General features: G+C 34.6%; 5 protein-coding genes across 9 annotated transcripts in view; 2 read left to right on the forward strand and 3 right to left on the reverse strand.

Moving 5' to 3' along the window:
• Window positions 1–3,154: 3,154 nt before the first annotated feature.
• LOC127877793 (A disintegrin and metalloproteinase with thrombospondin motifs 9-like) lies at window positions 3,155–19,753 on the reverse strand. Of its 4 annotated transcripts, none has more exons than XM_052424041.1 (13): window positions 19,643–19,753; window positions 19,332–19,537; window positions 18,974–19,034; window positions 18,703–18,771; window positions 18,363–18,521; window positions 16,970–17,235; window positions 16,715–16,853; window positions 16,061–16,228; window positions 10,520–10,690; window positions 6,999–7,103; window positions 6,219–6,410; window positions 5,914–6,029; window positions 3,155–3,395 (listed from the first exon to the last, which is right to left on the reverse strand). In XM_052424041.1, the coding sequence occupies exons 1-13, from the start codon at window positions 19,662–19,664 to the stop codon at window positions 3,249–3,251; spliced, it is 1,821 nt and encodes a 606-aa protein (XP_052280001.1). In that variant the 5' UTR covers window positions 19,665–19,753; the 3' UTR covers window positions 3,155–3,248. The 4 variants fall into 4 exon arrangements, with proteins under 4 accessions (XP_052280001.1, XP_052280003.1, XP_052280004.1 ...); XM_052424043.1 differs by having other exon boundaries at window positions 19,667–19,730; XM_052424044.1 differs by lacking the exon at window positions 6,999–7,103.
• An 11,202-nt stretch (window positions 19,754–30,955) lies between these two features.
• LOC127878451 (D(2) dopamine receptor B-like) lies at window positions 30,956–32,323 on the reverse strand. Its single transcript, XM_052424977.1, has one exon. It carries the CDS (start codon window positions 32,309–32,311, stop codon window positions 30,956–30,958), a length of 1,356 nt encoding a protein of 451 aa, XP_052280937.1. The 5' UTR covers window positions 32,312–32,323.
• Window positions 32,324–37,223: 4,900 nt separating this feature from the next.
• Window positions 37,224–39,161, forward strand: LOC127877794 (von Willebrand factor C domain-containing protein 2-like). Its single transcript, XM_052424046.1, has 3 exons — window positions 37,224–37,417; window positions 37,877–38,024; window positions 38,906–39,161. Exons 1-3 carry the CDS (start codon window positions 37,286–37,288, stop codon window positions 39,076–39,078), a joined length of 453 nt encoding a protein of 150 aa, XP_052280006.1. The 5' UTR covers window positions 37,224–37,285; the 3' UTR covers window positions 39,079–39,161.
• A 3,130-nt stretch (window positions 39,162–42,291) lies between these two features.
• LOC127876377 (C2 domain-containing protein 3-like) overlaps window positions 42,292–72,089 on the forward strand; it is a 61,473-nt gene continuing 31,675 nt past the window's right edge. Inside the window, exons 1-22 of the mRNA XM_052421555.1 lie at window positions 42,292–42,552; window positions 50,869–51,052; window positions 51,578–51,861; window positions 52,144–52,304; window positions 52,666–52,843; window positions 54,555–54,759; window positions 55,432–55,558; window positions 55,825–56,031; window positions 56,397–56,673; window positions 57,136–57,340; window positions 57,945–58,060; window positions 59,075–59,193; window positions 59,875–60,036; window positions 60,929–61,142; window positions 63,438–63,607; window positions 64,364–64,490; window positions 64,903–65,027; window positions 65,465–65,566; window positions 66,705–66,791; window positions 67,432–67,536; window positions 68,380–68,459; window positions 71,652–71,710. Coding sequence (XP_052277515.1) covers window positions 42,507–42,552; window positions 50,869–51,052; window positions 51,578–51,861; window positions 52,144–52,304; window positions 52,666–52,843; window positions 54,555–54,759; window positions 55,432–55,558; window positions 55,825–56,031; window positions 56,397–56,673; window positions 57,136–57,340; window positions 57,945–58,060; window positions 59,075–59,193; window positions 59,875–60,036; window positions 60,929–61,142; window positions 63,438–63,607; window positions 64,364–64,490; window positions 64,903–65,027; window positions 65,465–65,566; window positions 66,705–66,791; window positions 67,432–67,536; window positions 68,380–68,459; window positions 71,652–71,710 — 3,340 coding nt within the window. The 5' untranslated portion in view covers window positions 42,292–42,506. The remainder of the gene's footprint in view (window positions 42,553–50,868; window positions 51,053–51,577; window positions 51,862–52,143; window positions 52,305–52,665; window positions 52,844–54,554; window positions 54,760–55,431; window positions 55,559–55,824; window positions 56,032–56,396; window positions 56,674–57,135; window positions 57,341–57,944; window positions 58,061–59,074; window positions 59,194–59,874; window positions 60,037–60,928; window positions 61,143–63,437; window positions 63,608–64,363; window positions 64,491–64,902; window positions 65,028–65,464; window positions 65,567–66,704; window positions 66,792–67,431; window positions 67,537–68,379; window positions 68,460–71,651; window positions 71,711–72,089) is intronic.
• Window positions 43,205–46,646, reverse strand: LOC127876378 (uncharacterized). 2 transcript variants are annotated; one of them, XR_008047844.1, is made up of 3 exons: window positions 46,248–46,646; window positions 44,900–45,922; window positions 43,205–43,421 (listed from the first exon to the last, which is right to left on the reverse strand). XR_008047844.1 is itself a non-coding variant. In XM_052421556.1 (2 exons), exons 1-2 carry the CDS (start codon window positions 46,304–46,306, stop codon window positions 45,127–45,129), a joined length of 855 nt encoding a protein of 284 aa, XP_052277516.1. In that variant the 5' UTR covers window positions 46,307–46,646; the 3' UTR covers window positions 43,980–45,126. The 2 variants fall into 2 exon arrangements, 1 of the variants encoding a protein (XP_052277516.1); XM_052421556.1 differs by lacking the exon at window positions 43,205–43,421 and having other exon boundaries at window positions 43,980–45,922.

Here is a 72,089-nt window from a genome sequence, read left to right on the forward strand (position 1 = left end):
ATTTGTTTCACCGTTCGAAACAGTGAAATTTCCGTTTTTATTCCCTGATATTTCTCTTTAAACGATCGGGGAGCATAAAATAAAATTCGATACCCGGATTTTCAACCTTTCAATGGTTTCGTATCTAGAACACAATGCGCAATTATGAGCTAATGAGCTATATACTAGTATACATTTAAGGTTCCAACAGTGATGGTAAACACATGATTTTTTTGGTCAGTATTATTAAACCCGAGTGAGACAAATCTTTTGTGTCTGGTGAATTAGGTACACGGCCTGAACGGAACATGTCTCAAACATATGGCTTTTAAAAGGCTATTAATATGTTAATGTATGATGTCGGTAAGTTGTTTAAAATATTGAATAGCTCCAAATGTGTCTTGAATTGTATTAAACCTCAAGTCAATGCCGGGGAATGGAATAGGTCATGCAATATATTACGTCTTTTATACAGTAGAGTATCGACATTGACAGTGTGCAGTATCATGGATCTTTTTAAATAAATTGTAATTCGTGTGGTGCCCATACCAACCAGTGAAGTAATATAACAACGTATCAAATAATTTAACAAGGTAGCTTTCGAAAATGATATACACAAAATTGTCTTAATAATTAGGTGCCAATATTTGATAGTCCATACTACATAACAGGAGGTCGGTTGATAATTGTTTTTTCTAGTATACACCAAAAGCAGAAGAGAAACTCGTGTTACCATCTTATTTTTTATTTAAGGAATGTGGCGAATTGTCTATGCATCAGTGCATATCGTAACAATTGCAAACTGGAATCCTTAACATCATGAACCTTTCGAAGGTTTATCTCACTTAGTTTGAAGGTTAAACAGTTCGACCGTTCGCAAAACTAGTTCTAAATCTGTCAAAATCGTCAGAATTGAAAAATAAATTCTTGATTTAGTTTTGTCAATTCTATATTTAAACAAGACTATTGCCAAACAATATATGTCCCCTACCGGCTCCACCATTGTCAGAAGAAATTCCACCATTTTCAGATTTTATTTTTTATTTGCCATATTAGGAACAAAATTAAATGACGTGCATAATGTCCATATTGCCATCTAGCCATGTTGCAAGTTTCATGAAAAAATACGACGAACTTTTAAAGTTATCGCAGGATCCAGAAAACCACCATTTTCAGCAGTATTTCTAGGCTATTTGTTGCCATAGAAACCATGATTTTTGACGTAGGAACAAAATGAAATGACATGCATAATGTCCATATTGCCATCTATCCATGTTTCAAGTTTCATGAAAAAATATTAAGAATTTTTTAAGTTATCGCAGGATCCAGAAAAGTGTGACTGACTGACAGACAGACTGACTGACTGACAGACAGACAGAGCGCAAACCATAAGTCCCCTCCGGTGAAACCGGTAGGAAACAATAAGTATGCATATACAATTTTATCCAGAATAGCATGTAGAAAATCCCTTAGTTTTTCTCCCGACTTGTTTTCCTATGCATGATCAAACATACATGACTGTAATTTTGGATGCTTTGGAACTGACGTTTGGGAAGCCTATGTCTGCTGTACAGGACAATACAAACTACACATAACAGCACAATGACAAAAGCTTTTGTTACTTCCATTGATATAAATCTTAAATCATTTTAAAGTCACGAAAGGTTGTTGGCGATGCTGCTTCAGCGAAACAGCTCGTCTAAGTTATCATACCATGAAAAAATTCTTCACAATCGTGACCTATGTAAAAGACCGAGCCAGTCCGATTGAGTGAGCTAAATTTTCTCAATCGGCATACTTCGCTGATTATCGTTTATAAAGGTAAAGGCAGCTTGGTTTCCGCCCTATTTCAAATTTATCGAGATGTTCCGGACAGGAACCAGACACCAAACTGCAAAGCACTTCACACGCTTTACAAACCCCAAATGTATTTTTTTTAGATTTAATAAAAAATGTAACCCGCCTCCCAGTTTCGCTGAACGGGTCAAGTTCCCCACGGGTACTACTTCCCCATACCCCCAAATTTTGTTTCGTACACAATTTTTTTTTCGTAAGCCGTTTTTTTCATACCCAAATTTGTTTTCGAACCCAAATTTTGTTTTGTACACAATTTTTTGTGTACCCACATTTTTTTTCGTACCAAAATTTGTTTCCATATCCAAATTAGATTTGGGGCATATTTTTTTCGTACCCAAAATGTTCGTACCCAAATTGTTTTTCGTACGAAAATTTTCGTACCCACATACACAATTGTGGTGATGTAGATAAACTTAAATTGATGCTTTTATATCCATCCTCTTCAAAAGCATCGACACACCAGTACTGTCAGTACTTCGTTATAGTGACAGTACAACCTCCGCGCAGAGATTTTACTGGAACCAGCATAGCTGTACATGAGGGCAAGGAACTACAACTCTGCGTGGAGATTGTTGACACTACTTGTCTGTCCTAGTCCAGATTAGTTGTTTCGACTATAGAACTGGGCTTTTGACGTTGTTTTTTACTGAAGTGACTTATGATAGTGGGCTTTTAAGTTAGCTTCTTGAAGGGGACACGAAAGCATGCATTAGAAACACAACGGTTCATTCGAATAAACTGTCTGTTCTTATTTCATGTTTGATTTGTTAAGAAATATGGAATGATCTAAGGTTTACAGAAAATCATTTTTCAAATTTTTAAACATGTTGAACTTAGCTCGTATAATGTTAGGGAATTATTTATATGACATTTCCGTGAATGTCTATTTTTAAGACAGGTCAGAGCCAATATGAAGTCAAGTATGCAAACTTGCATATTGCGGAGAATGAACATTGTTTCTACTTAGTTAGTTTTCTTAGTTTTTTTAATTGAGAGGCATCCATATCCTTAAAAACAAGCAAACGTTAATGCATGTAGATTGTCTTATATCTGGGTGTTACCTGTACTCACCTCAATGAATTTCTGCGCGACAGTTTACGGAGGAAATTTGCTGTACATGATATTTTAGTCGGTTTTTCTTTCATGTCCCATTAATCTCCCGCATTGGCCGCATATGTTAGCCAATATTTTTAAATTTTTACACTATTTCGGCTCTATGAGAAAGTTATTTGTTTAAAATACTATACATACTTATTAGTTGCACACGTTTAGTTGTACAGAATTGATGTTTTTCAATCGCCAACTTAATCAGAAAAACTTTCTTTTTCAATATGTATGTTTTTAATTCTTTACAAAGATACTCAATAAATACATAATATGGAGACAGTTGCGGAAACAGTTGTTACGCTAGGCTAAACGACACTGATATATTTCCTCGTCTCGATGTCTTTAATGTCTGTTCCATAGCGACAAAGGTTGGATGCGTGGCAGACGTACTCACCCTCGTCCGCCTTTGTCACACCATCTATGACAAGATTGCGCCTTGACCAGATGGTCCCCTGTAATCATATATTAAATCACATCACAACTTGCATGAAACCATCACCAAAATCGGACATAAACGCAAGCAACTGATTTCAGTACCCCCGTAGTTCGTTGGAATTGAAATGTAGAAAAATAAAACGTGGAAAAGAGCTACAGAAATTTAATACATCGTAATTTCATAACTTAGTTTTTATTGTTAAACACAAAAAAATGAAGAAGTTAAGCAGTAGTATATCTAACATGTCTATAATTTTGAATATTGAAATTTTTAAGAAAATTACTGATTATAGTTTTCTTTTTACGATTTACTGTTTGTAGAAACCTTATTGTTTGAAATATGAAATCCATTTCATATTCAAGCTACAAATCCAACAAGAGGAAATTAAGAAAATGTATATTAAAAACAATTGAAGGCGTAAAAAGTAACCATGGAAAATATCAAAATACATGTATTGAATCAAGAACTCATACAGATACGGGGCATTGACATGAAATATGCTTTCATTACAGTAAGTGCATAACGGATTGGTGAAAAGTAATGCACAATATCAATTAGAATGCTAACTTACACTTTTAATATAGGAAATATTAATAACAGTACAAATATGAAACACGATAAACGCACAGGATCAGATAATGGTACTAAAGAATTGGTTTAATTTGATGGAGAAATTAAAGAGTCCTTTACGCAGATTATGGCATGTATTGAAGTTTGTCATTAAATGCTTTATATTAATAAATATAAAGATTGGATCTAAGAAGCTCCAGTAAAAAGAAAGAAAAAATTAACTCTCAACTGGGCTCGAACCAATGACCCCTGGAGTAAAAGTTGTCTCACAAATAACCTAACTACAACGAAAATTTGCGAATCTAAAATGATTATTTTTCATTTTGTCAATCTATTAAAACGTGAACACTCCCTTTTAAGAACGAAAAATCGACTATGATTTATACTCTGGAAACATCGACTATGATTTGATCTCTGGAAACATCGACTTTGATTTGACCTCTGGAAACATCGACTATGATTTGACCTCTGGAAACATCGACTATAATATGACCTCTGGAAACATCGACTATGATTTGACCTCTGGAAACGTCGACTATGACTTGACCTCTGGAAACATCGACTATGATTTGACCTCTGGAAACATCGACTATGATTTGACCTCTGAAAACAGGTCGGCTATTCAAAAACAAAGTATTTACTTATATTTGATTATAATAAACCCAGATATCGTCTAATTATCCTAAGGTCACTTTACACGTTCAAATGGCATTTTAAGCTCGGCTGTCATAGCCTGCTCGTCGTGTCGTCCGCCGTCCAACGTCCGCGTCGTGCTAAAACCTTGACATTTTGCTCTAAAATCAAAGTGCTTCCACCTACAACTTTGAAACTTCATATGAAGTGCACCTTGATGGGTTCTACACGCCAAACCTAATTCTTGGGTCACTAGGTCATAGGTCAAGGTCACTGTAGCCTCTAAAAAAACATTATAACAAGCTTTCATTTATTCAAAACTGCACCCGCAGCCGAGCATTGGTACCCGTTATGCGGTGCTCTTGTGTAGCTTGCATCTGGGATCATTGGTATCAGATACATTAATTTCTGAAGATCATACAGGGCTGTAAGGCAGCTATATTGCTGAGAATACTAGGCCACTATATTATATTACGAAAAATGCAGAGAATAACATTTTCCATCCTTGGACTATTGATGCCAATCGACTTTAAAAAGGAGTTGGAAACCCTTGATTTTGATTTTGATAAATATAACATTCTACTATTTTAAATGGGTACATTAAACAAATGATTTCTATTTTCCTTTGCACTACCATGAAGTGAATTCAAATAAATGGGCTTTATCACAGTCAAACACAATAGAAGGAGGCTATCTACAAAGAAACTCAACTATATCCCTTAATATTTATTATTTGTGCTGATATTTTTTACATTCAAATAAGAACTTATTATGCAATTAAATAAATAGAGATTGAAAATATCTCTCAATTTTTCAGTTTGCTAATGATACATCTCTCGTAATGGTTGGCACATATGTTTTCATCAATGCTATTTATGATATTTCAAATAACGCTGCCTTTTGAGCCCGGATGAAAATTCAACTATGACTAAATAAGTTTTATATGGATAAGCTCCAAAACATTCAGCACGCAATCAATAAAAACTCTGGGGCACAGGACTGTTTTTAGTTGAATAAATTTGTAAAAAAGATAGACATGACCTTTAGACAAATAAAAAGCAATACGTTTTAAATGTTTCAATGATAATATATTTAGCAATGTAGAAAAGATAGTACTATCGTATCATTATTACATGTGTCAAATACATTATCCCGCAAAAAAGCATTTTGTATCTTTTAAAATCTATTTTACCAGACCACATCCAGCATTGATATTTTGGCTTTTGCTATACGGACAATTGATTTTTATGTGTTATTTTTCAAAATATTGTACGAAATATGCTTTGATTTTGAGAGTTTATGGGCTTTTAAGTCACCACAATGATTCTTACTTTCGGTGTGCTCCATTTTACGTGCGGCGTTGGGTCACCATCGGCGATACATTGTAACGTAACTTTGCCTCCAAGCGACAGTTGACTGCTTGCTATTATTCGCACATTTTCAGCCTCTAAAATAAAACAATACACCGTGAAGCTTTGACAACAATGTGAGGTAGCAAAAATCATCGCATATGTAACATCGCAGAACAAGAAACAATCGGAGAAAAGCCTGATATCTATTTTAATAGGGGAAATGTGTGATAAGGTTTCATGAAACAAAAATCACTTTTCAGCTAAACTAGATTTAAACAACATACGTTGACACGGAATCCCAACTCCTCCATAACAGAATTGTCGAGTTGCGATTTCCTCTTGAACATCGCCGTCATAACAACCGATCCCAGGCTTATCAGTCGGATTGTAACACGTTCTCCAATGAGACCTAGTCCCCTGTATATTAGCCTGGGTTTCCAGGCATATGTTAGGTCCCCACTCGCCCCATCCAAGAGCTATGGATATAAAACTTGTTTTTGTAAACTCGGACATGTTTATATATGGCCAACATTTTGTTTTCGTAACAACCCGGTCATGAGTAGTAGTTGTTTAATGCCCAAGTCATTAAATCATCAATCCTTCTTTTTTATTTCTTTTTTATTTTATCTTTTTGAAACATGTGCATATTTATCAACCATATTTCCTATGTCTGGTTTGAACCAGTTTATATTGTTCTCAACACATTGCCAACTATGTGTAAATATTACCTCAGGCAGAGAAACTCTATTCGAATTATTTCTGTCGTTTCAATGTTTTTTTATACCGAGTGTATTTTGTATTATGATATATAATGTTGTTCAGAAAATTAATAAATATTTGAAAACTTAACCATGGTCTATTTATAAACATAACCTGTCATCAGCGTATTTTTACTGTTTAAGTAAAATTTGAAAGACGTACTAGAAGAAAATAAAGCCCTTCAACTTTATAATTATTCGATAGATTTTGCATGACCAGCGGACAAGAGGTCACCTTGTCATCATGCGTTAGTATCAGCTACATGATTGTGTACCAAACATTTATTTGAACACATGTTTACTTACGAACGGGAGATTTTGTCGTTGTTTGAGGCTGGTTTAGGGCTGTCGTAGACGTTGTTTGAGGCTGGGTTAGGGCTGTCGTAGACGTTGTTTGTGGATGGGTTAGGGCTGTCGTAGACTTTGTATATTAATTGTTCTACTAAATAACATTGCTGCTTATTTAACAGTCCGATAACAAAGTGTGTATTCTTAAACTGAGAGTTTGTCCGTGTGTTGACAAAACAAAATTATACGTTTGAAATGCATTGTTATTTTATAGAAAACAATGATACAGGCGACACATTATACGGAGTAATATCTTGTCGAAGCCCATCGGTAATCGCCATTTGCAGCAAATAGTGAATTACGCTTATTTTACCTGGATATATTAATTTGAGGAAACATTTCCTTAAATAAAACTTGTGTTACTTCCAGTCACATGGATTTAAAATAATACTTTCTGAAATAAAAGATTGGATGGTAACAAGAGTCTCTACCCTGGTCCTGATGTTTTAGCCTAATTAAATAGTAAAACTGAAGCTCACTTGTTCATATTGCAATACAATTAAAATATTATATAATTGTATTTAATTGAAATGAATTGTGAACTAAACACAACGCGTACTATTTTACACAATTACCTTTAAAATAAAAAAATGAATCAATACAACAATTGACTAAAGCTACCTATTTTAACAAGGCTAAAGAACGTACCAAAACAGCAATATGTTCAAAATCATCCTTAAAGGCCCTTTTTATAAACCTCTTCATCAATAAAATAGCAAACACTTTAAACATTTGACTGATAATGTGGGCATGGGTGATTTTGAAAACTTGACATTTTGTCCTAAGCTGGTCAATCATAAAATCATTTATAACTATAAGCACTTAAAATGCCATTTAAAAATAAAAAGAATATATTATAAAAAAACAACATTCAACATAATTCAAGTCTTCATAATTTCATTTTGAATGTATTCCGGCTAATTAAGTTATATTTGTGTTCCACATATACCCATGTAGAACAAATAATGAGCTAAAAAAAATTAATGCAGTTTATAATTAATATATCACTTAAACGCAAATCGCAAAGTTTGATTTGTTTCATATATCGCCAATATTTGCCGACCGGTTCTGACATCTTCAGAGCAAATTATAAATCTACTAAGTGATGTAGCTTATACGGCATATATTGTGAGATCTCTCATTTGATGTGCATGGACTGCTCTTCTGTCACATAATATATCTACGTGTGTTCAATGTATGTATGACATAGATTGAAAGTGATACAAAATGCTCGATTGTGGAGCACTTTATTTCATTTTAATTTGCAATTTCTATTCATACGACACACGAACACTTATTTGATACATGAAAATTTGTTTAATATATTGTTCCGCAAAAAATACCGGAAATAGCATTTTGTATCTTGTTAAATCTATTTTACCAGACCACATCAAGCGTTGAAATTATGGCCACTGCTATAAGGAATATAGATTTTTTATGTGTTAACTTTATTTTTTTCGAAATATTGTATGGAATACTCGTTGATTTTGAGAGTAAATGGGCTTTAAATAATTGTATAGGTTCTTCTTGCTAAAATACACAAATTATTTTATTTTGCGTGGTTTTGATGGCAAGATATTAGTTTGATAATTATGTCAGACCATATTTCATACATGCAGCGTGTAACGTTTATATTTCCACGATTGCGTTTAAAATGTCATATTGCGCAAACAACAGGAACATAGACGCCCCAACTGATAAGGCATCCTGCGTAAGTAGAATTTTCGAGTGCTATGCACAAACAAGGACGAGTGGACGTGACTGCTTCAAACGCATGCATTCAAGTTTAAAAGTTAAATGGCAATCCGGGATTCTGCCTTTGGCCAAGTACACATATACAAAAGAAATATGGCAAAGACTCTGAATCATACGATTATACAAATTAAAGATGAGCCATGGCGCAAACACACCAAAATAATTTAGCGAAAATCAGCTACAATAATAAGCTGATAAAATGACGAAAATCTATGGATGTATTGATCAAGTGAACACGAGGAAATAATAACACAACACATTACATACGAATTTGGACGTTATTTAAGGGCTATGATAGCACTTAGCTTTTGATGCATTTTCATACATGTAGAGTACAAAGGCATTAAGGATTAAGCAGAATTTATCTTCATATAAGCACCAGAACACTCGCTAATAGAAACTGTGCCACGGCTAGATTTAATGCAAAAAAAGTAAATACACAAACCTTGAAACAACGTATGTATTGTTACGCTCCGTTAGTGCGCTCCTTATCATTGGTGGTTAATGTTTAACTCAAAGTCCGATTCAACTTCAAACAACTTTTATTCAGTTTCCACGAATAACTCAACAAAATGTTATATTTCCAACAACAAAATGACCTGCAACCTTTATTAAGGTTTTACAATACTTTTAATCTTGCGACGGTAAACTGCGCGTCAAAATAGATATTTTTGACAATGGACATTACACTCGTAAACGGGACCTCGTCGAATTTAAGGAACAATGACACTTGCCAACGATCATAACCAAAATAGATTGAATACTTTAAATAATGCTCAAGTTTAATGAAATATGTTAAATGTTCGCTATATTATCTGCTTACAAAGGTATTACTGTTATTATAAGTTACTTAAATTACTCACGAAAAGAAAAAGTACTTTTTAAGAAAAAAATTGGCGTGGATGTTGCCTGCCTTAAGGTTTTGACTAGAATGAATCTTGTGACCAAAATTTGGTCACTTTATATAGCCGCGGCGTTCCACTTGTGACCAAATATTGGTCACAGTGTGACCAAAAACGGGTCACAATAACTGCCGTGACCAATTATGGAACGCTCGCACGCTTAACACTTAAAATAATAAAATAGACTTTAAATGACAAAACAATTTAAAACAGACTATATGAACTAAATAATGACCTTACGTCTGCTAAAAATAGTGCAGCTTTCTTACCTAAAGCTTAAATATAGCGCCGGTGAGATTTATGTTTACACCGCTGTGTGTTGCTATGCAAAAATTAACCACAAGTCGACATTCCAAGATGGCGGACAGTGGAAAAATCACATGCCGATTTCTACTGAACATTACAAATAACAATACAAATAATGAAGATATACGTATAACAAGCATGGATTCGCGAAATATGTGCACTCAACTTTAACGGAGAGTTATTTTAAGCTATAAACATTCAGTGTTAAACATAGATAATTGAAGTAAAAGTGTGTTTACGAGCGGACCGTTTTCAAGTCAACTTTACAAGAAAGAACAGTGGCAGGATTCTTGGTCAAAAATGGTAAATTACAAACATGGTTTGATTTATATGTTAGTGGGTCTGTGTATTATCAGATTCATATGCATATTCTACTTATTATGTTTGTAAAAACACCAGACCAACCGAATGTCACTGTACACACAAGTATTTAAAAGGTAAACAATTTTTGTACTTAAAAACCAGCTCACTACAGTATTTAACATTAAAATAAATAAATTATGTATTTCTCCTTACGTGGACAGGAAGATAGTAAGCAGAACGACACCTCGCGGTCTAGACCAGAACATCTTGCCCCATGTGGCGCCACTTTGTCGTACGCACAAGTTCTGTTCCTGGTGTGTTGTCCGACGTCACAGCTCACAGAACATGCTGTCCATGAACCCCACGCACTCCAGTGACCGTTGACTTTAATTTAATAGATATCGTTGCATATAATGGATATTTTAGAGCATCGTAAATATTCAGTATTACTGTTTCCTCACAAATATCATAACTACGACAAAAAAAAACGATTCTAAAACACGTTTTTGTCAATTCTTCAAAACGTGAAAAGGCCCGTTAAATAAAATATACATAAGCCCTTTGTAAAATAAGTGCAATGTATCCAAAATAAATATGTGTGTCCATACTTCAAATTCAGTTGTGAACATGCGAATAAAAGTATATGTTTTTTTAGCTTAACAAAATAATGTCCATACATATAGCCCAAATAATGACGTACTATCATCGTCATTTAAGAAAAAAATCAGCCTTTAAAGAATACAGGGGTAGGATCTTGAAAGTTTGGAAAGTAGTCCGTCAAATACAACTTTTGGTATATTACAACACAAAATAACCTTACGCTTGATATATTTAACACCGATGTCTCTAAAAGCATCACTTTCTCTCTTGATCACATTTCATATAATACAATTATGGTCTTTGTTATTTCTTCTTGATGCTATGCAACACTATCAAAAGCCAACGTTGTTGTTAAACGCATAAACAATATATATTTTCGCAACTTAATTAATGGTTCACGCGTTATAAATGTGATAGTCCGGCAGAATATGAAATAGGACAGGACTTTCCTTGTATAGTTAATGTTCAATAGATGTTTGCTTTGAAACATATTCCAAATCAAGAATCTGCATGATGCCGTGCTGGAATCATTAAGGGTCTAAATAAATTTAACATGGCGTCCAATATAGCCGCCGTTTCTGCACCTATATGCCTTCATCCATGATGTTGCATGTGTTCAATCTTAAATAACTTGATGTGAATATGGTGAATATTTTTTACATGAATTTATCGAAATAAAATAACAAATATTACATCCAAAATACTGCCAATATGGTCGCTTGTGCAAATAATAGTTAACATTCCATTCCACTCCTTTAGATCTGAGTTCATTATATACAAACTGGAATAATCGTTTGAACGGTATTGTGTGAAGTTCATAAAATATTATCCTCATAATGCCTTGAATGTATTATTAAGTATATTCATAAAGATATTAAAGACAGGGAAACTAAGACGCCATATGTAACATACATATGTACTTCATAATAGATTTAACATTTGATGCGAACATCATTCAACATATTTGTTAAGCAAATATGCTTTACATTATTACTAGATTTACGTCAGGTAAGCATAGACTACACAATTAAATTAATTATAATTCATAGCTAGTTTCCGAATATAAAAATAATAATAAACAGTTAACACAATGTGATTCACTTTGATAAATGCATAGATGTGTAACTTCCATTGTTGTTACTTTCACCATTACTATTTCCGACGAAAGTTTGAAGGAAGAGTAATTTCGATGAGTGGGGTTTTCAGCTCAATCAGCAAACGTAGTCAATGGTAAGACAAAACTTAAGTTGGAGACCATACATTCGAAATGGGAAGAGCTAATTATATAATATGCGGGCTTTGCGAAAAGTGACAGAGGCATTGTTTTGCAAGGATTTAACTTAAAATAATGTTAAAACATTTGATGATCTAGACATGTATCTTAACAACATATCATGTAACAGTCATACCACTTAATTGTGAGTAAAATATGTTTGATTAAAGCAGTATTCCTTATAATAATGGATGTTCTAGCAGAAAGAGAAGTTGATTTACCGCTACACTTGGCATCGGTTAAAGGGACTGTCAACCACCACGACGAATAAAAGAAAAGTTGTCAAATACCGTATTATTTTACAATTATTAGTTTATGTTGATTAAAATATCACGACTAGTATATTTCATTACTTGAAAAAGTTGTTATGTTTTTATATTTTCAGTATATTTGGTAATAAATTTTACTGGGTATGTCTATCGGGTAACTACTAGTAAACTATAAATAACGCCAGTAGATTGATCATCATCGTCACGTGGTAAACCCAGGAATGCAAATTGAGCATGCGTAGTGAATTGTATATATTTTATATATAAAATGATCAATCTACTTGCGTTATTTATAGTGTGTTTATCGTTATGTCACCTATTTTCGCAATGAACTTTCGATTTTACATCGCAAAATTTTATAACCGAATATACTGAAAATATGAACTTTTTGTAAGTAATTTAATAAACCAGTCGTGATATTTTAATCAATATAAACTAATAATGTAAACAAATACGGTATTTTAGAACTTTTCTTTGTTCGTCAAGCGTGATTGACAGTCCCTTTAAGCTCATGCGACCCCACTTCTCTTTTGATGCTGCATACACAAACTAGGCGATATACGGTCTGTATTATCAAAAGCAAAAGGACGATGGTAAAATGTCAGAAAGTGTACAAGACAAGTTCTTAGGCCAATGGGAAAATGTCAAAAAGTGTACAAGACAAGTTCTTGAAGGATGAGCATGTAATAAGACATGTTCCATGGGTATGGAATGCAATATGGATGACAGGTTCGTAGAAACTACTTTTATGAGATATGGCCATGTCTGCAACATTTGAACCTGAAACTCTCTATGTTTAGAGTTTGAGCTTGCCTATTTGCATCAGGATAAAGGAAGATCTTTGAGGTATAAGCAGAATTTGAAAACTCATGGCCGAACAATTTTTTCTGACCAACATCTAAAAAGGTTGAAACCAAGGTTGTGTCTAGAAAGCACATAAGCGTTGCAATCTTTGGTGTGATATCAATCTGATTAATTAAGAGTGATTGGCTTACAAGATTGTTCTAGAGGAGCTGTCATTAACCATATAAAAAGCCGTTAATTGGATCAAGTGCATACTGTCATTTTTAGTAAAACATTGGAACTTAAGATAGGAAAACCCAAAATAAGCGATTTTTTATTAATTAAAAGTAGAAGTTTCTAAACGGTACATTGATAACCAGATCACATTTTCAGTTATATATGGATCTCCTGTATGTCATTTACTGGCACATAGACAGAACGATACATGACTACACTTGTAACGTGTAGTCTTGTATAAGTCAAGATAAAACAATGTTATATCAATTTAGTGTTCGGCCAATGCCCGGCGTTCAGCAAAAAATTAGGTAGACATTCCAATGTTTCATTTGTGTACAAACTAACATGGCAAATGTAACAAGTACTATAAAATGTTATACTAGTTGTCACTGATAACCAACAACACCTGACAGCTTTATGCACGAATAAAGAATTATGAGTCTTTAATACGCAAACAAACAAGTTGGTCGTTAGAGTTCAGTATGCGCTCACTGAAATATGTACGGGTATAAAATCAATATTTTGGTATCGGTTAGGGTTTAAAATATTCGGAACGCAGTCTACTCTATTAGAAAGTTAGGCGATACGACAGCTAGGATAAACGAAGATGTGAAGGAATCGACTAGGTTTGTCTCAGCATGCTATGGAAAACATGATACAGAGGAAATATATATATATTAAGACACAAAACTCCGAGCAGCCAAGGAGGACAAGCCGGGTTTGCCCATCAACCACGGATTGCAAATTTACTGCATCATCAAAAGTGCCCACATACAGGCGTTTCAGTGGAAACGCGCATTAGATGCAGACCATCCAGATATGAATCTATGTAAAACGGTGAGCAAAAAGACTAGGCGTCAATCACCCTTTTGCCCATTACAGTAGAATGGAAGTGTCGCTTAAGCGGCTCCTTCGTATGTGCTTGAAATGATGTACAAGCGATAACCCATGTTCAACACTTAGGTGATCATGTAATTAAGCTGAGCGACTACCATTACTGTCTTTTTGTCATAAGGATCAGGTGTACATATTTTACTGCAAAAAAGATCAGAACAAACCAGCCTGTTATATTTCTTAGTTTGTCGATGAGAAAGAAGAGGTTGTGACTTATAGTGCACTGTATTATGTACGTGTCGGTTAGAAAGACAAAATATGTAAACTGAATAAATATTTACAAGAGAACATCAATTTATGCCAGTCAACTCACTGTATGAGCTAAACTGGTTAGCATACTACTTTATAAGATTATTTTTAAAATGTGATCTGCTCATGACATTTGCGGACAAATGTTGATAAATACGTATTATGGTTTTTCTATTGACATGTTATTTTGTTTTATGATTTTTTTTTTTCATAAAACAAATCATTCATTTGACGAACGTTCGGTGCACAAAGATAATTTTTGTCTGGAATGGTCAAGATGAGGTAGATATGTTCATATTACACTGTACTATGCACATGTGTTATTGAAGTTCGTTTTATCAGACAATTATGAAATTATAATTATCAACTTGTACTATTTGTACACATTCATCATTCGTATGAAATTATTTATTCTCTTGGTTTTATAAGCCATTTTTGAGCAACCATCTTGTTTCTAACAGTCATTTCGGACGCCATCTTCATCAACTTTATCATTTGTTTATTATAACAATAGCTGCTCTTTTTTATTAATGCTTACTATGTATAAGAATATCAAAATAAAATTATAATATATACAATAATGCATATCTATACATTAAAACTATTCCGATTGAAAAAGTCATAAACATGTATGTTAATTTTTCAAAACCGTCCATGATAACAGGCTGGCATTATTTGGATTCTTCTTAAGAAACATGTCCAATAACAACAACAAAAACATTTTAAGATTTACTATGCACCTCATAGCCGGGTACAGGGAAAAAATGGCCACTTTTCAGCCGGATTTCTGTGATTTAATATATATTTTCGGAGAAAAAATGAAACATTCAAGTTGTTCATTAATACACTGCATACCTATAGCACCGTTGACAGTACGTTCGTAAATAAACGCCACGTGTATCATGCCACGTCAACACGCAAGTGTAACTAGTATGCTTCCACGACGATTTATGTCGGTAAGTTACTGTGTTGCGACATTTCATATTCGTGTTTAAGACTTATGCGAATGTATATACTTATAATCACGAAGCCAAAACGCAATATTTTTTAAACTTACACTGAATAAATTAAACATGAATGCAAGTATAAGTTACTGGTTATGACAGATAATTAGATGTTTTGTTTTAGTAAATCTTTTATTTACAAAACATAAAATAATGTATTATCTCACTCTTTGACATTGCCTTCATTTACCAATATCCGTAAATATACCGACAGAAACCGATACGTTTCGTATGAAGTCGATATTGCCCCGATATAACCCGCTTCCAGTGGTCTGCTTATACCTTATGCGTTTTAACAAGAAATTAACAAATGTTCATACTGTATTTTATTTTAAAACAATTGCACATGAAATAGCGTTAACTTATTTGAGACGGCCCTAATCCATCTTGGCGTTATCTAATATTGCCGAGTTGATGGCAAGATCAAAATTAAAAGTATTCAAACCTGGACAAAGGTGCGTGTTGCATGACCCAGTATCTGTATCGTTTCCAACACAGTATGCTCCATGTTGAGGAATTTGGGAACTGCATTCCCGAGTACGGTTTCTGCTGCCTCCACCGCAGGTGACGCTACAAGATGTCCAGGGATTCCACAGCACCCAAAACCCGCCCACTGTAAGGGAAATCAACACTTCTATGTAAGCACTAACATTATTAGAGGACTTTCGTCTTCGAGGCCAAGCGTCTCTGAGCTTACGTAGAAATTGACAAATAATTTGTTCTTTAATACTTATTTCAATGCTGATATATTTCATTCTATTATTCACGCTTTTGTATGAAAACTCTCCTTAAATAATAGCATAACCAGTGTTCTAAAAGAACTTAAACGTAGTTCTTAAAAGGCATAGTCAATCGTTGTCTGAATTTCGTTTTGTTTTCGAACTTTAATACGAGAATAAAATTTTACAGATTTGAATATGTATTCAATTAAAAAGTTTCGCACTACAATGGCCATTTACTTAAAATTAGTGAATAAATATTATGTATATTGTATAAAACTGTTTGTTTGTAATATGTCTTTTTTATGTTTAACTTTCGTTATCTGATATTAATGCAAGTGTATTTCTAGCAATAAAGGTACATGAAAAAATGTAGGCACCGGTTGTTGTTGTGGTGTTTGTGACGTCAGTCCTTGAGGCGCTGGATGGTTTGACTTCGCAATAACCAACCGACACATTAATGTCATCTACAGCAATGTCACCTTGAAAGCCATTGCCTATTACCCCACTAAGGAGAATCTACGTAAGATAGATGTGAAATTATGCATGTTTTTGATTTTCCAGTTTGTTTATGTAAACAATTACCCGAATAAAACATGTGAAAACGGTCAAATAATTATTCCAGCAGGTCTTACCGAATAACTTTGATTCGAATTTAGAGGCACTTGTCCTTCTTTCCACGAGTTTCCTTGGTCGCCAGTAAGAGACCAAACAACCTTGCCAGGTAACCCACCGTTGGTTACTTGGTAGACGTTAAGTCGACCTATCGAAGAGCCATACATGTGGTACCAGAACCGGAAACAATGCAGGGGGTTTAAAGTCACATCAATCGTAGGACTTTGAATCCAAGCGGTATCCAACAAGTTTCGCGGAGCACTTGACTCTGTGAATATGTACGATCCTGAAAAAACAATATGGAATAGGAACTTAAAGGAATTGAATTTCATATTTCATTCTAGATTAAATATATGCGTTATTAATTGACATTGAAAACATTAAAAACAATACGAAATACATGTAACTAGAATGGGTAATCATGTATAGTTCGTGTCTGGCCTTAGTTGCAAGATATGGGCATTCTACGCAACATGTTTGATTTGGAGAACATTTTAATTACAAAATTACAAAGTGTTCCGAAGATTGACCTGGAGACCTAATGATTGGCATCTCAAAGTCACAAATATTTACTCTTTTTATGGATATGTACAGATAAACAATCTGATCAAGTTTCATAAAGGTTAAATAATAACATTGGCTTCTACAGTTGCTGTTTGCATATTTGGCCTGGTGGAAATTGATTCGCCTAGACATTGTCACTAAAAAAAATGTTTCTTCAATATTGACTCATTATGTGCCTTCTAGAGTGTTAACAAGGTTTGTTTCATATTATACATGGTCTCATCGGTTTAAGATAAACGTGATCCAGTTCTGAACTTGATCAAGATATTGTCAAAACCATACTGAACAAGAGACATCAAAATAATGTCATAAATGTGGCTTTTCAGTGGTTACAAGGTTTATTTCAGATAAGGCCTTGTGACCTAGTTTTGACGCATGTTATCAAGATTAAAATTGGCAAATTAATTCTCGAGATACCGACAAAGTTTCATGAAGATTGAGTCATACATGTGACTTCTAGAGTGATAACAGGATTTGACCTGGTGACATAGTCTTTGGAAACACGCAACGAAGATTCGAACTTGGCCTATATAAATAGACTTACCAAGTTTCGTCAGGAATTGATGGGAAATCCGGCGGCCTATAAAATGTTTGTGATCTCAAAGTTTCTACCGCACACAGCAAACATAGACAAACTACAACTAGCTCACCATGCAATCTTTTGTGACCTGTTTAGCAAAATATGTTGTTATAGTTTGTTGTTAATATAAAAATGAAAGATGAGGAACCAGGGCACAGCACAGTAACCAATTCATCTAGACAAATTAATATTTCCCCATGCCCATAACGTTGATGCTATACACATATGCATTAAACCTCGTGGAAATATTACACAAAATATAACGCGACCAGAGTAATTGCGTGTTGTATGATCGAAGTCTGGCCCAGTGTCGTCCGTGGGTGTTGATGATCGATACAAAACCCAATCAAAGTCATCGAGACCGTGCACGTTACGCCACGAGCACAACGAGTTGACATCGAAGTTACACTGCGCTTGATTGAGACTGTCTGAAATAAAAACAACAAAGGCACAGCTATACTATTATTATCTCATTTTTTATTATTGCTATCATGTGTACGAAAACTAGGCAAATTTTTATTTCCCAAACATTTTAACGTTACAAATGTCGACAATATTATTATTAATTCCATGCGTAGTTCGAGTAAGAGAGTCGTGATATTACATTACCGAGCAGAAAACGCTTATGGTCAGTGTTGTGGTTGGCTTCGGTTCCCTTTGGCATCCTGATTATGATTGCTGATAATAAATATATAGAAGACTACAATACGCACTGTTGCAAATCAACGTACTTGTATGACGCTTATTTAATTAATGGTAATTCCGTTTTCGCAAACAGCTAAATACGGAGCTTATTTATAATTTAATGTTTGAAGTTAGTGTTTGAAAAGGAGCTTAAGTCGGATTTCACAATTTTAAAGATTACTCAAGAGTTACTTACGTTCAATTTCTTCTCGGTCATTTGGGCAAGCTATCAGTTTCTGTATTTTGATATAATAGTCCTGAAAATATAAAACGGGAATTCTCTTTAGATTAATATTGTCAAAAACTTAGCATGCTTTCGAAGGACCTAAAATAAATTGATTAACGCAGATAAATTAATGACTTTAGACATCTTAATATAAAATAATCAGTGTTTTAATGCATTTTTAAAACTAGTCATTATTGCAGCAAGAGAGACATCTCCACACAAAGGTTCATTATAAGCATTAAATGCAAAAACGTCAACTTATCTTCCTAACAGCCTATACATGTTATGAATATACCTTGCGATAATAAGCTTATAATATAATTCTTACCGAACTGCCTAACAACAAAAGCCAATCCTTTCCCTTTACCAATTCACCATGCAAACACGTTTTTGTACTGATATGACCAACTATTTCGGACAACGAATCTGATGTTCCGTACACTGGTGTTGCTTCATGGCTGGGTGTGCAAACACATATAGAGGCCATTACACGTCCAGCACAGGACAATAGTAACACTAAACATGTTAACAGGCCTGTAAAGATAAAAACAAAAATCGACATGCATTTATATAAGAAACTGTATAAAATATATAATATAATATAAAAATATATAATCAAATAAAGAAAAAAAACTCTACCTAATAAAGTATCCAAAATCATACTCGCAATCTGACGCTTTCACGCTTTTTTAGTTTATAAACGCTATCTTACCGACCTGTGGGTCAGTACTCACTGAGGTTATCTCCAACGTGACCACATTTTTAAATTAAAAATTTCTTATCTTTGTCACCACTGGCAGTTTAAGCAGTCCATTCGGTCCTTGTTGAATATTGGGTCATATATGGTCTGTGTTTAAGACAGTTGTAATATTATTGGGTCATTTATGGCTTGTGTTTTAGACACAGCAGTGGTAATACTGATTTTTGAAAAAAATCTTACAGTTTTTGTCAAAAGTCGTGTTTTCCTGTTGTTTGAGAATTTCGATGTTATGTTTAGTTAAATCATATGATTGATAACATGTTTGCGTTCTCTTCATGTTTTGCCTCACTTAACTGTATGACGATACTTTAATTTTCTATTCTTTCTCCGTATCTTTTTCTATTTTACCCATTTTGTCCGAGGCATTCATTGACCAGTTGGATGGAGTAGTAAGACGAGTCTAGTCTGTCGATGCATTTGGTTGAATCAATGGTAAGGTATGCTCGGATACAAATGAGAAAATAAGGTCTTTTTCCATTTTGGAATCGAGAAATGACCCATTTATGTTAAAGACATTTGATGCGTTAATCGCAGAAGAATAATCACTCGTCAGTTTTGCCTTTTTCCGGCGCGGGCGAATTTATTAATTTACTTGAAGTATAGTTAAATATTAAGCGTACCGCATGGAAGTTTCCATTGTATTTCGCGATCTAGTAGGCAGGGATACGAAACATTATTAAACCAAATTACTTAAATTTATATATGTTTTCTTAAAGATTACGCCAACATGTCGCAAGTCAAACAAAATAGGATTTTACATTAGTGTAATATGATGGTGTATTATTTCCCGCATAATAATACCTTTTCTCCGAGAATGCACATTTGCGTTGGTTTAATGTCCATTTGAACAGCAGTAGATATCGCACTGATCTTATTGAAGATGTAGATTAAAAATTTTAAATTCAAATTGGATTAACTTGAATACGCAGTAAAGTAAATGGAAGTAAGTCCCACAACGTTGGCCCTTGATATCCCGTAAAAATATTCCGTAGTATTATGCATCGGTTACTTGGGAGTATCGTGTCGGCGTTTAGAAAAACATTGTTTTCATCGTTGCGACCATGACTTTTATTTCTTCTCACAGCGTCTGGTGTGTACTTGCAGTATCTGGTTCAATTCTTGGCTCGATCGGTACAAGCTTCATCGCTTGCCAAACAAGATTTCTAAGCAAAACAAACGCCGTTCTCTGTAACGGTAACGTAATGGCAGTAAGTAAATTATGCATATATAAACTAAGGCATTAAAAATAAAATAATAAATCATAGTATCACATCATTTAAGCTTTTTAACAAAAATCATTTTGACATACTTCCTTGCATAAACCCGTTGGAAGCCACACAAACGTCACGCAAGATACATAATTAATCGCAATTAATCTAATTTCAAATAATATAATATAGTTTAACCGGGGTATCTATTCAAATAAGAAACAAATTGCCGTTTTGTTAAAGTTTTAAAACGAAAAAATATACCTGTAACTGTCTGGCGCACTATGAAGTACATTACACATACAGTTAAAATACGCAAGCTTGCTAAAAATTTTACAAGACAGCTGAACGGTTTTGTTAGTAATCCGTCTTTAGAAAAAGTTCAGTACTTATCTAGTGTATGATTGCCAACTCCACATGTCCAAAATCCAGTCCCAGAGAAACCGATTAAAATGAGCAAAGAGTAGTGACTATACGTAATAATACAAAACAATAACAATATAACATTGTGTCCCCTTCGTTGAATTTATTTTATATAAAGCAATGGACCACTATTGTCAGTTTTATTTCAGTCGACTCAGTTTACCGTGTCCTACCCAGAAATGTAATGTTATTTTGGACACTATTTTAAATAATGTGTGTATTGATTACCTATTGGTTTGGAAGATATATACAAAACTATGTATTTTCTAATTATTTGTTTAGTCAAAACACGGAGCGACATACAAGTTAACATTTGATATATGGACATGATTCATTTTGACGCGTTGTATTATCGACCGCGATATCATGACAATATTCTTCTTGTTGTACGATGTCAGTGAATTTGAGCTCCCGTGTCCTCTGCTATATACCAGCACCACAGGTGGCATCGTGAACATTGTAGAAACGCTCCGCTTACATATTCTACTATATAATGTGAAATGAAAACTAGTTGATAAAGGTTTATACCCAAATGAGTACTGCACACACAAAAATGAACAATGAAGCCACCCCGCAAATGGTCTAGAAGTTTCGGAACGTCATGCATAAATGATGCTAATGAAATTTTGTGTAAACGTTTTACAATATCAATATGCGAAATTTCAGGTTGATGTTTTTACCCTGTTATAAGGAGGGGAAATAATAAATGTTGAATTAGAAATGCCGTTCAGTATATAAGCTGGTTAGAAACTCAAACTGTCAACATACACGACCCTTTATCACGGGCGTCACCTTTTTTGCGATGCATTGCTAAATGAGCCAATGCTACTTCCGAGGTGGCGCTAGAGACCGGATGTATTGCAATTTAACGCATTATTCTTCAGGGTGAATATGTCATATATGTTTTCCAACATATTTCGCATTATTTTAAAAATCGGGCAATGTAGTGCGATTCAGCAAAGATTAATTCCCCCACAAATCTACATCAACATACAATCACAACCCATATGTGAACGTGAGGACCTTTAACAGTTGTGGCATGGTGGGGTGTTTGAAAGCAAATCGATGTCTTTTGCCTGTTTGACGAGCAAATTTCATGCCGATAAGTTCACGAACGACATCAAACGATTGTGTTTAACATATACTAGTTGTTGCATGCAAAAATACATTGGCTTCTTGCAGATCTCATAGATAATTTTACTTTTTCCAAACGAGATGGAGCCAATGCCAAGATAGTGGCGCTAAGGACATGAGGTGGCGCTAATGAACGATATATGAATTATCACATGACTTACATAAGATGGATAATGTTCCTTTTTACTATTTCTTTATATTTTTCAACGTTAATACTTTCTATAAAAAACAAGACGTAGATATGTGAATATATAAGTAACCAACTCAATTATAAAGTCCATAATCTAAAAAACATAGAGTACGATATAAACCAAAAAAGTGTTATATTCAATAAATCAAATAACTAAATTCTCACCAGTCTCAAATAATGTTTTCTTAAATAAATGTGTTGATACAATAACATAATTTACGAAATAATTAAAAGATGGTACGTCTGCTTGAAACGGTTAGTTTTGTCCCACATTCCAATCGTTTAATTCACTAATAGACAAAGGTCAACGAATCTTAATTACGCTAAAATATGTCGTTTGTTCCTACTAACATCTGCAAAACATAAGGATAGCTCCGGTTTGCATCGATAACCTGTTTGTATTACACTGGAGTTTCTTTCCAGCTTTATAATACATTGTACATTCCAGGACAGAAATCTTCAAAATCTCTTTGCAACGTTTCTTCATAATTATGGAGACTTAACTTTTTTTATTATATTTCATTATGATCGAATTAAGAAAAGAAGTCATCGAACAGTCAACCTGGAATTCGACACAAAAGTGTATTGTCGGCACAGAAATTGAACATAGCTGAAAATGTGAAATAGCGCCACCTCCTGTCATTAGCGCCACCTCCTTGGCATTGGCTCCATCTCTTTTGGAACAATACCAAATAATCCATTAGATCGACAAGATGTCAGTGTTTTGTGCATGGGACAACGTATATTTGTTCAAAGCAATGGTTTGATGTTTAAGCGATTTCGTTGGGTAAATAATTTGCTCGTCACACAGGCTAAGTACTGCGATTCTCGGTTAAAAACTTCACCATGCCACAACTTATTTAGGTCATCATGTTTCCAAATAGGTTGTAATTATATGTTTCTGTACATAACAGAAATGAACAGAAAAGTTTATTTGACTTAAGCATATATACAGCTCATCGTCGTTAACATACAGTCATATACAATAACAGCATGCGTTACAATTAAATACAAAACATACATCATTTCGAAGGAAGATCGATTCAAAAAAGAAATGAAATAAAACATGTTTAAGTGAGAATGTCACATGGAAGAGGTTTATACTGAGTGACCATATAATGTAAAAACATTATTTAATGATTGCAGCAAGTATACCATTATTATACGCTTATTGGCTTTATGAAATTTTTTCTACATATTTAAGACATTTTCTCGCATATAAAAGCCTTTTCAACAAAACATGGCTAGTTATTTTAACACTTTTTTCTTTGAACTATTAAGTAGTTCAATAAACTAAAACCATATTTTGTCGACATCTAAAATACTTTGGAATTAATGTTTTCCTAATATCGGCATAGTAAGGACATGTTAAAACAAATTGATATTCATCCTCGATATAATGTCGCATAAAACACATATACGTTGATCTCTAAGAATGTTCATGTACATTTGTGGATGAATGAGTCTTCGCTGAATCGCCCTACATTGTCTAATTTTTAAAATAGTGCAAAATATGTTGAACAAAACATAAAAAACCTACTTGCTATATAGAATTACCCGTTACATTTCAAAACATCCGGTCCTTAGCGCCACCTCGAAAGTAGCTTTGGCTCATTTATCAATGCATCGCGAAAAAATGGCGACACCCCGGATTAACGGCCGTGACATAGTCGATTATATAACAAAAATAGCCGCAATCAAACCTCGATAAACAGCTTATTGCTATTAGGAAGTTTAGATATAATTTTTTTAATGAAGTTGAAGAAGTAGCTCCTTTTTAATTGAGCCAACGATCACATTTTACGTCCCAATTCATTAAATTTCAATTAATTATCAAAAGAATACAAGTATTCATCTGTCAAAATAACGATTATTTCTTAATATTACATAAACGAGTATTTAACTCTTTAATTCGTACTTAAAACAAATTAAATAAAACGAAAAACAATAAACGTCGAAATAAACACAACCAACTGAGATTTCAGTTTACGAAAGAAATGAAGTACCCGACTTGTTGATGCTAATTAGCGTAGGTTAGACACTATGATAAGACAGTGAGTTTCATGATTAATACTGTAGTGATCACCATTTCAAACTTATTTGTTATGTCGACAGTTATAAGAAGATATTGTTATAATAATAAGGACACGATCCCATTTAAACGTTATTATTGGAACCTATGGGAACTGTGAGCATTGTGATCTTACCTAGAACCTCCTCCGAGTCCGGACCGTACTTGTTCCCGGTGAGGTCTGGTTCGTGAAAATACGAAAAGCTGATGTATTTTGCCGGCTCCGACAACCAATATACCACGGTGTTCACGCGCGCGTTGAACTCAACACTCTATTTATAACTCCTGTAAGTCACAATTTATTTAATATTTTCCAGATAGCATTTAATGTAAGTAAGCGACGCCTTTCAGCTAAAATAAGTGCACACTTTGAGCATATAGACCCCAAAACCATACATATTCTAAAGACTTTTCTTCGCGGAATTAATTTACGCAATACAAATGTTCAGTAATAATCATTGAAAAAAAGGAAAAGTGGACGCGTCCTGCTGGCAACCACAATGACATATGTGTGCATTGTTTGATCTTTCATGCTGTTGCATTGTGTTATTCAAAACACCTGTGAAATCATCGTTTGATACCTTTTCTCTTATTATATATATATATATATATATATATATATATATATATATATATATATATATATATATAAGGTTCAAACAATTTTTTTTCAAGTACCTGTGACAAATAGAGGCATCACTTTAATGTACAGATGAGTTTCAGATTCAATCGATATTTGTATTATCCAAATTGTGTGCTACGTGTCATTATTATTATGTTTGATTTTTTCGTTGAGTTGTGGCTTAATTTTATTGATCACCGTTGGCTAAGACTGAATGTGCACGTCATTTTATATAGTATAAGCCATTCTTCTCCTATACTTTTCTGATATGAAAAATCGGCCCGGCTAAGCGGGCCGATATAATTTATATTGGCCCGCTAGATACGAATAACTTCCCGCTCGCGACTTCATTTTGGTACTTTATTTATCACATGCCATACCCAGTTTCCCATGTAATATAACCATTGAGAATATTTTTATCTTACACATAAGGTATTTTTTAAGCATTTTCATCAGCTTAGTTTTCGTTCGATTGACCAATCGCCTTTTGTTATTTTGCTAAAATGACGTTGCAACGTCAAATGACGTCACGAAATGTAAACAACATTCAGGATTTATCATTATGTTTGCGCACATATTTTTTTATCTGCTCATTTAAAAGCATGTGATACAAAAGATCTGACACTCGTTGTCACTCGTTGTCATTGCATACCATATTTTATTAAACTCGTCCAGAAAATCCGTTAGTAAGCTCTCAAAAGGATCGCTTACTTTTAAAATTCCTGAACTCGTTTTATAAAATATGGTATGATATGACAACTCGTGCCAGATGTTTTATGTAAAATGTTTAATAGAGTGTTTATTGTTTCTTTCTGAGTAACGTTACTAGGTACACTTACGGGAAAATGTAAATATTGACACGTGTTCTCATCTTGCCATTAGACCGCGAGATGAACTATTTTCACGAAGGATCTTATATAGATATTAACTCATTTAAATTTAAAGTTTGCATACATGTAAATGGATTAACTCTCCGTTTGTATAAAACACACGTTCATGTTACCAAGTGTAAAGCATAAATAGGGTACCAGAGCTGTGACATGTGCGTGTTTTTATTTATGTCGTGGAAAGTAAATACGACATATGGGAGAATAAATGAGAGCACGTTAATCTTGTACCTGTGCCACCGTGCATTCGCACTTGTATGATGACTGATATGATTGTCAAGACAACAAATCAATTTCATTAATGTGAGTTATTTTCCCAATGTAATGCAATCCTGTAAACCACTTAGCACTTTTGTCAATTTGATTGCATTTCGTTTCGCGATCAGCATGAACAGATTTTTGTATCCATTAACAATTTACCTAATTCTTATAAAACAGCAGGCACTTAGGATTATGCTCATCGTAAATGATAGATGCCACGTATGCTGAGCGACTCAACTATGTAAATTAATCTACTTGCACATACGTCACTAAAAGTACTTAACTGTCAGAACACCAATTAAACAGTATTATCACAGACATATGTTCAAAATGATGTTAATGCAACAAAATACAAATCAAACCTGTTTTATCAACGCAAAGCTAATATTGAAACAGTAAAATTTGATCGTTTCAAACGTTCTATATTCCAGTAACACTGGTTAGGCAATCCGCCTGACTTTTGCTCAGCCAGGTGATCCACTTGGAAACGTAGCTTTCAGTAAGTCCAGTTAAAACGGCGAAAATTTCTGATATTTTTACGAGTATATAAAAATAATGTTTTTTATTTCCCCCTTTGCACAGAATTCTACAAAATGACCACTCTTACGGAATGGCCATATGTGAACAACAACATACAAACATGGTCAAATGAAAAAAGGAACACAAATCTACAAGCTTTACCTGGAACACTTTTACATGCCAAATAAAACGTGATCTAAACCTTGTAAGAAATCTATATTTAACACACATGTACACACTTTTTACAAGCCTTTCGCGAAAAATGTGTTCTATTTCATGCTGTTTTGTTATCTCGTAACAAGATATGTCTCAAAATTGTATGTTATAAATAACTAGAGACTGTTTTAAACATAATGAATGTACGCCCCGTAAACAATAGAACGAATGTACAATTCTACACAAAAAAATATTCACAAGACACATTACAATAAAGACTATACAACTTAATAGGGTTTAGATATAATATTTTTTACTATAAGCGGACATTATCCTACTTCGTAGGTTAGAAAAGATCGCTTGTCGATTTTTAAGATGCCTATGTCGACGTTTCAACGAATTAGAAGTGCTTCAACAATTGCACTCTGTCTTATGAAATTATGTCAGAAACTCGAATGTTAACGTAATAAAGAAATCACCAAAATGCGTTTAATAATATTCTACGTACATGCCATAAGAATAAACCGACAATACACTATTATCAACGAATAAACATTGAGAAACCAACAATTTCATTAACTGATGGCATGATATATCTGACTATGAAAAGTGGCAAAACTCTTTATGAGTAGAAACGCTGGCTAAATATGACGTTATGTTTTGCCACATTCACGAAGAAATATATCTGCATTTGTGTATGTGATTCAAATTTTTTCTAATAATAATAGGATCTGCACATTTTCATGCAATTTAAGACAATTACTGGTATTTTCCGAACATGACTTTTGTGCTATCTTATAAAACAAAATACTGTTACAACTGACAAACATTAAACCATAAGTAAAAAGTAATGTCTGCATTAAAGGGATCTTTTCACACTTTGGTAAATTGACAAAATTGAAAAAAGTTGTTTCAGATTCGCAAATTTTCGTTTTAGTTTTGATATTTGTGAGGAAACAGTAATACTGAACATTTACCATGGTCTAACATAGCCATTATATGCATCTTTTGACGATTTTAAAACCTAAAAATTATAAAGCGTTGCAACGCGAAACGATTGAATAATTTGGAGAGTTCTGTTTTTGTCGTTAAATTTTGTGAAACTACGAAGATTGCTTATATAAGGTATAAAATACTACTAGTATATGTACTCGGCGGAATAGCTCAGTAGGCTAGAGCGTTTTTACTTCAGGACTCTGGCAGGACTCCAGGGGTCACTGGTTCGAAACCTGGTCCGCGCAATGTTCTTTTCCTTTTTTTAATTTTATTCTTGATTTTTTACTGGAGCTTTTACGATCCAATGTTTACATTTATCGATATAAAGCATTTAATGAATAAGTTAAAAAATGCCAAAATCTGTGAAAAGGCCCCTTTGTTTATCTAATTATCTGAATGCTTACTTTGTATAAAGCATGAACGTTATCAGCTTTAGCTGTGATGTAAGAAAACTACAAAGGTAACATGTTGGTTCCATGCTTATAAACCAACAATACTGTGGATCTTGAAACAAAAGCTTGGTGGCCGATATGCTCTTTACACCAATCTGTGAGAGAGACTCTGGGTCAAAAATTTCTCTACGTTATTGTAATCTGTATACGGATGCGTACGCTCTCTCATCGAATGTACATGTATATACTTAGAAATAACCAGAGGAAAAAAAACTTTACCTTCCGCAGTTGTGTTCTTCTAAATCTTCATGATTTCTTTTCAAAATCATAAAATGTAAACAATGGTATAATAAAGTCGAAAAACCATTACTATACGATACATTTAAGCATGCATGTTATTGTAGAATAAACTATACCCGTATAAAATCAATCATGAGTCAATTAAAAAACGTCGAATCCAGATGTTAATTCACATCAGTAAAATCGTGTAGTTACACGATTTTCGCGCATCGGGTCTCTTTTTTATTTAATGAATATGCGGTCTCAAAAAGACCTCAAATGTGCTGCATCTTGGTCCTTATGGACAGCATATTGGTCACATATGGACTGACATTATTCATTCTATTATGAACTATCCGACAAAATGCTTTAAAATCGACAACATTTTTCACGACTTGCAATTTTATTTTAACTGGAATATTTTAGGACAATTGTGGTTAAGGCTGAGAGTTTTACTCATTGTCATGATTTGTTTGACATGGGCGTGTATGTCTACCTCTCACCGTCTTGAGCATTTTTTTTATTTTGCTACTTGAACTTCCATGTCCTTCTTAGTGTGCCATTGTTTGGAAAAAAATCTATACCACAAAACTGAAAGATATATTTAATATAAACGCAGCGCATTACATGTCCTTGCAATATATTCCAACATTAGATTACAGGAAATGAAAAAAAATGCCGTCGCGAAAATCAATTACTTATGTGATAAATGTACAATTACAATTACACAACACAAAGATGGATATTATCAAAACAAAACAGGTTACCTACTGTTCTTCACAAACAATACACACTTGCATTCATATGGCATATTGAAAGTGTAAGATATCAACTAATGAATTTCACATGTGTTATATACATTTACAATTGTGAAAACTTGTCTTCTTTATTATTCGGGCTGCCGTGCTCTCACAAACGCAAACATAGTACCTTTATAGGAAATAAATACATTTGAATTTATTTCTTCTGACACTGCCGCAATGTCAGCTCGGTAATACGTAATTACACTTATTTTGTCCTCGTTTATTACATAACAGTTTGTTAAGTTATGTATATTATTTAAATTGCCAAAACTATTTTATTGATTAATGCGCGATGAGTCGCTGTTAACTTTAACGGTAAATGTAAGCTCCGATTCATTGAGACAGAAACTATAGAGAGACGATATTTGTTAAGTAAAATATGTATCAATGGGTGTCAATGAGTGTCATTTCTAATGTATCCCGAGCCACTTAAAAGTAAACAATTGCGCTCATTAAATGGAACATCAACCGAGAAAACTACATTATCCTTGAATTGCAACAGTGTGCATCACATCATATTTCACTGACTACACCCACAAAAACGCCAAAAACACATACATACATACACATACTAAGTTACATAATTAAACACTTTTTAACGTCGTAAAGGGAATGTTTTATTTCTTCACAAGAACAAACAAACAAACATAAACTACTTAAACTGTCGCATAATTAATGTTAAGATCCTGTTCGCTATAAGTTTGTTGACAGTAGATGCACGCTCGCAACTGGCTTCAGCCCGTTTTAATTATAGATCGTGACCAGATTACATGATAAATGGATGTTTGTTGTCGTGTGTGTGCACTTGTTAGATGGTAAATACGCCAGTATATGCAAGTCCAACGAGGTAGTCTGATCCATCAAGTTGACATGTTAATGTAACGATACATGTATATAAGCAATGCTTCTTTGGACACTAGAACAATAAGGATTTAACCCAAATTAGAGACGCCAGAGGTTTATCTTCAGGACCCCAGGTGGGGTGGGGTCATTTACACGGATTTTGTTATGTCTTGGAAACGTTATTAGTTACTTGGAGAATAACATGGAGTTTTAAATATTGCATTAACAACTAATGTAAAGAATTATATGGACTTGGAAACAGTATGTTAAAAACAAAATAAAAATGCAAAAAAACTATTCATCGACTATATAAATTTATGTGTTATTATGGTGCAATAACAAGAACAACAAAGCACGGTTGATAATTAAAAGAAATTTTAAATGTATATGGTGGCTCTATTTACATGTTTATATGTATACTTTATAACAACAGAGTAATAATTTAAAACGCTCCTTTATATACGATCTAAACTTCGTGTTAAACAGACCATAAATCCATGGGTTTAGCGCGCTGTTAATGAAGTATGAACGGAGACCAATTTCGTATAGAACTAACTCCGTATCCGTAAGATAGTTATCCATATGAACCGCGAGAACTGTCCGCCAAGTGATCAGCGTGAGGCAAGGCAGAAAGCTTAGGATGAACGACATGGTCACAGCGATCATCATTTGGGTCACTCTAACCGAGGAAATGTTAGTGACCCGAACCATATCTTGAATAGATTTAGATCTTCCTCTAACCTTGGGTTGCGTATTATTCTTCCGGATGCCCTTATTGTCTTTTTGTGAATGTTCAGAATTGCCAGTAGAAGTTTCACGTGTGTCATTGTTACAATCTGACGTTCTTTTATAAGTGCCTGTTTTACCTTTGGCATTTATATTCATATTTTCATGAGCGGATAGAGGTACGCTGTAGATCTTCATAGTATTAGATGTGGAGCTGTTTATTGAATCGCTCTCTTTATTTGTTGCAACGTCTTCACTAGACGATTCCACCAATACGATATTCTGTTGTCCCAGTTCTTGAAGAGACGATTGATCAATTCGCTGTTTTAATTTAACAAGTAATGTCCTGTGCCTGTATATTGTTCTCATGATTATTGAATAAAGCACAACAACAATAAGCGCCGTGACAACGAATGCTGCAATATGAACAATACTAAATACCATAACATATACATCCATCTTATCTCCTTTCAGAGCTGTACAGTCGGCGCCAATTAAAACAGTTCCCGTTTGATCCTCAATTTCAATGGGCTGCGTTCCATACACAACAAACGCAGGCCATGAGATCAAAACCGACGAACCAGCAACAATTAAAGAAGCCTTTTTCGCCATTGTTTCTGTTATCTGGCGGGTCGTGGAGCCCGTTTGTGTCACACGAAGAAATCGTTCGATCGAAATAGCCGTTAATGTCAACGCTGAGGCAAACGACGTTAGAAAATTTAAAAACACAAATATTTTACAAGCAACTTCATCGTCATACAAATAAAATCTGTTTAAGTCAAAAGCTATTTCCGTTGGCATGGATATGCAACACGATAGTATATCGCACACAGTCAGTGACAATATGAAGATTTTGTTGCTGGTCCTCTTTGAGCGAAATCCGTAAAAATAGAACACCATAATGTTGCCTAATGATCCAAAAACGATCAAAATTCCAAGGTAAATTTTAACCGGCACAAGCAAAGAAGATTTCTCGTCATTTAAACTCGACAATCTCTGTAGGAGCATCTCTCTTGAAAATAAAGAACTGTTGTTCATTGTTTCCTCCTATAAAACACCGTTACAGCCTCATACGCATGCGGTCTCCTGAATCTTTTTCCGTGGTTATTCCTTTTAGTTACCAGTGGGGAATGTTAGCACATTATATAGACCCATATAGCCTATTGATTTCAAACAGTACCGTACCAATAAAGCTGTTTGCACTTGCGCACAACAATTGTTTATTGCAAAATTACCTGTATTTAATTAGCAGCAAGATTTTATATCATAGCTATTAAAGCTATAAATGGTTACGTTTTTGAAGTGAATCGAAATGTGCATTAGTGTTAATTACGTTCGTACTAAGCGTTTACAAATCGAACATAAACCTCATATAAAGCAGAAGACAAACACACATTACCTAGCATAAACGGTAAATACGTAAGTATATTTTATTATACCGAGTGCAACAATTTGGATGAAACTAATTGTATATGGCGTTAGATGAGTATTAAGATTACTTTTTTATTTTATCTGATAAATGTTTTAATGCGTTCACATCCATTTCCAACGTCTTTGTTTATAATTCATTATTATTTATTTTCGAATACATGTTCAAAAGTCAAAAATTGGATTAAGGTCTGCTTTCTAGGTACAACACATTTGTTTCAACAAAAAACTTAATTGACCGATGTTAAAATGTGCGCATTTGTTTGAATGTCGCGTTAACATTAATTATTTGAGAGCAATGCCCAAATCCTTGATCACATGCCCGCGTTTGTTATGGTTGCTTATATGTATATGCCCCTAAAGGATGTATACAATGATCGCATTGTAAATCATGCCGTTTGTCTTTCTGTCCGTGCGTCCGTAATTTCAAATGCCCATTTATTCATACCGCTTCTTGTGCGGGGCATAACACAAAATATTTAAGGGAGTAAAATCAAATTTCTTGTCATTATATAAGTATAACTCTTTTTTCCATTTTTACGGAGTTATTTGTCTTTGGTATATTTTATTTGTTCGTAGCTCCATCAGTATTAGAGCTTACAAATAAAACCACATATACTGATAGAAGATGTTGAGAAGAAGTGTAGAATATAAGAACTCTGTCTTCAATATGTTGAATTTATTGTCAATTAATGATTTTTATTGTGCATATCATACCTTGATACTGTCGATTTCTTAAAATAAACATACGGGATTCAAATGAAACTGCATACAATCATCAACAACGTTGAGTAGACATGAGTGCAAATACTAGTATTATTTTTTCAATATTTACGGCGTCATTGTCCTTTGGTTAATGTTCCTTTTGCAGAGCACAACTCATAAGTATTGAAGGGATTAATTATACAACCGCATAACCTATATAGACTGTTGACAAAAAAGGGCACAGAACAAGAACCATATAACTCTCTCTTCCATAATTTTGAAATGATTGTACATACATTATTTTTATTGTGCGCAGCGTAGATCCATATATTATAGTGCGCAGTCGTTCTCTTAAATTGATTTTGACGACAAAATCGTTCTCTTAAATTGATTTTTGACGACAAAAATCGCTGCCGAATTTCAACACTTTGTTCAATTGAAATGTCTTTAAAATATAAATACAAAATTCTAAAATTTGAATTACATTTAACTACCAGTATCTTTAAATCATAAAACAATACGTAATTAATGATTCATTAGTTTAAACAATTCATGTTTGTACTCTGTTTGGCGTAAATGTCTTATCAAGACTTTGACATTTATTGACTGTTATCAACAATCAATTAAATATTGGGAAAATTATCCATCCAGCAAATGCAAAAATGAATACAAATCTACTACTGCATTGGTCAACGTGAAAATCATAGGGATGCAGTATTGCCTTTTGCAGCGGTGGTAGTCGAATGTTGAACATTGTGTAAATATCATCAGTATTAAATTAACACAGTTCGAATGTGATGTATTTTGACTTTTGCCCATTAATACTATTAATGGGCAACAGTCAAAATACAGCACATTCGAACTGCGTGAATAATGGAATTATACATAGCAAAGTCTCTTATTAAATCATCCGATATAAATTTAACGCGTTGTGTAAACATGATATTCCTCCAGGGTAGACGATTGAAAGTCTTTGAAGATTTCGGCCAAAACAGATCTACTTTCTTTTATTAACACAATTTTTTTTAAAGAAAGACGTTTTGTAATAATGTGCTAGATATAAAATTTATTATGGTGTTAGCTTCTGAAACAATGTGTTTATAGCATATATTATCTTCTATAAAGTAGTCGTAATATTTACTATATAAAACTTGAGGATTTTCTTAATCCGAATATGAGAACACACGACTAAAGCTTGTTTTTATTTATCAATATTTAATGGTTAATATGAATAATAATGTATTTAATAATCATTTTTGAATTTTTAAGAGAGAAAAATTATATGCCCATTAGGTGTTTATCAAAAGGACGTCATACGGATGAAAATTAATATGTGTGATAGAAAAACACATTTAGATGGATCATTATTGCATATTCCCGATATCAAAATCGATTTTGATAAACACATTTGTCAATCCCCAAAATTTAAAATTTTCACTATTTTACTGCTGAACTATTTTATTGGTGATCTAATCAATATTGTGGTTTTGTTTTTTTTTTGTCAGAAACTTTTTTCAGTGCTGGCTCACGTGTCCACCCTTCTTGCTTATATTCCCTCAAACACTGGGTGCAGAATCAATGGGGTTTCCCGGGTTGTATACTCGGGCTGGACAGAACGTAAACACACCGTTAAGAACTTCATTTTTGCAAATTTTTCAAGTTATTGAAATAGATTTGCAAACATCTTTAGTGCATAAAAGACTTTTTTCTTGCAGTTTGTGTCGATATCTTCAGATTTAAGAATAAATCATTGAATACGTCTGAAATCGATGACAAAATTCCACGTTTCGTGAAGCATAAATATGTACATAAATGAAGCAGACATCGCATTTTTGTCCAATAACACATACTTATTAAATATAGTAAATCTGATGTATTTCACATTGCCACACGCAGAATACAAAACTGTCTTTTATGCACTAGTTAAAATTCTTAAGAAACATTGTTTAAAAAAAGTTATTGGAGAAAAAGCATCACTTACCGGTGTGTGTAATCAATTTACGTTTCATTGGGAACCCCACAAAGTCACGTGATCCGGCACCCTGAACAGTTTCTAAAAGATTTTTATAACAGGTAATGTGGAAACCAAGTGTTCAATGTTGAAACCACGTTTCTTAATTAACACTTCATTTAATTTTAAGCACATATCGAATTATTACAGAGCAATAAACAGCAATGTGCATATGTTTCATTCTTGGACAATATTGTTTTGTCGAAACATTCAGTAGTCAAAAAAGAACTACATGTAGTTTTATCTATAATGTTATGCAAGCAACGCTTTTACTTCAATATTGCAAATATTATTCAATTATTGAAATATGGAAGGTAATAATTTTAAAAACTATTGCAAATATGTTAAAACAAAACATTCCTTGCTTCATATTTCAACCTAGAAGTAATTTAATATATTTACTACCCTATACTGCTTCATACAATAACCGTTCTATGATAATAAGTTTTATTTCGTATTGAAAACAATCATCTTTAAAATAAGGACAAAGTTTACGTTTTAATAAGATAGCGTTTCTCTTGTCAGTCTGTGTGAGTAGGATTCACTTTATTGCAACCACAAATCTTATTGAAATATATTCTTCAAAACCATATTATTTGGTAATAATGTTCATATAGACCTATATTTGGATTTCGATATGTTATCTTTATAAAAAATATACTTGTCATACATTTTGAATAATTTTACGAAGAGATAATTCGTATGTCGTAACTTCAAAGAAACGTGTCAATATGTTGCTCCATCGAACTATTTTCTGTATGATTGACGATTTGAAACATTTAAGACGTCCAATAGCATATATTCGTCGGGTTTCATTTCTAAAATACCATCATTTGCAATCTTATTAAGAATTTTTAAAGGGGCCTTTTCACAGATTTTGGCATTTTTTAACTTATTCATTAAATGCTTTATATCGATAAATGTAAACATTGGATCGTAAAAGCTCCAGTAAAAAATCAAGAATAAAATTAAAAAAAGGAAAAGAACATTGCCCGGACCAGGTTTCGAACCAGTGACCCCTGGAGTCCTGCCAGAGTACTGAAGTAAAAACGCTCTAGCCTACTGAGCTATTCCGCCGAGTACATACATGTGAAGTATTTTATACCTTATATAAGCAATCTTCGTAGTTTCACAAAATTTAACGACAAAAACAGAACTCTCCAAATTATTCAATCGTTTCGCGTTGCAACGCTTTATAATTTTTAGGTTTTAAAATCGTCAAAAGATGCATATAATGGCTATATTAGACCATGGTAAATGTTCAGTATTACTGTTTCCTCACAAATATCATAACTAAAACGAAAATTTGCGAATCTGAAACAACTTTTTTCAATTTTGTCAATTTACCAAAGCGTGAAAAGATCCCTTTAAAGAGATATTATCAAGAGACATGTAATTGGCCACTCCACCTAGAGGCAAAGTGTCATCCATAAATATACATCAATAGATACCTCGAGGTATCTTTTATCGGAATAAAAGATACATTTTATATGAACAATTTACCTGAAAACGAGGGCGTTTTAGAGGATACGACGAACGCGAGTACAAATAATAACACACAATTAAATCGACTTTTATAAAATACATGGTATTACACGACAAAATAGGAGTTTTACTTATACATGTTAAAGTAAGAAACATTGACAAATGCACGTAGGCAAATATGCTGCCTTTCTAAAATTGTTTTGCAAATGAGTAAACAAAGTTGACACGCTCATTTGATATCATTTTCACCAAATAAGTCATAACCGGTTCTAAATAAGGTCTCTTATCAGTCACGCCTGTTCTTTATATGTCGGTATTGTAAATCACTATCTTGAGTATACCATCGCCACAATATTTCAAACCCAACATTTCTGTGTTCCTTAATGGATCTCTTGTGTATCTGTCTCGTGCTCTCTGTATTCTCGGGGACGTTCGGGGCCATCCTACCGGTCACCGACTTTGCCCCTGTCAGTGTTGCCCCCGCTGGATGTACATGGAATGGAACATTCTATAAGGTAACATGTTTGCGCGCTTTATTATTGTTTTTTTTTTTTTTGTTCAAAAATAGTACTCATTTAATCGTTAGTTTGCAAAATAAGATTATTTTTGAAAATTGCCGTTTGTGACGCAGGTTTTTTGTTTGTCAGGACGCATTTCGACACACGCAATCGTGTATTTTTATTTAGATACAAGAGGTAAAAAATAACAGGGCGTTTTTGAGTTATACGTTTACATGTTATACCACAATAAGATTTCATAATTGAGTTATGCATGCACTTTTCATACCAAAATGTACCAAAAAATTGAAGGACCAAACACAAACAAATTTCGTGTTCATGTGCCATTCCGCGGCTAAAATGATTGATATCACCTTAAGACCGTGGTGCATGAACACGTTTGCCAAGTATATACATGTATAATAAAGTTTTGCTAACTGTTTATGTAAATGCATTATCATACAATATCCCCTTCAGGAGGGAGCTTCCATCCACAAATCCCCGTGTGAGCCTTGCCAATGCGGCCATGACGGTCATATCTTCTGTGCCATTGTCGATTGTTTCTTCACGCCTTGCGTCGATTCCGTTCATGACCCAACAAAATGCTGCCCTGTTTGTCCCAATGGTAACCAAATAAAACGTAATCGGTTTTATTATTTGCCATTGAGAATTGTTTTGAATTCGAATCATCCTATTATGGCAAACTAAGCACATGTGCAAAAATTTACGTTTAATCGTATTTACACGTATATAATATATGCGTACATGTCAAAACCCTTGCCACCCTGATCAGCAGCAAAGTGGCAATTTAAAATAAAGAATATATTGGCATTTCTTTAATCGTTCATTTGAAATGTTGTCGACATGGTTAGGAGTTTAAATTGGTTTCTTTATGATAATTTGATAACTAACATATCGATATGTGTAATATATCATACAGTCAACGTTTTCATTCGTATTTTTATCTCATGTATTGAACATGAATACACATACTGCTATTACTAAAATGATAACGCGACATTTAGAAATCTTTCGCCTTCTCAAAACATGTATTCATATCTGCAGCAACAAGGACGAAACATTTATTCACATTAATGTGATCCATCCCAAAATACTCGAACAATCCCTTTAATACTGGACTCGGTGACCCCACGTTTAATCAGCTTTTGTTGTATGAATTATCACGGACTCCGTCGTGTAACAGGTCTTGAAGATTTAAGTTTACGCCAAAGTTTGTAAAAGTAATATAATCGCTGCGCACCAACCACAATGATTCGGATATTTTCAGACACTGCATTGATTTTATATGTGAGCAGTGATTAAGTTTAGGAACATATTGATCGTAGTTGTCCATTTTTGTTGTGTGCTTTCAATTATTTGTATACTTTAAATTTTTCGTATGATGTTTGATAAGACGTGTCTAATATCACGTAACAAATAGCCACTTCCCTTAAGTACAAAACTAGCAGATTGTAACCACTGTGTATCTCTTGATACTGTTTTCAGGTCCAAACTGTCAACACAAGGACGGTACAATAATCAAGAATGGTGAGACCTACAGGCCAGATTCGCTGACAACGTGCCGTTGCCCTGACAACCATTTCGGGTTCGGGGCCGCCATAGCAGTGTGCGCCCACACCGCTCCGTTTGTGCAGCCCGGAAACCGCAATATCGAGTAGTAGAATATAAAAGACGATATATACATATTTGTAAGACATATATTTATGCGGATTAAATTTCCAATAAATGATACATGAGATTGTGTGTTTGTTCGTGATCATTCATTGATGATTTGTATATAATATATAGAGGATATTTGTTCATGTCAGTGTAAGATCTTACACTGACATGATTCATTTTTCTGTTTCTTTTATGCCCTTTTAAAAAAAAAATCAACAGCTGTTTCCCTTTTGCTGAAAAGTTACCCTTTCTTGGAGTTTCTCCCGTGGCGTGTCTCAATACATTTCAAAACACAAAATGACGTCATTAGTGTGACGAAATGACGTCATTATACAAGCGAAATTCTCCAGTTAAACTCTTTTACAATGTAAATGAACCGAATCGGTTTCGGAATAATTTTCCGGTGGATGTTAGAAGTAGTACGATTGTCTGGTGCCTGTGTCCAGAATGAAACTCAATACATCCCGACCTCCAGATAAAATTCCAGTGTCCCTTAAGCAACTATGAAAATTGTATGAATGATAACCACATATTCCTCGAATACTATCAAATAATAAATATCAAAGTGGTGACGGCACAATAAAATGTTTGCGAGCAATACCTGAAGAAAAATAAAATGTAAAAATATAATAAAAATTACATGGCGGTCGGGTAAGCGCAATGGTTGGTAAACGCTCTTGTCACCTAGGCGACCGTAATTCAATGCCCGCCCATGGCGCATGTGAGTTTGGTTGGTGATCAGCATACCGGACAGGTTTTTTCAGGTACTCTGGCTTTCTCCTCTGTGTTAGACCACACCATCTTTCAATAAGAACTAAATAGCTGGAAATAGCAGCTATAATTCGAAATTAGTTCAAACGTTCTTGAGAATGTTAATATATTTAGTTTTTGGTGGGACAAATTCTGGATCCTCACATAATATGCAGCCTCAAATTCAAAAGGACCTCATACACTGCGAAGTGCATACAACTGAAATGAATCATCTTTCTTGATTCAAATATACATCTTTTCAGTTTATTGTCATTGCATTTAGAACTCTCTAACGTCGATTCCCTTTGCACTGTGCATATGCTGTGTTTGGTTTCCACACGAGTAGATTATTATTATTATTATTATTATTATTATTATCATTATTATTTTTATTAATATTATTATTATTATTATTATTATTATTATTATTATTATTATTAATTATTTTTAGTATTGATAAGACGTGCATATCCCAAAATTTATTTAACCTTAGTCCACATTTTTATTGAGCTTTTCCAAGTAAAATTGCTTGTGCATGTTTCATTAACGTACTTCAAACATCTCTAAAGAATAATGCAGTTTAGTTTATGTAACGTTGTTTTCTTATCCATTTTTGCATGGTTGGCATTTATATGTTATGTTGAAGCTATCCTAATAATAAATAACGGCACTGTTTAAACAAACATGTCAAGAAATCATTCAGCTCATTATATGGCAAGACAGGTGTATACTACTAGCAGTCCTTTATTAATATTAATATATTTTTTAATATAAATATATATGATAAGCGTCTGTCTTATAAAGAAACTATTCTTGAAATTGTATTTTGTTACTTTTTCACACCTTTAAGCATGTGTCTTGTTTTGTTTGGTTAAATAGATACATGTACTTGTCATTTTAAGAGATGACAAATTGTTCTGGTATGATTCTCTGACTTCTATTTAAGAACTCGACATATATTTATGCTTCTCGTTAGCTGCAACAGGAACTTGTGTTATGTGAATAGTATATAATATATATATATATATATATATATATATATATATATATATATATATATATATATATATATATATATATATATATATATATATAATATATATATATATATATATATATATATATATATATATATATATATTATAACATGATAAAAACACAACACCCATTTGTAAGAGTAAAGTAACACGATGAAACATAGAGGAATTATATTTTGGCTTCGCGTGATTTTAATTATATCTAGCAAACTTATTTTATACATATAGTCACCCACTGCATAATGAATGCACAATGTGTGCAAACTGTTTGTCATAAGTAATTGTATTTTATGTACACACCTATTTGTGACACACAAAAACCTTGGCATGACCAGAACACGTATAACAAAGATATCCTCAAAAGAGTCCAAGAAAACCCCTACCTTGGGATCACCTTATCTGAAGACTTGGAATGGAAAACTTATATAACCAACATAACAAAGCGAGCTAACTCCACTCTTGGATTCCTAAGAAGAAACCTCAGTCACTGCCCTCTAGAATGCCGCAAAAATGCCTTCCTAGCACTAGTCCGCTCCAAACTAGAATATGCCAGTGTGGTATGGGACCCTTTTCACCAATCAGACATTTACCGCCTAGAGGGTATCCAGCGATCAGCCGCAAGGTTCAATACAAGAGACTACCGCTCCAGACAGTCTGGTTGTGTGACCGAAATGCTTCAAAAGCTGGAACTCCCACTACTCCAAGACAGACGGCGCGCCCAAAGGTTGACACTATTGTACTAGGTGGTTGAAGGGCACGTACCGGCCATTTCCTTGAACAATACCTTAAGCCACTAAGGCCTGAACGTACTATAAGGGCTAAACAATACGACGGCTATATTCATCAAAACCTTGTGTGTAACTTTGTGAACAAAAACTCCAAGTGTTTTGAAACTATTCCATCAAAAACTGTTATTTTTTAAAATTAATTCTTAGTAAAAACTGTGATTGACTGGAATAATCTTAGTGATGACATTGTGAACTCTTCAACAATAGACATTTTCAAAGACAGTGTATCAGAACAGCAATAGTGCAGCTATCGCGCACTCCACCACCGTCGAGTAAAAGCCAGAATTGGTTTCTTCGACGTACCCATCCAGATCCAGATCCAGAACACATCTCACTTACGGGCTGCTCCATATAAGCATTTCCGGTCGCCCGCTGCAAAAAGCTTTTTGTATAATATTTAACGTATATTTGCTTTAATACCGCTATTATATATGTAATTTTACTGTAAATTAACCGTCGCGTCCGACATTATTGTGGTTGGAAAGAGGGGTTCTATTTTATGACGAGCCGGGTACTAGGCTAAAAAGTTAGTAAACATATAAGTGTAATGTAACCTTTAATATTTTATAAATTATATTTTTAGCAATATATTTTTATAGGCATTTTCAGAATACTTCATTTATACACTGAACACTATTTTGTGTTACAGGAAAATGTAAATAAAAGGTCGATAATGACATATAAAATTATTAAAGAGAGTCTCGTAAACTGCGGGATCTGTACGAGATGTAAATAATGGCGGACTTGTCAGAAAGTTTTCATTGGTAACAGTTTGATTAATGAATGAAACTATTAGTATGCAATTATTGACATTCATCTGAACGGAATGTATTAAGGCATTGACAATATATCATGGTCAAGAAGAAACAAAAGACTCCTAAAAAGCAAAGACGACGAGGTATTTTATAAATCACTGGTTCAAACCATGTTTGTACATGTTTAAATTGTAAGAATTTTAATGGAAGTTCCATACCACTAGTTTAAACTTTAACTGAAGTATGAAATCTTAAAGATCTTTTATTAAAAGTTACGATCAGCCGTCAAACCAGGCGGTCTTGATGTATAAATGGTCAGTGCTTTCCACAGGAATACTGGCGCCGTTAGGTGTGGGTTAGGCCAAGGGAAGGTGCCCCCTCTATCAGTCTATGTACGGGTCATCCGTATTATTATGGTACATTACATTCGAAAAGAAATTTAAGTTGAAATAAATACTTAATTCATGAATTATGGACTTCTTTGCAAAGATAAACAACTTTTCCACTGATATCCATCTAAATTTCATTCATATAATATAAAGTGTATATTTCGTGTCAAGCAGTTAATACACCACACTGTTCACTAATGCGTACAAGACGCCATATTCATATTCTCACTGTAAGTAGGTCAACAGGCTATAGGTCACGAAATCACAGTTAACACATTATATCTGTTTAATATCTTAACTTTAATTAATATCAGCATTAATTATTAAAGATAAAATTTGATTTTAACATGAACATTAACAGTTTAACAATCTTTTGAACCGCACAACAGACATAATCCTACTCTTCTGAGCACTTTAATATGTGTACAGTGTGTCAGATGTACCAAATTTTTACAAACATCACATTGTCCCAATTAGGCAATTTGATCAACTTCACATCAGGAAATTCTATAGGTTGTGGTGGATAACTTTGTCTACATGCGCAACATAAGTCATCACAGATAATTGATCATCTCCAGTGTTTTTTTATGGCAATTTCGTGGTCAATATTCGGCCCCATTCCCCTAAAAAAAGAGTATATATTAAATATAATTAAATTAAAGCGTTAAAATATAAGTGTTCAAAATCGGGGCTGGTATATCACCTAATCTCCAATGGGAAGTATATTTATTACCCTATTGGGACCTAAAGATTCTCAATTCTGGATTTTTTTGTAGATCATAACATTAAGTTAATCTCCGATCCAGCTTTATAATAACAACCTTAAATATTATATAAAAAAACACACACTTTAACTCTCAATTTTGAAGAAAAACAAAAACAACACTAATTTCCCAATTTTAGTAAAAACGCAGCGATTTTTCGCAAGCCAAAGGGACCCTGCAGCCCCATTCCCAAAATGGTGAAAAAAAACACTGGTCTTTAAAACCAATGAAAAAAAACTCCTATACAGTAAAAAAGCCAAGATAACTCTAAGGAAGAACTTTATTGTTAATAAGTTTTCATTTACTAATGGTGAAATTATTATGTCTGTTATTAGCAAACATAATTACTTAATTATGCACAAATGTAAGAATTGAATAAACTTTTAAATAACTATATAAAAAATAATACAATTTTTATATTTCTTATAATAATCAGAGCTCCAGATAAGGTTTTGTGAAATTCTTAAATTACTACCAGATTTTCAAAAAGAATTCTTAACTCTGAAATTTTATTCTTAACATTACTACTAAGTTTTGGAAAATAATTCTTATTTTTTCTGAATGACCTAAAAATAAATAATAATTGTTATTTTCATGCAAAAAAATCAAAATAAACATACTAGCAACTTTATTTATACGAGTTCAACAGTGTCTTTTCAGTATTATACAATTTTATTTTTCCAATACCTTCATATGCCCAAACTGTGTTTAGATTGCATGCCTTAGATGAATTTTTACCTATTTCACATTTAAAACGGGTCTCCCCTTCAATCTTTTCAACGATTAGCCACGGGACTTGTCCCTTCCACTCGTTCAATGTTTTTTTGTGTGTTTAAGTTTGGACCCGTCGTGTCGCGTTTTTGTTTAGCTTTTCCGACTGTGTCGGCAACTGAACATACAACATCGTATAAGATATTTTCTATAATGTCTTTCTAAACATTTAACTGCGGCTCACTTTGTGTACAATATGTTAAAAGCGTGTTTTTGGACGCTTTGCAGTTTTTTAGGACGCTCTCTGGGCGCCGCCATTGTTTTTTGACAGAGAGACTGTATAAGCCGCTTTTATTGGAAAAAATGCGCTTTGTTAAACAAACCCGATAACCATTCTATATAAGCACTGCAAAGATCTTTAATACGCGAAAAGAACTCAATAGAAAACGATACGAACCGATGTAAAAATAATATTCGTAACTTGATTTTGTAATTCTTAATGGTACGACAAGATTTTAAAATAAATACGTAACGGACTTGAAAATAATTCGTAATTACGAAAATACAACCCTTATCTGGAGCTCTGATAATTTAAAATGATATACTGGTATCTCACGAAATGTTACCTGTGTAATTGCCTGATGTATCCTCATACAGCATATTTAACAGGTCTCCGCTCATTGAATACTTGTAAAGTGCAGTGCCACTCGTGAGATACAGATCTTGCAGAATATAAGCAATACCAAAACATCTGCGTTGAAACTGTAATTTAGTGCCCTTAACTAGCCACCTCCTGTTCACGGAGACAAACTGGACCTCATGTATCTTATCCACATTCACAGCAACAGCTACGTCACTGTGTGATTTGGCACATGTCAATTGGATAAGCAGTTAAACTAAAATGTCCCACCACCTTGTATTGATGATTGAGTTGCTTAATTCGTTTATTATCAAAATCTGCAACAAGGATCTGATCATTCGAGAGAACACAGATGGCACTAATGTCAAACATCAGCTTTGAATCAATTTCCAAATCATCTCTTTCTATGCTCACATCATACTCTGACTTTCCGTGCACAGTAAAAACCTGGTCACTGAACACTGATAATGCCTTGGTACCGAGTACAATCCTCCCAAGACCTGACAATTTACACAAGTATTGTTGAACATCACTGTTGGCCTGGAAATTCAGTGTATTTTCTACCTGTACAGAGTTCTCCTTTAGATAAGTTTCAGACTGCTTTACTTTTTCAATACATTTCTTACTTGCAATAAATGTTAGTTCTGCTTTGCCTTTATCAACGATGTCATGTATTACGTCACTGAGTTGTTTAAGTTCATGCTTACATTTGCTGCAATTGTCTGCATCAGTCTTGACAGACACTTTCAGGCTGTTAATCTTATCATCTAGCTCTTTGATGGTGGTCTTTTCTATCCTGTCTAAAATTATATTTATTTTCTGGCGTGTGTCACGTATTTGATGTAATTGTTCATCGTATGAAGCCTGCAAAGTATGCATGCTGGTGTTCCAATTGTTCTCAAGTTTCTTTAGAGTTTCAAGAATAGTTTGGATCTTTCTTGATAGTTGCTGCAGGTCTGGTAGAGGTTCTTTTACTGACCCCGATATCAGGATTACTTTAGCACATAGTCTGAAAAAAAAATAACATTTGAATATTTATAATGTGGTTTAAATGGCCACTACAAACACATAAGTCTGAGTTTTTGTTTATGAATGCATTAATTGTTGCTATTTTCAAGTAATAAGACATGGAATGTCTTCATAAAAAATACTGATTTCCAATTGTTTCAATAGATCAATAATTATTATAAGTCATTTTTGTACTTTTATTCACATGATATGTTTTTCACCAAATATGTACTAAAAATTAAATGATCTGAATAATGCTGTTTTGAATGGTCTACATGTATCTATAATAAATAAGGTTTTTGAAAGCAAATAAATATCTGAGTTACCTGTGATTGAGGAAAACACAATTAGTGCAGCACAGCTGACTGTGGTCATGACAAAACATTTCTAGACGTTTATCTTCATGAAGGTCACATTTCTGAAGGAAATCCTCCACTTTTTTGGACACTGGCCACTTACTTAGGTCTCCCCTTCCGTATGTCACATGTTTCCCAAACAACTGACCATGCAGGTTAATACATTGTGCACAATAGAAGTTTACACAGTTATTGCAGTAAAACTCGGCCCACTTATCAATTTTGTGCTCTAGACAGGGCGAACAACAAAATTAAGTCTATAACTGAATCAGAACCTTAAGCCAAAAATGACTAAGAAAACATAGCCATCTTGATACCCGGTAATAAATATTGAGTAGAAATCTGTATTCCTTAAATTACACCTTTCAATTGGTGACTAAAATCAACCGATATAATACTTTGAACTGTACTATAAACAGATAAACATTTGAGCTATCAGTACTTGACCTCATGTGGCAGTACGCATCATCAGATCATATGAGGTGCATGTTATCATACAACATCAAAGTCTGTTCCCCATCAGAGCTTTTAGGCACAGTCCACTTAGAAAAGATGCAACATTTAATAGAATTTGAAATTTTAGACATTTTTATGCCCCCGGTAGGGTGGCATATAGCAGTTAAACTGTCCGTCAGTCCGACAGTCTGTCTTTCCGTCCGAAAACTTTAACATTGTCCATAACTTTTGCAATATTGAAGATAGCAACTTGATATTTGGCATGCATGTGTATCTCATGGAGCTGCACATTTTGAGTGGTGAAAGGTCAAGGTCATCCTTCAAGGTGAAAGGTCAAATAAATGGCTTCAAAGCCGCGCAGTAGGGGGCATTGTGTTTGTGACAAACACATCTCTTGTTTGCTATAAACAGGTAACATGTAAGACACAACCTATTGTCACCCTGCAGTTAGTAGGGTTTAAATGTGTCGGCAATGTGAAAAATAAATCCATGTCATGTCCATGAAACCTCTATTGCAAAATGTGTAAAGGTAAAATAGTTTAAATACAAAAAATGTAAAATAATATTATATCATGTCGTCAACTAAATGTAACTAGGGTAACTGACATTTTGTGAATTGTTTGGGAATGCATATTTTCCGACATTTTCTGAAATACAGGAAGGGCACTTACATGATTTTTATGCCCCCAGTAGGAGGGCATATAGTGATCGGACTGTCCGTCCGTCTTTCCGTCACACTTTGCATTGAGGTTTCCAAAAATGCTCATAACTTCTATGTCCCTTGAGATGTAACCTTCATATTTGGTATGCATGTGTATATGGACACGGCCTTTCCATACGCACAACAATTTTGACCCCTGTGACCTTGACGTTGAAGTTAGAGTCTGCATTAAGGTTTCAAAATCTGTGTTTAGGTTTCGAAAAATGCTCATCACTTCTATGTCCCTTGAGATATAACCTTCATATTTGGTATTCATGTGTATATGGACAAGGCCTTTCCTTATGCACAAAAATTTTGACCCCTGTGACCTTGACATTGAACTTAGGGTCCCTGTTTAGCAGTGCTTTCCACAGGATTTTTGTCAGGCGCCCCGGGGCTGATAGGGGTGGTTCGGGAGTTGATTTTTTTTAAATTTAACGTGTCAATTCACGTTCTGTGGTGTGTTATAACTCAAAGAAAAACAGCGTCAAAAGACGTCATTTGGTGCGCTATGACTCTTCAAGAAAATCCCCCAGTCATTTAAAAATATATATAGTTTGTTATATTGTTTAATTGTTTTAAAACTTTCCTGCACAGATAGTAAAATCCCGACTTGAACGATTCCCCAATACATCCGTTTCAACCCGACTCTATTATTGTATACTTACTACTATTCAAGTTTCTATTTATTACCCGATAATCCCGTTTTTATAAATCACTTTTTCTATAGTATCATATAAATTTTAAGTGACTATTTATAGATTTGATGAAATATTGCCTCTGAGCATGCGTCAATCTGACGTGTAGTGTGCTTGTTAAAACACTCAATACCGGTACACGCACGCTTTCTAGTTTCTATGCAAATGACGCGACGCGTCGTTGTACATGCTGCATAATTTTCGCGCTCTTTTTAATTGAGAAAAAGATTCGACACAAAATAAATTTGCACTGCTAATTTGAAGCAAGAATATTTGAACGTTGCGGTAACATTAACATTCGGAAGTGTGTTTCGGATTAAAAACGGGTTAACATCGTCTTACGGGAATGGGTTTCGGATTACAAATTTAATTATTCCCATTTGAGATTTCAACAAATATTAACAGTTGCGTTATGAATTCAACGATAATTTGTTTAAACACTTTACGAGTCGAATAAATGTTTTGACTGAATTATACACGAAATTCACGTTGTCCACGAGGATTGCGGCCGGTTGCCATCATCAGCAATATACGCATCGATGATCAGACAAAACATTTACAAGTGTGCGTAATTAATTCAACAAAAATTTGTTAACGCGCATTACGTGTCGAATAAATGTCAGAAAAACGAGGTGAATCAGTTCTATAAATGGATATGATGAAATATTCATGTACTGGAATTAAATTGTTATCGCATAATTGTTACCAGGAGTTATTTGCACAACTTACTCGAGTAATCAATACGCGCGTCATGCTATTCTCTTATCAGTGGATTATCCATTACCCCATGTGGTGTTTATGGCGATTACTTGTAAAAGTAGGTACCGAGTGCTCTTTTAAAACAGGGAATATTGATAAACTGATAGAGAAACCAGTTTGTTTTTTTTACAATCTCCACTTTCTTTTACTGAAAAAATACAATGATCTGAAAATTTCAAGCGCCCCGGGGACTCTGATTTTAAAATTCAAGCGCCCCGGAGAGGGATCGTTAAATGGCCTGTGGAAAACCCTGCGTTTAGGTTTCGAAATTTTAACACAATAGTTAAAAATGTGTTATTTTTCACCATTTTGGGAATGGGGCCAGGTCCCTTTGGAGTGGGAAATTTTTGACAGTATTATGCAGGATATTTCCATGAGGATAACACTAGTTTGCCATCAACAGTCTCCTAATTAACTGGCCAAGATTTCGTGGTGAATGTGTACACTTAGGGACAGATGAGTGTGGAACGTGTAACAAAGCCAACAAACTGCCACAAAACCAAGGAGTTATGGCAATTAGTCCCACGTCACGCGTTGTCTACCTGATTTTACTTGAGGTATTGCCTGCATGTGAGTGCTGTCGCTCATTCAAAGCATTCGCTCTAATTGGCCTATATTGATTTACCAATACTGTGACGCTCCGCCTTTAGGCGGTTAAAGTTGGGTAAAGAGATGCATGTAAATGACTGAGGATCGTAAATTGGCTCTCAAACATTTTCGGCGAAATTGATATCGCTTTGATCTTAAGAACGGCTAGTTGAAATTTCACTGCAAAAATACACTTATCTGAAAATTCCAAGCGCTCTGCAAACTCTGATTTCGAAATGCAAGCGCCTGGGGAGGGGCCAATGGCTTGTGGAAAGCACTGATGGTTTAAATGTCATGGTACGAGTTGAAACTGTTTCATCCTTAATGATCTGGTACTCAAGTTGAATTATGGAGTTTTCGTCCCACTGCAGTTTCATGGCACTGAAATTTGTGTCGAAAGGGGTAGTTGGTTTTTCCCAGTAGCTAAGCGTCAAATGGCCAGCCTTACATTTGTTTTGATATAAATAAGTAGTGTGGCTACTGGCATGATGCATAAACATAAAATTGTTTATAATGTTTGAATGTTAAGGACAGTTTGTATTTGTGACCAATAAATTATAGTTTTATGATACATTTGGTTATCAATATGTTATATGCTGAAGGTAAATGTGAAATGTGATTTTTTTAAAGAATATTTAAAGCCACATATTGATCAATGTCATTATTTGAAAAATTTAATAAATACTTAATGAATTATGTACTTTAAATTGACCAGAAGAGTCCAGATTATGATGAGTACTAAAACAAATAACACCTACATGTACCTCATGAACCTGATCATACCTCATTATTTTATTTGTTAAATTTTCATGCTGACTTGAAAACAGAACCAATCATTTGCCTGATTTGTTACTCCTGAGGACAAAGTTTTGCTTAAACCAAATTGCTCAAAGAACATATGCTAGTTAAGCTTACATGGGTTCTGACTATGGGCTATGCCTAAAATGCATTTTCTTATAAAACTCAAAGCAATAGAAATCAGTTATTTTTTAAATTGCCTACATACATGTATGGCCTGCATTTCTGTCTCATATTACACCGACACTGATCAATTTAACTAACCTGGGAAGAAAGAAAGAAAAAAGAACTTGCCTGATTAATAAGTTATTAGTGCAGGGCTTATAGCCATGTGCTTGATGTGACCAATTTGTATTCATGCATCAAGAATAAATTAAAAAACAACATTATTTTAAATTAAATGTTTTAAAACTAAAATGTATTTGAAATAAATAATCTTTAAAAGGCCAAAACAAATGTAAAATTAATAACTTCTGATTAATAACATGTACATGCGTACAATACAAAGAATCTAAATTATGCATGCCAATGTCTTTGTAAATACATTTCAATAGAGTTATATCCAAAAATCTTGTTTTTTCTATTTTTGCAGTCAATTCTATTCATGATGAAGACCTACAAGTAGAAACAGGCTTGCCGCCTCAGGTTGAGGGTCAGTTGAGGTGTTTCTGTCGAGTCTCAGTCACCCAGATCACGTGGGATGTTCCAAATACACCCCCTGATACCTCTGTTGCCTTGAAATGGTGGGGAGAGCCAGGCAGTGGGATTCTATTCAGGTACTATTCTTGGATGTCTGTAAGCATGCCATAGTCTGCTTGGAAATAAAATTGTTTAATTGACAGTCTGTCATGTATGTCTATTCAGGGACTATCAGGGATTTTAATAGCGCTTGAAAACCAGGGATCAAATGATTCTGCTTCAATTAAAATCCTTGTACTATTCTTGGATGTCTGTAAGCATGCCATAGTCTGCTTGGCAATAACATTGTTTAAGTGACAGTCTGTCGTGTATATATATGCAGACAAGGGTAACTTTTTTACAAACTTGGATCAAATATTGTAATTTATTATAAACTTTAGAAATAGGCAATTGTCAGACACTACAATAGATCAGTGAAAGGTTAAGATGTTACTATAATATGCCCTGATTTCTTGTGGTCCTATGTATGGAAATCAAGATCCAGTTACATACATTTGTACATCAAAGTATTGCCTTGCTTGTGACAAATCATGTCAGGAGTGATATATATGATCAACATGAGTCTGGTTATCCAATGAACATGATGTCGTGTCCTATTTCAGACCTGTAGACCACAGAAAGAAAAACCCAGGCCCTGCTAAAACCACAGCACGGTTCCCTGTACGGTCGGGTCCTAAGCAGTTTACCGCTTACTTGGCTGATATGGCAAGCCTTGTACTGGAAGTTCTTGGTGGGCCCATGCATGTCCCAGTAGGAACAGTGGAAGTACCAAACATCGACCAGCTCTCTCCACATAATCCCATTAATGGGCTGTACCCTATAATATCGCCTACAGAGGAGCGCATCGGGGAATTACATGTGGCAATGGTCATTGAATCACTAATGGGTATGTTTCTTAAATTCTTTTACCTTGAATGCAGAATTTAAGTTTATCTGGTGTATTATGCTATTCAAATTGCAGGAATGTGTTGTGCAATTCAAGTGACAGACAATCATGAAAATGAATATAAAATGTTAATCTACTTAGACCAAACGGGCAAAATGTTGGACCAAAATGCCAATTGTTTATTTACATTTTTCAGTAACATGTACAATGTATAATCATTTTCAAAATCTTAATTCCTGTACACAATATTACCAATACTAATCATCAAAAACATTTTTCCAGCATCCTATGACAGTACAGGCTCCATTCCGACCACAGATATAAGCATGGAGACACATGTGACCCAGGAGTCCACGGTGCCCAAACAGTCGCGGCCCGTACCTCACGCTGATCAGCCCAGGAAGCCTGTGGACGACCCCTTCATATCACCCGCTTCACATCAGGTGCAAAAATGGAAATAAAAGCCTTTCTGTTCTGGTGTCTTTTCTGTTATTTGGATAAAAAATTATTTTCCATGTTTTTTACCATTATAAACAGTTTATAGAAAGGTTACATGTAATCCTAACACCACCTCATCCCACTTCATTATTTTACATTATTTTAAGTTTTGCTTTAAACATTTAATATACTGTTTTGTTTAAGCTGATTACAGTAGATCCATTAAAATCTACATGAATGCTACACCTGCTGTTCTTAAAAATGTTGATTTGCCTTTTTTTCAACATGTACATATAATGAATTGTACCATATATTCTAAGTTATGATCTAATCTTATTTTTATGTTTTGATGTTTTGCTCCTCCAGAATACTGAATCACGTGTGACAAATGGTTACACGGAGGATCTTCGCCAGCATCTGAGATATGAATCTGACCCAGTGGAGCGTGAATACCGATCCATAAATGATGGAGGTTCCGTCGCTATAACAACCAATGGTGACATCATACGCACCAACTACAGCAATAACCTGCAGGCAAATAAAGGTTGCTCTAAGTTATTTTATAATTTGATTTGATTTTAAAGTTGTTTGTTGTTACATCTCCATAATTAATATGGGTAATTTTAAAATGAAATCGTTATTGATAGCAAAAAACACTCAAGAAAGAACTGTTTGCATTCAGTTAATTGTAATATATGCCAACAGTTTACATCATAATTAAAACTTTATATTAAAGAGCGGGTGAAAATTTTGAAGCTTTATTGTTTGGTCACTTGGCTACCAGGTTTTTCTATATCATATATACAACATATTTTGCACGAATAACATGGTTATTGTTATTATTTTGTGTTTACAAGATGAACTGCAATTGTTCAAGTTTTATCAATAAATGATCTGTTCTTTTTGTTAAACAGAAAGGTCAGTCTTGTTTAAGAATTTGTTGAAATCTTTATTCTGAAAAGTTCATTTAGACTGCATTTCAATGCAACAATTGAACCTTTATAATCACAATTTATTTATTGTTAAATGCAATTGTCGTCTGTACTCTTAGTTTTTGAGTCACCAGGTGTCAAAATAATAAAATTTGGGGTACATTGCACTGGATGAGCAGCATGAAACCAATTACATGTGCTTGTAAAAATAGCACTGCATGTATCATACTGTATGTTTAAGCATGTCACCCATGTGTATTGTGTACTTCATTAGTAACAAATGTGCTTGAAAATCTTATGCAACAAAGTAATAAATCAGTCAAAATAAATAGATCATAATGCAACCAAATTTTTTAACAAATAAATATTTAAATAATAACACAATCCTGCATTAAATTGTAATTAAATTTGTTAAGTATTTATGGCTGAGGTTGGTAAAATGTGAGAAAGGTGTTAAATGCATGTGTTTAAACACTTGATATTAACAACAACATGCCATATCAATTTACAGTTAATAAAACATAACTCAGAATTCTTTCTGAATGATAAGTGACTATATAAGAGTGAATTACCATCACCTGGTGTGATTTGTCAGACGTGATTTTTTAGATTTTTCTGGCCAACCTGTCTGTGGATAAGTTCAATAAGAATAACAGAAAACTAGTTTGTCCATGGTGGAAAGCAAATTATTTTTATTATAGAATGTTTAAATCAATCAGGCGGGCCCATAACAGCAAAATAAAAGATTAAAAAGAAATTTTTGTTTGTTTTAAATGATCACAAAACAGGGCTATGGTTGTTCATATAGGTCAATATAGACTTGACTTGTACAGTTATTGTTAACACATGATTTTGAAAAAGAATTTAACCCATTTATGCCTAGCATCTAGAGAAAAGGCCTTTGCAAACAGTGCAGACCCAGATGAGACGCAGCATGATGCGGTGTCTCATCAGGGTCTGCGCTGTTTGGTTAAAGGAATTTCTGTAAGATATATTCTAAATATAGAAATAAATATACTAGACATCCCTAATTTTGTAAATAAATTGATCCAATTTAGAAGGATGGGAGAGTCCACTAGGCATAAATGGGTTAATGGTCACACAGCATGCAGAGTGCCATGTAATTAGTGGCACATGCTATGCAAGTCACTGACTGATACCTGTAACCTTTGAACTTTTATTGGTCATGGTTTGTTGAATAGTTGTAAGATCTCCCTTTTGAAAACAAGATCTAATCGGTAGGTACACTGCTGACAAATTTTATGCACCAATAAAAATCCAATGGTAAGAACAACTAATAATATTTGTAAAAATTTTCTCCAGAAAATATTCCCAAGGCCCAGGGTGTTTCTAAGCCAGCCAACAGTGACCTCCTGTCAGTGCTCTTAGACCGCGGAAACAAGCTGCGGGAACAGATGATAGTCTCCTCGCTACAAAACAAATCCAAGGGAGCTAATCCAGACCCGACAGTGTCACATGATGTACCAGCCGGAGTACCACAGCATAAACCAGCAAATGTGTCTAGAAGGTTTGTTTTACTGTTCTTTCAAATTGGATGTTTGGATAACTAAGAAAGATTTTCTCCGGAGACGAAAAACATCAAAAAGTGAAACATATAAGCACGACAGCTTATGATTTCAAAATAATTATAATATTAGTATTAATAAGTTAAAAAGTTTGCCTTAAACATTTTTTTTTTATTTTCCTGCTTTTAAAATTTATTCAAAAAATGCCTTGCCTAAAGTAGCACCCTTTCCACTTAAATGAAGCAAGAAGCCCTGTTCACAAGTGGCAAAAAAACCTTGTTAAGTATATTTGTTAGGATTTTTAAGAAATATCATCCAAATTTTAGTATGTGTTTTACAGGTTACAAGTCAATAAGTCTATTAGCTTATTTTGTGGTAATTCAATATGTCATTTTATTTAAAAAACAAGAGATGTGTTTGTCAGAAACACAATGCCCCCTAATCCCCTGCTTTGAAGCCATATATTTGACCTTTTACCTTGACCTTTTACCACTCAAAATGTGCAGCTCCATGCGATACACATGCATGCCAAATATCAAGTTGCTATCTTCAATAGTGAAAAAGTTATGACCAAGGTTAAAGTTTTGTGACACATACAATGACAGACAGACAGGCCAAAAACAATATGCCCCTGATCATTCGATCCGGAAGCATAAAAAATCGTTTTATTTCAGAAGTATGGATGGTAGTTTTCTTCAAGACATCCTTCGTGCAGATAGACTCTATGGGGCTGATGAAAGCAACATGGAAGATGCAGCAGTGGATTTAGTCTTTGGCGGACATCTTATAGATGATATACGGGTAAGCATTTAGTCATTTAGTTTCTTGAAAGTTTAATTTAAAGTGTGCTCTTTTGGAGTGTTGAAACGTATAAATATGATATCAAGAATGGTAGCAGATTCAAGAGCTGTAGTGGAATTTAATTGTTGTATGATTTTGTAAGCAATCAAGCACTTTAATCAAAGTGTCAGTAATGTTTTAATTCTGTCACAGAAAATTAGGGCCTTTTTAGATGTTTTATTTAAAGATGTTTGGCCTCATACTGTAAAAGTGCACTTTGTTTTCAGCTTTTAAAGAACCATCATGGCAGCCCAACGCAGAGTATCTCTGGAGATGACGATATAATCAGCGACACTGAAGACCCGATACACAGCGAGTCTATCCTCCAGGAGCTTTTCTACAAGAATCCAGACTCGGACGACAATCTCTCGGACATCAGTAGTCACGAAACTCATGTAAAGAAGCATAGGGACCTTGAGAATGAATCCAATATGGTGAGACGGTTTGTTGTTTTACTGTAAGTAATGCATTTTGTAGAACACTAGTCTGATAAAATATTTGAAGTTTGTGAATTTAAGAACTATCTTTTTCATGTATATATACAGTATTTCATGTCATAAAAGCATAAACATACCTTATGAATATGTAAAAACAGTTGTCAAAACAAGCACGTCTTAAAGCGCTACTTAAAAAAAAAAAAATTGGCTTGCTCAGATGTTTAGCATGCATAGGCTGGCAATCACATGAATGTGTCTGCTTTACTGACCAAACTGCTTATATCATCAACAGTAAAATGAAGGTTATTTGCCTAATTTTGCTTTCAAATAAAGATTTGTGTGTTATCAAAATTGCATTGCAGAGACCCCCATCTCGATCCTCATCCGTCTCAAGCCTTAATCTTGCCTTCCCTCCGGAACCAGAGCCAAAGAAGGTGCGAACCCCAAAACGCAAGTCGAGGGGAAAAATACGGCGGAAAGGCAGCAAGCGGAGGAAGGGGTCCAAGTCTAGATCAGGGGCTAGTGCCAGCGAGTGTAGTGATAGTGACGTGCGCAGTACGGCCAGTACTCCGAGGTCAGAGTCTTCTAGGGTTTCATTCGACATGGGGCCATCAGACATTGACGAGCCCCCTACAAAAGGTGTGTTGGGATTTTAGTGTTATCTAGAAGAAGGATAGATGTTTAAACAACAATTCGGTAACATAATGTTTCCATTTGAAGAAAGACACCATAGCTTTCATTCTTATTGCTTTGTATGGAAAATGTTATAATATTTGTTATTTAATTATATTTAAAAGTGGAGTATGGCTATGCCAGGTAAAAGGAGAGGTTACCCGGATGCATAAATATGATGATGTTTGTCAATTATTGTCAAGTTATTTTAGTCAATTTGGGTTTAAAATTTTGCTGTCTGAAAATGGATAAAGATTTCTTTGTGTGCTTCTTGTGGAGAACCAGAGATGAAGGTGTAACAAACCCAGACTGAGAATCCAGTAAACTGAAGCCAGTTAAAATATATTTATTACACTAACTCTTATAAACCTATAATCAAATAGCTAATAAAAAACAAACTAGCGCAATCATTGTTGTGCTTTATTTCAGACATTCCATCCAAACACAAACAGTACCACACTGTAGACGGCCTGAGTGTTGAAAGGCTCACACTGCTTGGCCGTGTACACGTTGCCAGGGTAACCATCGACTCGCTGGAGCTCACCAACCAAGAGAACTCGTTTTCGAAACCCAAGCTGAAGTCCAAGTTTGGTGTGCGACCTCCGAAACCCTCTCCAAAGGGAAAGAAGTCATGGTGAGTAAATGTCAAAAATTGTCATGTTTTTTATAGCTGTATTGGGTCAGAGTCAAAAAAAACTTCAGATGTGCATTTCTAAATAATAATTTGTTTGAAGTTTAACTTCAAAACTTAAGTTAAACTCTATGGTTTCTTGTTCTTATGTTTTCATTCTTAATGATTATATTTTATCTTTTTCTATACAAGAGTTGAATTTTTCTATAGATAAACATTTGTGTTTGCTACAATTCTCCTTCTTCGTTTGTAAATACCATCGCTTGTTAGTGAAACATTATAAACAGAAAACACTTGCAATAACTGTTAATCTCAATTTTGTATGGTAAATCCAAAGACACATATACTGATATCACACTTACAATTAACCAACGACTGAAGCATTAGTCTGTATGGCTTCAAATTAGTGCATCAAATGAAAAAACAAATCTGTGTAATCTATAAATTCTGTGATACTATATGAACTGTTTTTGGAAATAAATTATTTTCTGTTGTTTTATTGGTACCTGAATATAAAAATACTTGCATTTCATGTTAAAATGAAAATATGCATTTGCTTAGAGGTTATTTTTTCACATGCTTTTACAATGAACATGTCTGTTTTCAGTACATTTTTCATTGAATACCAGTTCCCAGTGGTTGCGACCTCACGAGACAAATACTCACCCAATGCCATGGCTACAGAGGTCATGAGGGTCGTATCGAGAAACGTTAAAAATGAAGGTGAATATATTTGTAGTAAAAGTAAAGTGTTTGTTATAAAATAACCTCTGGAAGTAAAGGGCCAGTCAGTTTTAACTAATAAGACCCCTTTTTTTAAAGAGCATCTTTTCTCCTGATTTCTATCTTATAAGCAAGGCATTGGTAGGATGGCAGATGGTACCATAACATTTAACAAGGTGCTGCAAGGCAAGCAAAAGCTAATTTTTAAACTTTAACTTTTCAGTTCATGCTTTTTAGGTGATTAACCACTAGGCTATGTTGACATTTTTATGTCACAGATTTTGAGAATATTTTTTTAGAATTGGATAAAAATCCAGTTTATCCAATTCTAAAAAAATATTCTCAAAATCTGTGACATAAAGGGGCAGAATATTGATTAATACAACAAACATAAATACAAATCTTAAAAAAGCACGGTTATCTTTCCATGTTTTTTTTCAACTTGTTACAAAAACAGACAGGTTTATTCAAGAAACAGTCAAAGTTTATTTGGCCTTATCTAAATTTTTTGGTTTAATTTTGCATACAACTACCATTGTAGTTATTACAGAGATTTTCCATTAAGTATGTATATTACAGTCATTATATTAGGTGTCATTACATTAAGTGACTAACAGAAAATGTACATTACACTATAAGCAAAATAATCTTGCTCCCTATCTTAGGTCAGGTCTTATTTAACAACTTATAATCGTAGAATAAATATAGTGTAACACATGGCTGTGCTCCTCATGAAAATATTAATTTCTCTGAATTTTCATGAATTGAGACTATGTTCACCCACTTACAAACATCCTATATATGCGTCTATTTGCGTCTTTGTGTAAGGAAAATGGTAAAATTGGTATTCTCACTATTTCATATCATGGTACTGTGGTGTTCATACTTTCGTTTTTCGTTAATATCAATTTCGCAGTTGTTTTCTCCTATATGGTATATGTCACTTGCAAATATCCTACCTTAGTAGAATTATGCAGTAACCTTATTAAAATGGTGAAAAATCTTTAATTTCAGTGGTGACGTTCAACCATAGATCTGTGTTTCCAGTTATGTTTGATGGCACTGCAGTGGAGAAATGGTGGAAATCAGCTCTTGTTTTCAAAGTCTATTCACGCAAAGCAGGGCAAAAAGTGGTAATTTAATTGATAGTTTTTCGGCATTAATAGAAAGAATTACTACTTTTATTTATGTAGTTACTCTTTCGAATTTTTATGTCCCCGGTAGGGTGGAATATAGCAGTTGAACTGTCCGTCTGTCCATCTGTCTGTCTGTCAGTCCGTCCGAAAACTTTAACATTGGCCATAACTTTTGCAATATTAAAGATAGCAACTTGTTATTTGGCATGCATGTGTATCTCATGGAGCTGCACATTTTGAGCGGTGAAAGGTGAAGGTAAAAAAAACAAATCCAAGGGAAGTAACAAGCTTTAAAGGGAGATAATTTTTATTTATCATTTGGAAGGAACAGATCGTTTTCACAAGGGAAGTAATATTTTTTAAAGGGATATAATCAACAACAACAACAAAAATCAAAGCAGCGCAGTAGGGGGCATTGTGTTTCTGACAAACACATCTCTTGTTATAATGGTTGTTCAAGATCTGGATAGCTTTTTTAAAAAGTAGAAAATTAAGGCATGGTGTTTTTTGATTTTCTTAAAGATTCAAAGCACCTTTATCTTGAAATTGATGGCATATTTATTTAACCATTCATTTCATTGTTGAAATGGAAATTTTTTAGAAGTTATTCACTCATTTGTAGAAATTGAAGTTACAATTTTTCAATCATTGACTTGTGTATGGTATTTTTTTCTTCAGCCTGCATTGATAGGCAGCTGTGGAATTCCACTAAAGTCAATTCTGAAATCTGAGAGCCTGCATGTTTCCAAGGATATGGAAGTTAGAAGTTCTGAGAAATCCACTGACAACTCTATGAACACATCAAAACTTGCTTCTGACTCTACTCTTGGTGCTTTAAAGGTATTTGTCGCACGGTTGTCGGGTCTAGAGTCACACTCTGGGAAAACAGGGCTTTATACATGTGCGAATAGTTTTGTCCCAAATTAGCCAGGGCAATCAGCACGGGCTAATCAGGCGCAGTACTTTCAGCTTGTATGGAATTGTTCTTTGAAAGGAAGTCTCTTCTTAGAGAAAATCTGTGCAAACTGCACAGGCTAATCAGGGACAACACTTGATGCGCATGCATTAAACCCTGTTTTCCGGGAGCAAGTATCATATATATTACTGGATCCCATTGGCTGCAAATTGAGAAATGGTAACGTCCATACAATATTGGCATATTTCTATAACCAATAGAAGTATTAACCATTTCTTTTTGTTACAGCAAATTGATAAATGTGTGGTGTAAAAACAGCTAAAATAGGCTACTTGATATGAAAATAATAACATATAAAAATGTATTGAATAACTATTTAATTATGTAGGATCAAATCACATCTTCTATTAGCAATATAATGTGTTTCAAAAATAATATTGGCTAACGTCAGTGTTATCATTCCGTCAGCCGCGTTCTGGGAAAATTGGGCTTAATAAACATGCTTAAAGTGTTTTCCCAGATTAGCTGGTGCAATCCACACAGGCTAATCAGGGACGACATTTTCCGCCTAGACTAGCTTTTTGTTTATGATCAATAATAGAAATCCATAAAAGCAGAAAGTGTCATCCCAGATTGTCCTGTGCAAACTGCAAAGGCCAATCGGGGATGACACTTTATGCATGTGCGTGTTAAGTCCTGTTTTCCCGAAACGCTGCCCCATTCCTGTTAGGATGTCACATCTACATTTATCAGCAACATCATTTGTTTCTCAAAATCATGTGAGCTAATTTCAGTGTAATCATTTTTTAATGTCAGGTGGTCATTGAGCTTGCCTCTGACAGTAAGGAGTTTCCCACGCAGCTCGCGCGCACAAAGCTAGCAGAACTCACGGGGAAGGCCAAGATCGTCCCCATCGCTCAAGCCCCACCCCCAGTCTCAGCCCCAACTGCTCCTAAACCACCGCCCGCGCCCATGTATCAACAACAATCTAGCTCTGGGGAACCAGGGCGCAGTGCCCCCAGGGGAATTGGTATGAAATATTTATGCCCCCCTTCGAACAAGAGGGGGTATATTGTTTTGCACATCGGTCCGTCCGTCCACCAGATGGTTTCCGGATGATAACTCAAGAACGCTTAGGTCTAGGATCATGAAACTTCATAGGTACATTGATCATGACTGGCAGATAACTCCTATCGATTTTCAGGTCACTAGGTCAAAGGTCAAGGTCACAGTGACTCGAAATAGTAAAATGGTTTCCGGATGATTACTCAAGAACTCTTACGCCTAGGATCATGAAACTTTATAGGTACATTTATCATGATTCGCAGATGACCCCTATTGATTTTCAGGTCACTAGGTCTAAGGTCAAGGTCACAGTTACTCGACACAGAAAAATGTTTTCCGGATGATAACTCAAGAACGGCTTAAGCTACGCCTAGGATCATGAAACTTCATAGGTACCAGGGCTCGACATTAAACGTAGTCCGACTGTCCGGGACAACCAAATTGTTAGTCCGGACAAGTAAATAAAGAATTTGCTAGTCTGACGGGACAAGTGGTCATTATAATTGTATAACTTAGAAAAAATGCCTTTAAAGCCATTATTTCTGTGGAGATATCACTCAACTTTTCCAAGTATATTTTGTATACGTTTAATCGTCGAAACCCGAGATATTCCGATAGTTCCATGTGATACATGTACTACACTGTACTGTTCACAAGGGAAGCAACCCTTAACATTTTTCTCTTTGCCAAGATAACAAGAATATTCTCCCTTGTAAAGAATATGCATTTTACAACACCGGTACACACCGATCTTACAGACAATTAACGTAGTGACTTCCTCTCTATGTATAGAATGATTTTTTTTTAAATATCAGTTAAGTACTGTACATATACATCACTTTTAACATTTTATGTTTGATGTTGGCAACACACAAGTTTTTGTCAGGTATTATGGCTTTGTATAATGTTTAAAAATCAATAATCTTGAGTGTTCCTGTTATTCTAGTCAATTCTTTTTGAATTGAAATTGCCTACAATTATGTTTACATGTATTTTGAACAATTCAAGTCTTTATGATTTGAGCATTTTGTATTATTTCATTATTTTGCAAAGTACTGAGCAGAATAAGATATTATGGCCAGGACAAGTTGCTTTTTGGTCAGGACAAGTGAAATTATGGTCTACTTGTCCGACTGGACAAGTGGCTTCAAAAGTTAATGTCGAGCCCTGATAGGTACATTGATCATGACTCGCAGATGACCCCTATTGATTTTCAGGTCACTAGGTCAAAGGTCAAGGTCATAATGACTCGACACAGTAAAATGGTTTCCAGATGATAACTCAAGAAGGCTTTAACCTAGGATCATGAAACTTCATAGGTACATTGATCATGACTGGCAGATGACCCCTATTGATTTTCAGGTCACTAGGTCAAAGGTCAAGGTCACAGTGACTCGAAACAGTAAAATGGTTTCCGGATGATAACTTGGATGTGCTTTGGCGGATTTCATTGAAACTTGGTATAAGTATATATATGGATAAGATGATAACTCAAGAATGCTTGTGCCTAGGATCATGAAACTTCATAAGTACATTGATTATGAATGGCAGATGACCCCTATTAATTTTCAGGAAACTAGGTCAAAGGTCAAGGTCACAGTGACTCGAAACAGTAAAATGGTTTCTGGATAATAACTCAAGAATAATTAGGCCTAGGATCATGAAACTTCATAGGTACATTGATCATGACTGGCAGATGACCCCTATTGATTTTCTGGTCACTAGGTCAAAGGTCAAGGTCACAGTGACACAAAACGTATTCACACAATGGCTGCCACTACAACTGACAGCACATATGGGGGGCATGCATGTTTTACAAACAGCCCTTGTTTTGCTTAAATTTTGTTTCTATAAAAAGGTTATGTTGTACTTGTTTACTCTTTTATTCAAGGTACAGTGTCGGGCGATTTTTCAAGAATGCATGTATACTCATCTTGTAGCAAAACTATATTGTCTCATTTTTGCAAGATTTGGTGTTGCATAAAATGTTAGTTCTTTCAATATCTTGTAATAAGGTCAGATCAGATGTTGACGTATATAATTCTAAAAATGTGAAAGTACCAAATGCTAGCATTAACTATTTGTAACCTTTCCAAATTCTAAAACCTAGTATCAGTCATCATAAAGTAAGTAATTTGGATACCTGAAAGGTAAATTGTCAAATATTTAACAAACATGGTCTTGTGTATATGCATACCCATGTCATATACTCAGGACTTGCGCCCCCAAGACTGGAATTTACATTAATCATTTGTTCTAGAAGGGAGAAGTATCTCTCGCTCCCCTGCTCGCCATTCCAAATCACCCACGAGACAGCGATCCGAGCCTAGGAAGCTATCTGCCCCGCCCCCAGTGGCCGTGCAAAACTATGATGTGGAACATGTGGTTACACATTACCATAATCCCATATTGGAGCAACAGCAAGGGGAGGTATGCATTGTGGCCTCAAAACAACCAAAAACGTTCTTCGAGAATTCATAAACATACTGTAATATTCTTACATGACTATTATTTCTATAGAAACTTGATTATTTTCTTTGTTTCTCAAGTTTCTGGTTTGAACAATTGTTACCGGGGTTAGTGTCACAAAAATTCAAAAATGGTTGGTCAACTCTGAAGATGAGGCCTGATTATCCTCTTGGCTTAGTATCCAAAAATTCAGCTGTAAGAATATGCACATATTTCTCCTTAAATACAGGGATGAGTCAGATTGAAAATTTAAAAATAATCGTTGAACACCAAATTGAGCAAGATGATGAAACTCATCTCAGAAATTTAGAAAAACTCAAAGTTGATTCAGAATACATTTGAAGAGTATGTTCGTGAATACTGAGTCTAAATGTCATTTTTTCCATCTTAATGTTTGGCAGTAAGTCTGATTACATTGATCATTTCATTTGTTGCGATAACATGTTTGACTCCTATGTATCCAAGGTGATGACGCTGCATAACATGTTTGACTACTATGTATCCAAGGTAATGACGCTGCATAACATGTTTGACTCCTATGTTTCCAAGGTGATGACGCTGCATAACATGTTTGACACCTATGTTTCCAAGGTGATGACGCTGCATAACATGTTTGACTCCTATGTTTCCAAGGTGATGACGCTGCATAACATGTTTGACTCCTATGTTTCCAAGGTGATGACGCTGCATAACATATTTGACTCCTATGTTACCAAGGTGATGACACTGCATGCCCTGCTGTTGATACCAGATGGGAAGAACATCACAATGCAGGGGGTGCCATCTCTGGCTGCAGCCAAGAGGCACCCGGTCTTCTCGCAGCCCTCCGCCCACACTGCACCTGGTATATAGGCTTTTTACTTAAATGTGGAATATATAACTGTAGAGGTTATTTGTAAGTTTCTGTAGATTCTCGATATTGATTCATGAGTGATCAGATAAAGTAGTATTCACTGATGACACTCCTATAAATGAAAAAATATTTATTTTATAAGATCAGGATAAGGAAAGTATTTATAGCAGTGAAATATACTGGTCAAGTGCTTATTTTTTTTTTGTGGTCAGTAAACTGGAGTTTGGACCACTAAACTGGAGTTTGGACCTCTAGTAGGTACGAGATAACTTAACCATGTCTTTTAGACTTTGCAGACACTGTTGTTGTTTTTTATCCTGAGTTCTAACATTCATTCTGCAAATAAAACCACCCATTGTATTCCCTATTTATAAATGGCTTGTCAAACATTGAATTTTTCCAGGTGTTAGAGCCCGAGACATGAGTGTGAGGAACTGTTACCTTGTGTGTCGAATGTTCTGGTGCGATGAAGCCGTTCATAGCTCCGTCTGCTGGGGCACTGGCGAGCCTCAGTTTAGATTTCAGCAGGTGTGTATACTCATTTCTGGCCTTTTTGTTGTGAAATAAAATAAAGATTCTGCTACTGGATTGCCATTTCCATATTCAAATTTCTTGAAACATTTTTAATTGCATATTATTCCTAGGTGTATTTAAATCTTTTGAATGCAAAAAATAGCTATTTTGAACAAGAATTTACAGTCTATTTTGTTTTGAACATGTTTTTTAAGTGGTTTTACATAGATTGATCATTTATCTTCATCCATGCTTTTGCTTTCAAGTATATGTATAAACAAATCTGAACACAGGCAAAATGGTGATTTGAACATTCTGAATCCAAAAACAACAAACAATTTCAATTTTGTTGGTCGGGAATCTTTATGGAAAATATTTGTATTCTTGTAAATCACAAATGTTGTTCCAAGTGCAGTCAGTCAAGTGCAATCTAAGTATGTATCATTGATTAGATTGCGCCTGTGCTGATGTCACAGTCACTACTGGAGCGCTTGAAGAACAACTTCATGATCATCGAGGTCTGGGACAAGAAAACATCGGCAGATAATGATAAGGTGCAGTCATATATAGTATCTGATGTGTGCATGTACACATTTTCATTTATCCATTATTTCCAAAAGCAGATTTAAGTGTTAAAACCCCCAAAAATCAGCCTGAAAAATAATTGTGGGTTATTACATGTTGTAATATAGGCCTTTATTGACACACCTTCGACAGTATTTGCCTGAGGCCTTATCCAGAGGGCAAAAGCCTCCAAAGATGTGCCAATATGTGCCCATGACACACCATAGCAATATTGTTACTGCTTGGTTACATATCTTTAATGCAAAGATTTATGATTTAATAAACAAGAAATGTGAAAACTGTTGCAATTTATGATTGTCAATGCCATTAATGTTTGTTTAAGTTAAATGTATTTGAAAAGTGTATCAACAAAAGATGTTGCCTAAGCTGACATAATGTGTTCATGTTTTTATTTACAATTACCTGACAGAAATTATTAATGTTAAATGCATTGTATATTGCATTTGGCTTTTTAGCTCACCTGAGCACAACGTGCTCATGGTGAGCTTTTGTGATCGACTTTTGTCCGTCGTGCGTTGTGCGGTGTCAACATTTGCCTTGTTAACACTCTAGTGGCAACATTTATTGTTCAATCTTCATGAATTTTGGTCAGAAGATCGGTCTCATTAATATCGTGGATGAGTTAGAAAATGGTTACGTTGTTAACACTCTAAAGGTCACATTTATTGTCTGATCTTCATGAAACTTGGTCAGAAGATTCATCCCAATAATATCTTGGACGAGTTCGAAAATGATGCCGGTTGGTTGAAAAACATGGCTGCCAAGTGGCGGGGCATTTTTCATTATTTGGCTATAGTAAAACCTTGTTAACACTCTAGAGGCCACATTTGTCCGATCTTTATGAAACTTGCTCAGAAGATTTGTCCCAATGATATCTTGGATGAGTTAAAAAATAGTAACCTTTGCTTGAAAAACATGGCTGCCAAGGGGCGGGGCATTGTTCCTTATATTCGAATGACAGGTTTTTTAATTAGCATCTTTAAACTTGTAAATATGATATTTTATATATCTAGGAAATGTAATTCTTCTTTTGTCATGAGTCACAATTTGAAAAAGGGTTCAAGTTCTTTTAGATTTCTTTAGCCTATTTTAATCTTTATTTCCCAGCTGGTGGGCATTGTAAAACTAAGTCTTCACCAGTTCTACATGTCATTTCGTGACAAGAGGATTTCTTCTGCACTGCTGAAGTCCCAGGTAAGAGTTTATTTAGAAGTCCTTGTGCGTATTGATATATTTACAGAACCACAAAAGTATGTCTACCTTAACCTGCAGTGGTTGGTTGTAGAAGAATAAAATGTTCAGATTTCTTCCTGTAGTGACTGATGTCCATTGAATGAATATTATCATCACTCTGAGGCCCTTCTCATCAAAGTTTTTATGAAAATGTACATTAGGACCGAATTGTTTAGCTTCAAATAACAGGCGTCTGTAATCAGTATGTTTCTAAAGAATAAGACATATCAAGGAAATGAAAGCAATAGCTGAGTCTTCTCCCTAGTGTTTTTGACATTGAGTCATGTATTGTTGGATGTACTTTTAACTCAGAAATTCTACATTAAGTGAAACTTTACTTTTACTCCCCAGCAATTAATTCTACTTGAAGTCAACGTTTACTATTACTGTCACAATTAAATGTACATGAAATGAGCATTTACTTTTACTCCCCATAATTATCAGAAGAATTTCTAAGTTTAATCTGAAAATTACATACGTATTCGTACATTTCTTTCCAAATTAAAGAAGTACATGTATAAACAATAACCTTCATCATTGATTTCTGGATACCCAAATGATGTGTTATACAATTGTACATATGGTTGAATGGTTACTTCAGTACCCTGTGATAGCTGTGGAGAACTACCTGCCTGTGGTGGACGTATTCAGTGGCTCCCAGTATGGTCAGATCAACGTCCTGCTGGCCATGGGATCCGCTGAACAGGTAGTGAGGCACACTCCGTGCACAACACACCTCCGGCTCTGGGTCACTAACATGTTTACTCCTCCCTTATAGTTAATTTAATTTTAATTTACCCATATTTTGTTGTCAAAAATGAAGAGCATGTATGAATGTCATAAGCAATTTATGGATGCGATATTCTTCACATTTGATACTCTTAAAAGTTGTGTTTTGTACACATGTGATTTTCTTCACACATGATATTTTACTTACAGTTATGATGTATGCTACTCTCATGATATTCAAACATGTGATGTTTTCCATGTGACATTTTATAAATGAGCCACACTTTGTGAAAAAAGGGTTTAATGCATTTGCATAAAGTGTTGTCCCAGATTAGCCTGTGCAGTCCACACAGGCTAATCAGGGACAACATTTTTGCCTAAACTTGATTTTTGCTAAGAAGAGACTCCTTAAAAAATATCATAAAATCGGAAAGTGTCGTCCTTTATTTGCCTATGCGTACTGCACGGGTTAATCTGGGACAACTCTTCACGCACATGCATTAAGCCATTTTTTACAGAGCACTATCCAAATGTGATAGTCTCCACATACTAATCTCCACACATGTGATATTCTCCACATAACATATTTTACACTCAATCATGATTCATGCAAAACACACTATTCACCTCATTTGATATTCTTCAAACATGACATTCTTTGTGTGTGATGTTCTCCACAAGAGATTTTGTCTACTAGTGATATTATCCATACATAATTTTCTCCACACATAATATTCTCCAAAGTTAATGCTCTGCGAAGGAGACCTGGAATTTCTCCATATGTAATATTCTACACATGTTCACCTATATTTATCTTCAGGTTGCCCATCTTGTTCGAATGAAGACAGAGGGAGTGCCAGGCACATCAATACCAGAAAGACCGCAGCATTTTCTTGAAAGGTAAACATTGTTGCCTCAGTCACATCACGTGGGCTTTTTGTTAATGACATTTTACTGATAAAGAGCTATCGGCGGAGGGATATATTGTTTTGGCGTTGTCCGTCTTTCCATCCGTCTTTCCGTCTGTCCGGAGCCATATCTTGGAAGTGCTTTGACGGATTTCATTGAAACTTGGTATGAGTATATACATGGATACTAGGATGATGCACACCAAATAGCATTGTACACCATCTGTTAATAACAGAGTTATGGCCCTTTGTATCTTGAAAAAATGCTTTTTTGAGTGTCAAATATAACATTTTTGTGTCCAGAAGCATATTGGCGGAGGATATCAATTCAACGAATTTGCTTGTTAATGACATGGTAAAGAGCTAGTTATTAGCTCACCTGAGCGATAGCTCGTGGTGAGCTATTGTGATCACTCAACGTCCGGCGTCCGTCCGTCCGTCCGTATACAAATTTGTAAACATCTTCTTCTACTAAACCATTGAGCCAATTTCAACTAAATTTCATGTGGAGCATCCCTAGGTCATGGGACAAAAGAATTGTTAAAAAAAATTTGATCACATAACCAAGATGGCCGCCATGACCATATATGGTAAAAACCTTAAAAAATCTTCTTGTCAGAAACCGCTCATCAGATTTTCAAAAAATTTCACAGGGATGACCTTTGAGGGCTCCCCTGAAAAAACTGTTCAAAGAAATTTGATTCGTCAAAAAACATGGCCGCAGGAGCTCGTTGAACTTTGCATGTTTATTCGTTTTTGCCTATTTTGTGAAAACTTTCAAAAATCTTCCACATTTTTTGTCCGATCCTTTCCAAATTTGCACAGTGTCTTTATATCAATGAGGATACAAACCCTACAAAAAATGAGCATTATTGGTCCATGAAGTACAGAATTACCTCCCCTTGAATTGAGAAAATGGTGTTTATGCAATAAAGTCCAAATTTTTCATCCAATTCTTTCCAAACTTGTAAGGATTTAGCATGGTTCAAACAAGGGAAACAACTACGGTTTATGCATGTTCTTTTTATTACAGATTTGCCTCCCTTTAATTCATTCAAAATCTCATTTTACAGCAGAGATTCCAAATCTGACCTGTAAATGAGCCCCATATTTACTGCTGGTGCTATGTTACCTTTCCCATTTGATCATTCTTAAGTATTGGTCTTGTAATGCTGCTACTGCTACTGCTACGGCTACTGCTACTAACTACTACTACTACTACTAATACTACTACTACTACTTCTACTACTACTAATAACTACTAATACTTCTACTACTACTACAACTAATAACTACTATAACACTACTACTACTACTACTACTACTACTCGATTACTACTACTACTACTACTACTACTACTAACTTAGTACTACTACACTAGTTAACTACTACCACCACCACCACCACCACCACCACCACCACCCCCGTCTACTATTACTACCTCTACTACTACTGCCACTACTATACTACTTTACACTACTACTACTACTACTACTACTACTACTACCACAAGACTACTACATACTACTACTACTACTACTACTAATTCGACTACTACTTCACTACACTACTATACTACTTCTACTACTAAATACTACTACTACTGAACTACTACTAATACTAATACTACTACTACTCACCACCACCACCACCACCACCACCACCATTCACAGTGGACAAAAAAACGTGATTCACACAATGGCTGCTACTACAACTTATAGCCCATATAGGGGGGCATGCATGTTTTACAAACAGCCCTTGTTTCTATGGGATTTTAACCACAACTGTTCATGTTTATCTCCGACACATATTTTTAGGTCACCTGTCATGAAGTGACACAGTGAGCTTATGTGATCGTGTGATGTCCGGCGTCCGTTGTGCGTGCCTGCGTGTGTCCGTGCGTCCGTCCGTCAACAATTTGTTTGTGTAGACAGTAGAGGTCACAGTTTGCATCCAATCTTGATGAAATTTGGTCAAAATGTTTATCTTGATGAAATCCGGTTTGGGATTGTATTTGGGTCATCTGGGGTCAAAAATAAGGTCACTAGGTCAAATAATAGAACAACCTTCTGTAGACAATAGAGGTCACAGTTTTCATCCAATCTTTATGAAATTTGGTCAGAATGTTTATCTTGATGAAATCTGGGTTGGGATTTTATTTGGGTCATCTGGGGTCAAAAACTAGGTCACTAGGTCAGATAATAGAAAAACCTTGTGTAGACATTAGAGATCACAGTTTTCATCCAACCTTTATGAAATTTGGTCAGAATTCTTGATGAAATCTGGGTGGGATTGTATTTGGGTCATCTGGGGTAAAAATCTAGGTCAAATAAATAGAAAAACCTTGTGTTGACAATAGAGGTCACAGTTTTCATCCAATATTTATGAACTGTGGTCAGAATGTTTATCTTGATGAAATCTGGATTGGGATTGTATATGGGTCATCTAGAGTCAGGAACTAGGTCACTAGGTCAAATCATAGAAAAACATTGTGTAGACAATAGAGGTCATAGTTTTCATCTGATCTTAATGAGTCAGGTGAGCGATTCAGGGCCATCATGGCCCTCTTGTTTTAGTAATTGCACCCTCTACTGTACTTTATTGTTAAGAAGTGAGATAAATTGAATAGTTCAATTCACAACACTATCGTGTTTATTTCCCCTACCTATGTTGTATTTAATGAAGTCATTCACACTTGGGGTTTACCGTTTATTTTGGTCAGTTCTTGTGTTCATTAATTGTTAGCAGTTGACACTCTTTCCAAATTTCTAGTCAGTTTTGATTGTTTATATATATGAATATTTTTGTTATGCTCAAACGATCTATGCTCCTATAGGGATTTAAATATCATAAATGGCTATAATACAGTAAATCGATAGTTAACGATGTTGTCATTTTTCATAATTGTCTTATATTAATTATATCAAACAATTATGGACAATATAAGGAGATACTCCTCTAGTTGTGCCTTCTTAAGAAACTGTGTGAAAATTAATTCTTCTATGAAAATATTACTCAAGATATGTTGTGAAATAACTGAACATTTGCACAATATATTAAATACATTTTAAGGTCAGGGCAAGTAAATTTATGGCCAGTACAAGTGAAATTTTAAGGATTTAGTTTGACTGAAGAACTCGATGTAAAAAATGTGTCAAGCCCTGCATCCATATATGTTTTTAGACAAGATTTGCTACACCAAGGAGAAACAGTGCCTGCACAGATAGGAACAGAAGCTGTCGGTAAGTGTTTAAATACCCATGTCCTCAAAGTTGTCAACAAAGCCCTTTTCCATTCAATTTATTTTTCTGTTATGATTGATTCCTTTTGTTCTCTTCGAGCAACGTAAACATATTGATTATGATTGATGTTTTCTTTAAGTAAAATCCATATTAGGGACTGGTATTGATGCTTTCTTTCAGTAAACGTATTTGAGAAGTAATTTATGCTATCTTTTTGTTCACATATTTGAGATAGTGATTACTGCTCTCTTCTTGTGGAGCATATATTTGAGATAGCAATCAATATTCTCTTTCTGTGGAGCACATATTTGAGATACTGATTGATGCACTCTTTCAGTGGAGCACTTATTAGAGATACTGATTGATGCTCTCTTTTAGT

This window comes from Dreissena polymorpha, chromosome 4 (assembly GCF_020536995.1).
Source record: "Dreissena polymorpha isolate Duluth1 chromosome 4, UMN_Dpol_1.0, whole genome shotgun sequence".
In the NCBI taxonomy this organism is placed as follows: Eukaryota; Metazoa; Mollusca; class Bivalvia; order Myida; family Dreissenidae; genus Dreissena; species Dreissena polymorpha.

Coding starts and splice junctions, on each gene's coding strand:
- LOC127877793 (XM_052424041.1), bottom strand. CDS start 19,664: ATGATTTTGGATACTTTATTAG. Junction 10,691..16,060: donor CAACACGCACCTTTGTCCAG/GTTTGAATACTT, acceptor ATTAAATTAAAG/TCAACGGTCACTGGAGTGCG. Junction 7,104..10,519: donor CTTACTATCTTCCTGTCCAC/GTAAGGAGAAAT, acceptor AGTCTACGACAG/CCCTAACCCATCCACAAACA.
- LOC127878451 (XM_052424977.1), bottom strand. CDS start 32,311: ATGAACAACAGTTCTTTATTTTCAAGAGAGATGCTCCTACAGAGATTG.
- LOC127877794 (XM_052424046.1), top strand. CDS start 37,286: ATGGATCTCTTGTGTATCTGTCTCGTGCTCTCTGTATTCTCGGGGACG. Junction 37,418..37,876: donor GGAATGGAACATTCTATAAG/GTAACATGTTTG, acceptor TATCCCCTTCAG/GAGGGAGCTTCCATCCACAA. Junction 38,025..38,905: donor CTGCCCTGTTTGTCCCAATG/GTAACCAAATAA, acceptor TACTGTTTTCAG/GTCCAAACTGTCAACACAAG.
- LOC127876378 (XM_052421556.1), bottom strand. CDS start 46,306: ATGTTTTGTCATGACCACAGTCAGCTGTGCTGCACTAATTGTGTTTTC. Junction 45,923..46,247: donor TGTGTTTTCCTCAATCACAG/GTAACTCAGATA, acceptor TTTTTTTTTCAG/ACTATGTGCTAAAGTAATCC.